Source organism: Folsomia candida, unplaced genomic scaffold, assembly GCF_002217175.1.
Source record: "Folsomia candida strain VU population unplaced genomic scaffold, ASM221717v1 Fcan01_Sc018, whole genome shotgun sequence".
In the NCBI taxonomy this organism is placed as follows: Eukaryota; Metazoa; Arthropoda; class Collembola; order Entomobryomorpha; family Isotomidae; genus Folsomia; species Folsomia candida.
In genome coordinates, this window is record NW_019091210.1 from 2,733,070 (window position 1) to 2,796,682 (window position 63,613).

Genomic DNA, 63,613 nt, shown 5'->3' on the forward strand with positions numbered 1-63,613 from the left:
GGCCTCGCTAAAGGAGCACATGGAAGGGGAACACGGTCAGGGGGAAGAATTCCCTTGTGGGTTTACCGGGTGTGGGAAGGTAGCTAAAACTCTGAAAGCATTAAAACGACACGAAGCTACACATTCTAGTAGAGAAGTTACTTGTTCAGAGTGTGGGAAAATGTATGCGTCGAGAGGTTCGTTGAGCGAGCATGTTAAGAGGGTGCATTTTTGAGATATCCTGACCAACCTGTGGTACCCGATAAACATGGTGGAGAATTTGTAGAGAAGTTGGAGCCAAATGTGGGACGAATCGGAGAAAAATTACTGTAAAATTATTTTCACCACGGATATATTTGCAGGGTAAAGTCGTTATTGATAAATGTTCTGTGCCAGAGGCCGGGCTATGGTTGAAAAAATTTTGTTTTTGCAAAAAATTATGGTAAAAAAGTCTAATGTGCTACAAAATCAGTGAGCAATCAGAACTATGTATTTAATTCTCGAGTAAATTAGTTTCTCTTTTAAAATTGCGGTGAAGAAATCATTACCGCGTTACTTTAAAGATGAATTCCAACCTGAACGGTTGCGCAGTATTTTCGCAGCGTTAATAAGTAAGTCATTCAAAATGGTTACAATGTGTTACAAATGAGTTATAATTCGTTAATATCAATATGTTATCATTCGGATTGTAATTTTTGTTACCACGTCGATATCATATACCTAATACTAAAATGTTTCAGTACGTTCAACAGTTAATGCTTAATTTAGTTGAAAGTTTTGTAATTATTTGCAGGAATTATTAGCAGGAATGTATATAATATATGTTTATATGCTATAAATAAATAATCTCACTAAAATTAAAACTACAAACGACCAGCTAATTATGTAATATTTTTATATCCTCACGGGTACCCTCACGAGAAAAAAATATTTCTGAGCTTTGCAAACTTGCTAAATGAGTTCCAATGCCAACTTGAGTACGCCCAAAGTTTTAAACATAACTATTTAATTAATAAGTTATAGTTCAGCATGTATTACATTACAATCATATTTCTAACACTTCCAAGATTATGTTGGTATGCTTTTATTAATGGGAACATGTGCGATGAATTGCATTTAATTGGTTAGTCCCATTTGCACATTTCTCATGTTCCCCATGGTACATGGTACGCCTCTGAGCTTCACTTTCGGGCAAAATTTCCCAAAAGTGCAGCCACTTTTTTAGCAGTATACAACTGCCTGTTCCATGAAGACGGGAGGTCTCAATCTTTCTTCCATGGCCACATTTACAGTTTTTAATAAATATATGAAACGAATTAAAGAAAGGCAGAACCTAAACGGAGCAATATACAAATATCCATCTTAATTATAATTCCAGAATAAATTAACAGCAAATGTAATTCAGAAACGGTATCATAAAAGGCTTAGCCAAGTTTGGAAATTGTTTATCATATTCATAATTGATTAAGGGCTTTTTATACCTAGTACTCGCAAAAGTTCTGTTATAAGATTTCCCGGGTTAATTAAGCAGGCTAGACAATTTTTTAGAAGGTTTTACAATTTTTTATTGAAATCTCCATGCAATTTTCCTTCAGAAACCATATTTCGAAAACTTTTGTGACCCCTGGTGAAAAAATGATAGATGGACAAATATGGCGCGTTTGTAAATATTGTATTGAAGAAAGCAACTATCTGGGAGTATAAGGGTGAAAGAAATTTCAAAATCCAAGTAAAATTGGATTTTTGGCGTGGATTTGAGTGAGTGAAAACGGGAGTAAAAGCGTTTTTTGGGCATTTTTGAGTGGGTGTGGCGGGCGCAAATGTGGCCATGGAGTCAAACCACTTCAGGGTTTTAGTACACTCATTGGTCCCTACTACATATCCAAAGGGCATCAAGATCTGTTATTATCAACCTCGCAAGCTCCCCTCCTTAGTGAAGGGGTGAAATTTCGTGAAAGAAATTATTTGTTAAAGTTCTCGAGCGAATTGTGGAACCACTGAACCACTACCCATTCAAAAATAGAGACGTAACATTCAAGCAGGGCTCAGGTCCTGTTCATGAGGCCAAAGTGGTAATTGGGTGATTGAAATAATAAGTTCCTTATACCAATTCGGGTCAAGAAAAAAATTTACTGTCGCCGAACCTAAACCTGCAGGATTATGACATATTTTTCTTAGTGAGGCAAATACCTAACAACGAAAAAAATTACTAAGTATGCATTTGACCCACCCCAAAAAAGTGACCATCTGCGATATCTCAGTCATTTCTCAACCGATTTTGATCAAATTTTGCACCGATTATTGTTACATAATATAGAAATGGGATCTGATCCGACTAAGCGATTACGTGATCTTGACCGGAATTATGGGCAAAAATGTAGCCTTAGAAACACATTTGTAATTATTGCTAGTTACTAGCAAACGTTATCAACAGTTTGATACCCACGAATTGTAGGGCAGTTTATCCCGAAAATTTTAAGTATGAATATATCAAAATCCGTTAAGAATTGGCTTAGTTATTCCAATTTGAAGTTCAGAAATTCCTGCTCGTGCTACGAATCATTGCCATTGACAACGACGCAAGACTAATAAATTGAAAACAAATTACACTCAAAACTGTAAACAGCACAACTAATCGCTTCTGTAACATGCTTGGTAAATTGCGTGAAATTGTTGTTGTTGGTGTTGCACCTCCAGATCAGGTCTTTTGGTGTTTAGTAATCTAGGCCGGACATTTTGACCAAAATGATATAAATCGGTTAAGAAATAACGGATTTATTCAATTTTAAACACCCAGCATTTAATAAAATTATTCCGCATCAAACTACTGAAAAGGGGTAGTGCAATGCAGTCATCCAATGGACAATCTAATTACCCAATTAAAAGTTATAAATAAACAAGGTCCCTAAAAAGGGGAAATCTTAGTGAGGGAGTGCAATCACAACTAATAAATAAAATTAGATTGGAGAATTTTTGCATCACCGCTCTCGGTACCATTTTTACTGGAAGCATTAATCCTTTAAATAGAACACTTGCTCCCTCGAAAGGTTCGATGATTTTGCATAGAGTAGCCAAATTAATATATGAAGTTGAAATTTGTATATTTTTTTAAACAAATACGTAGCTCATAATTATTTGGTCATTAAATCTTACATATCTACCTCAGTTAATTTAACCCACTTCTCGTTCACTACACAGTAAAAATGTATTCCTTCCTCAATTTATTCAATAAAACTAAGAATTCATGCGTGTGCAAAGAAAAATTTATACTGCATCCAGTAAGAATGGAACCGAGAGCGGTGATGCAAAAATTCTCCAATCTAATTTTATTTATTAGTTGTGATTGCACTCCCTCACTAAGATTTCCCCTTTTTAGGGACCTTGTTTATTCAAACATTAGCTAGATGTAGGCGGCGGTTGGATGGTGGGCGACCATCTTGTTAGCTGAAAAAATAAATTGAAATATTAGAATTTCCTTTTATCTGTTGGGTATCATGAGTGAGGAGTTCGCATAGTTAGCAATATTGGAAAAATACATTTCCTGCCATTTATTAAAAAGAGGACTGTGTCTTAGAATTCACAATAATAATTTGGTTTCTTTGAAAATATGATCTTTCACATCTCGAGGAAACTCGCATCAATTAATTTTTACTGAATGTTCAACCAAAATTGAATTCCTCTTCGCATATTGACAGCTAAACCGCTGTAATTTTGGAGAGAGGTCAACGCCGCAGTGCCGCCTTTGCATTTTATACGCCCCCGCTGCCGATAAATCTTACTCCCTGTTCCTTCAACATTGAAACGCAGACCCGCCCCCTTCCAAGCCGCCGCCGAAAAATTACCAAAATTGTCGCCAAATCGCCATCAAAGAATAATATTGAATCTCAACCGGAGCATTTTTGAGGAAATCAAAATTCAGAAATTTTACCAGAAGGGTTAATAAAATATCGGAATCTTGTCCCTCATACTATAAAATAGAAATACGCATTTCAAGCCAAACATAAACGGGCAAATATTTTCATTCTTTCATGATGGAACTTTTTTATTTAAGAGAACTTAGCTAATTGGTTTTTCTAAAATTGCCTTCTGCCTCGACTAAATTTCGCGATTTCATGTATTTTCCTTAACGCATGCTAAATAAATGCTGTATATACGCCCATTTTTTATGTATATTAACAAAATGTTACTTACAATTGGTAGCCCGATCCAGGTAGGACTAATCCTATTGGAATCGGCTGGATTGAATTGGGATTGTATTCCAGGTGTATCTTCGGATCTGTACACAAGTTCAAATAAATTAATAAATTAATTGTCCTAATCACTACACAATTTAAACTATAGATAAATTTATAAACTTTTTAACCAGTTGAAAATTCAAGTTTGAGAAATATTTTTTAACATACTTATGATACTAAATACTGAAAATACGCCCATTGTTTTAGGTAAAGTAACAAAATTTAACTTACAATTGGTAGCCCGATCCAGGTATAATTAATTCCACTATAATCGATTGGATTGAATTGGAATTAGGAATTGGAATAAGGTGTATCTATAATTTCAAATAAATTTATAAATTTACTGTAATAATCGCTGTAGAATTTAAAGTACTCGATAAATTTGAAAACTTCGTACCAGTTGGAAATTCAAGTTTGTGAACTCTTTAGATAGCACTTCCGTCCAGATTGAGGGTTGGGAAATAACTGGACAAATCATGGAACACTGAATGCAACTTAACCTACAGCTTCTGTCTTATCTATTTATTTCGTACGTATGTATTTAGGTTTCACGCTTCCTTGAGAATCCACCTTCAACAAAGTAAAGGAAGCGATTAGGAGTTCACTAATTTTTAAATTCAACAAAAACTCCCCTTATTTTTCACAAATTAGAGAAATATTTATATAGATTCGATGCATGTACCAAATTTTTTATAGAAATGCACATGCAGTTTTATACGTAAGTACGTAAGTACATACACGCATGCATATGTACATATCATATTTGAGTAAAGCGAGTTCCATGTATTCGGCGTCTGGTTAAAAGCCGAGATATTTCTTATCTCCGAATTTTATGGAGACAGAAATATTTAGTGAAATGCAGACTAATCCTGGGTGCTGGTTCCACCCAATGTTTCCCTCACCCAATAACATGTAGAAAGATAAGTCGTGTAATATTGTATGCAATTTAATCTACAGCTTGTGCATTGCATACAGATTTTAAGGCTTTTCTGAGAATGCAATGTCTCCAAGAACAAGGTAAGGGATGAGAATATCGCTTACGTAAATATTTCCAGATGCACCAAAAATATCCCCAGAAATGAAATGGACTCTGCACCGATTTTATTTACAGGATGCAAATGTATGGGATAAGTACTGCCATATTTTAGTTAATGAGGGGTACAAGTTCTTCTCAGGTTTAGACTAATAAATTTAGAGCTGAAACATTTCCAGTCATAATAGTTTCCATCTTTTGCATAAAGAGTAGGATATAGCGAAACCTAGACAAATCCAATTTGCTGAGAAGTCTCCAACCATGCATATGTACAAATACAATGCAGCAAAATAATTGTAGATATGTACGCAATGCGTACATATATGTACATACCGAGGTTGAATCGGTAACACGTGAACGTTTTTGACCTTAAATTACTGGTTGAACGGCTTGGAGTAGAGGTCTCGAACATTTTTTATGTGAAAGCCCTTTTCTAGAGTTACAAGTCGGTATCGGCGATTTCAACTTTTGTACACTGATTTGACCATGGCGAGGTCAAGTTTAGACCACTCGTCTCTCAAAACTTTCCAAACTCCGTCAAAAGTTTTTGGGTGGCGGAGAAAAGATTTTATTTCAGATATCCAAAGCCGAAAAAATTCTTGGGACTTACATAGAGTGACTTAATAAGTATTTCACTATTTTGGATGATTGTTATCCCGAGTGTAGTGTTTAAGTCCTTGGCGTAATCCTGGGTCAAAAGGGCGGTGTGCGATTACGCTGCGTCGTGATGAACTATCACTTTTTTGTGTCCTAGCCATATAGTTTTGGAAGATGAATCTCCAAAAGCGGTTTTAAAACAAAGTCAATGAAGTACTTCGCAGTTACCTTCACTTTTTTTGGAACTTTGATAAGTGGGAGGAGACCACGACCAGATAATGCACCAACCACCATGAACTTGTTGCAAAACTTTTCCGTGTGCGGGATGGCCAATCTTGTGGAATTATTTTCTTCTTTGGTTGTATAGTAAATTTTTCTCTGACCGTTGGTATCTTTAAAGAAAATAATTCTTCATCCAACGACACTAAAAAGTCAATTTTATCTTTTGTCAGGTAATTCATATAAAACTTTTTTGCAGGTCAGACGACGATTTTTTTATGCTTCTCGAGTCAGCTGATGGACTCGGATTTTTCTTCGTTTTTGCTTCCACAAAATATTAATTGCTCGTCACAAACTGGTCTCTGACACTTTAGTTAGACGTGCCACTGCTCTCTGGGGTGGTGGGTTGTCCTTAGAGGTCAATAGGTCAATTTTCTTAAGCACGGGCCGAATTAGCACTTTTCGGACTCGTGTTTGAGGCATGATGGTTGTCCTTTGGTACGAGCTTGTCGTTATTGACCTTCATTTTTAAGTACCTTATGTATCTGGCCTTTCGAAACTCGTTGTCCTTGAGTTTTGAAGTGGTTAATTATGTATGTGTACGAAGAATTAAGTTTGGAAAGTGTCTTTATGGTACCCTCTTACTCTAAGGTCAATGGTCGGGTCATTTTTGAATCTAGAGAGCTAATTTTTTGCTCAGCCCTTGTCAATAATCACATGTCGTTATGCTCAAAATTTGGAACCGAAACTCCAACCCGTTTCGGAGCAATTAAAGATCGACCGCGTTCACGTGTTACCGATTCTGTTACCGATCCTGTATGTGCGTACTACGCACATACATGGTTTCAATTTGCAGAAATCAGATGGAATAAATTGGTTAAAACTTACGACATAACTTAAGACAGTATGGATTTATTTATTTACCTATGTAAAACGAGCAAAGATATAAGAAAACTTGATACAATAAAATGATTTCAAACATTGTCAAATTAATTAGCTTAGGTCCATTCAGATTTGTGAGTGATTAATTAATAAACGTCGGACTATTGATGTAAACTGGCCAAACTTTTCCGGAAACTTTTTTCTATTATTATTTCCCCGACATATGTACATAATTTGAATGTGTTGCAAATTCTTTTCAGAGACTTTGGACTTGTATGGAACATGAAATCTTGATAAATACAAATTATTAATTTTTTATTTCCCCCAAGTCATTAAACCGTACATATTTAATATCTATTTAGAAAGAATATTGTAAATACATAGTTTCAATTTATAGTTTGAGCAAACTTATGAAGACTTGATATTCTGTACAAAATTTGCACTACAAATGTATGTACGTATATGTAACGAAGTAATTGAGCATGTGAAAAATCATATCTATTTATAATAGATTAAATTATTTTGAAATACTGCCAAATTAATTAGCTTGACCCTGTCCAGATTTATGAGTGATTAATTAATAAATACCGAAGTACATATTTACATAAATACTCTGATTGAACATTCTTCAAATTTTTCTTTTAATTTTTTTCAGCACATTTATTGATTTATATACAAACCCAGCTAAACATTCATGCCCCCTTTAGCTTAGATAAAGCCTTACCACAGACTTTCCCAATCTTATCCTGCACTTTTCCAATGTCCCCTTTAATTTCTTCCGTCACCCATCCAGCCCCTTTTAAATGGTTCAACTGCCACCCAATTATCGTCACCTGACTTTCCTCCACCTCCAACGAGGTACCTTTCTCCATCGGGAAATCAAGCAGCAATTCCACCCCCAACCTTACCGATTCCGGGTCTACCTTGTTTATCAACCCTAAATTATACTCAACCGCGATATTCACCCCAAAAACAAAGATTATCTGCCAAATCATCCATTTTACCCAGTACACTGAAGAAAACGTGCCCCCTTTCGCCCTCGTGATAAGAGATTCGTGCAAATCAAAAAACAATCGCAAATCGGCTGGAAAATCTCGGATGAAGTAAAAAGGCACAAATTTACGAAGCAGGGCTAATAAATTGTAAGAAACTTGCTGATTCCACTGATCGATCCAGCCTCGATATTGTGTTCCGTATTTTAAAATCAATTCTACCTCGGGGGAAATGTTTTCATTTTTCTTGTCGTTAACCCAAGCAACGAGGAAGGCATGGAACAAGTACGGCAGTAACGTGTTATAGCAATGGTTCAACAGGTTGGTGACACGAGAGCGTGGGAATTTTGAATTGTTCGCCAAAGTGACGAGGGCACGGTAAATGTTATCCTCACGAGATGGCGTCTCCTTCCAAACGACTTCGTGCAGGATAAAGTCCCACGTTTCATCCGAGAATGGAATGCTGGTTAAAATCGCGTTTGCTAGGCTTCCATTCTCATCGAATTGTTCATCTTTTAAAAGATTTTTCCACACGTCGAGGCCAATTTTGGTCGAGAGAGATTCGCCCCATTTTTCCACTGTGGCAGACATCATGTCACGGAACGAGATTTTCTCTTCGTTTCCCATTTTTGAAACTTCTCTAGTTTGGAAGTCATTCATGTTTGTGAAGGTTTCGCCATCAATGTTAAATCCAAGCTGGATCAGAGAGGTGAAAGTAGCGCAGAAAATTTGAAGCGGTACGATTCTTGTGTACGCTGTTCTGATTAACCGATTTTTTAACAAGGTACCAAAATCTGACACGAATTTATTCTTGACATCGACATCCACAAAATTACGGTCCGATCCGGCGCAAATTTCGATCAGTTGGAAAACCACACTCTCAATAATTTAGAAGCAAAATTATTACCATTTTTACTACCCTGACAAGGTAACAACCTCTGTCTCTCATTAGGTAATAAATTTGTCACCAAAATTGTCAACATTGGAAGTGACAAACAGTATATCCTATCCGGAAATAATTTATTTCCTTCGAGGAAATAATTTCGTCTCCAAAATCATTTCCAATAGGTGACAATTTGTCTCCTTAAAGCCCAGCGCAAACTTTAGTCACTAAAGTTTAGTGGCAGTTAAGTTTTCTCTCACAAACGTTTCTCTCTCGCACCTGGCAGAATAAAGAAAATTGTTCGAGTTTTGCATCTTACCAGAGGAAAAAATTAGTAATTAGAGGTTCAAGTTATGGATTACCCTACATTTCAGGTAAATAATTTTAATTCATTGTTCATATTATGCTTTTGCTGTAATTTTATTGTTTTTTGTCCTATAAATATTTACACTAAAACAAGTTTTTTGTAGATCCGGATGCGCAAATTTCGTTCAAAGATGAATTTGGCGCAGATTGAGATGAAGATATTTTCGCAATTTTACTGCAATAACATTTCATCTCTAACGTTGCGTGTTCCACGGAACTCTTCGTGGAAGACGTTTTTATGGTAAGATAAAACTCCATTTAAAGTAGTAGTAATTAGTTTAATTTCTCTTTGAGTGTGATTTTAAAATTTATACAGTTGACGCTTCATTTCTGTTGGCCGTAATTAGACCAGTTGGTCTAATTTGAATTCATAACCAGCGTCAAATTCAAAGAAATGATCGAAATGCCAAATTATAAACAGGTGACAGGTGGGCCCTCACTTCATTTTTATTTATTTTATTTGTATATCTGCGATTTTTTTTAGTTTGAGTACTGCAGGATAATATTTTTAATTTTATTTGATTTTCAGATAACGTAAATCTTCAGCAGCGAGCCAGCTAGTACGAGGATCAATTTTCACTAACATTATAAGTAATATAAGTATGTACATATATATATAAGCCTGCACAATTTAATTTTTATATTTTTAAGTGTATGTACGTAGTATGTAGAGACATGCGAAGAAATTTAATCTCTAACCAAATCTTATTTAAGTAAATAAATACATATTTTATAAACTATGTTTGCTTCCCCAGGGTTCTAATCTATTACCGCAAGGAGATAAATATGTGCGCAGGATGGAGATAACTTATCTCATATTATCACCATATGTAGGTAAATTATTTCCATTCAGAGACACAAGTTACTTCCATGTTGCATAAATTGTCACCGGGAGTAACAAATTATATCCAAACAGGTGATAATACTATTTACCTCCGCTCGGGAGACAAAACATATTTGTCAACAGGCGGAGGTATATTATCACCCTACGGTAGAGTTGCATAGTACCTACACGAGGAGACGATTTTGGTGGCAATTTTGCTGAGAGTGCAGTTGTGCAAATTTGTCCAGATTATCAGTTTTAATTGAATGTTGAGCTGACTTTAGCAAATTTTCCGCAGTTTCCGTGTTCAGAGTGAGTTTCCCATTATTTTTTCGCAACTCCTTGAAAACATCGGCATACACTTTGCTGTTGATCGGATGGAGGTGTCTTGTCGTCATGGCAACCACTCCGTTCACCACGTCGCCGATGAAAAGGCCCTCCAAATCTTCATAACTGAGAATATCCACCATTTCTTCGACGTACCCAGTATTCTTGCAAACTTGCAAAATCTGCCCCACATAAAGCATCATTACCGGGGTAAAATTCACAATCACCTCGGTAGGACTAATTTCCCTCATCATTTTCAAAAAGTCGACCGGAATTAAGAAATTTGGAGAATACATTGAAAGCTGGACTGCTTTCAGGATTAATTGTATTACCAAAATTCTCACAGTTTTATCATCCTTTTCAGACGCGATAAGAATATTTTTGAGCAAACCTTGAAATTTTGGAAGATTAAGAGACCTCGTGATGCAGAATTGGAGCAGTGTCACCAATTCGGTTCGACCGTGATTATTAAGTTCAGATGGGACGACTTTCAACAGGGACGAAGCCCCTTCAGTCAGCCAATTATTACCCCAAATTGGTAAAATTATGCAATATTTATTTTGCAACATTGTAATGACCGGCGCCCAACTTGTTTGCTGCGATGGAAATCCAACTTTCTCGAGAACAATTTCCAATAACGGGGCGTAAATCGGGATTATATTTTCCTCATTTGCAGTTGACACCCAGGCAGCCACGTCCTGCCCAATTTGGTCGTCTTGTCTAGCGACGTGTGCCTCAAAATAAGTGATAAGCTGTGGGGAAGAAAAGTATGAGTGAGATTTGACGGGTGCATTGATATGGTGGTCGCGTAGTACAAAGGAGTACGTCTGGGGCTATACCGGGAAATGTTTCCTTCGATGGAGACCGGGGTCACCAAATTTTTGCACACCGTTATTTCTCATTCCTACATGTGGTGAACCAGAAGTTCGTTCTCAATACCTCTCACATGCTAAAGCGGAAGCCCAACCTCCAATCCCTCCTCCAATCAGCTGACTCCCAGAGAGCAGTACTGATTTAACACTGACTCCCAGAGAGCAGTACTGATTTAACACTGACTCCCAGAGAGCAGTACTGATTTAACACTGACTCCCAGAGAGCAGTACTGATTTAACACTGACTCCCAGAGAGCAGTACTGATTTAACACTGACTCCCAGAGAGCAGTACCTACTTGCCCAGTGCAAGCATCTTCCCCATATCGTCAGGCCTGTCTCAGTGTAAGCCGCACAGATCGCATCATGAGCAGGAGTGACATCATCTCCGTATCCCAACTCCCTCCCAAGGTTCGGGGACCGAACCTACTTTCGCAAGGGCATATACTGTGGGGAAGAAAAGTATGAGTGAGATTTGACGGGTGCATTGATATGGTGTCGCGTAGTACAAAGGAGTACGTCTGGGGCTATACCGGGAAATGTTTCCTTCGATGGAGACCGGGGTCACCAAATTTTTGCACTATACCGTTATTTCTCATTCCTACAAAGTTTTAGCCGGGATGGCAATGCTGCTCAGAATTAATGCGAGTTGGTTCGTGTAGTTGAATTGGTCGGAGAAGGAGGGCTGTATGGTGATGAAGTTTTTCATCGCGTCGAAAACGACCAGCATGTTGGAAGGGGAGGAGAAATGGGTGGCGAAGTTGGAAAATGTGTCCCCCAATGCGGCCGTGGCTTCAGATATAATTTCGTCCTTGGCACTGTTTTCATTTAGCAGGATGTCCATTAAGGTGTAGATTTCGGGGGGAAAGTCAATTTTAGTGGTGGTGGGATAGTACGTGGGGGGCAGTGGGCTGGGGGGTGAGGTGTAAAAAAAAATGTTAATTTATGCATGAAATAGTTAAGTATGTATTATTGTCAAAGATGATTGATACACTTACTCGGACATCATTTTTCTCAAATTTGTCTTCGAGTAATGAAGGTGATGGAAATTTTAAAAATGTCAATGCCTATAGTAAAACGGAAGGTGTAAATAAACATATTAATAAATTATTCCCAATATTAAATAATACAAACAATTGACATTGCGAACTACATGTATAACTTTGTAGGCTTGTTTAAATTTTAAATTACTGAATGCATAGATATATATTTATTTACTATTGAAATTCATTTAATAAATTCAATTTTTTTGTACACACTGAACAAAGTGCTTAATGTAAAATAGGTATATAAGTTTACAAAAGAGAAAGGTAGATGATCGAGTTGTCGTGATTATCTGAACTGTGGATTTATTCAATTCCTTGCTGTAAATATATTTCTTACCATGAAAAACACTTCTCGTTGATGCACACTTGTTGGTCAGGGAGTGAATGGATGTGAATGTTTTAAGAAAACTGGAGACGCTACTAGATAAATACATAGGTACATACACTGCCGAGCAAAAGTGATGGGCAAAGATTTTTCACAACCTTCAAATCTCAAATTCTCAACAAATACGCGGAATTTTGGAATTATTTCTGGTTCATGTTAAAGATAAATTAGTGGACTACAATCTAGGTAACTATTAATATTTAACAATTATTATTACCTCTGGAGTAAATTAAAAACTGAAATAAGTCGTAAAATTGATGAGCATAAGTGATGGGCAGGAAACGTTTTAGCCAAGCTACGTTTTGAAACTAATTTTGTAAGTCATGATTTTGTCGTTTTACATAAATTATAAGTCTGTAATTGTACTAATTCATGTAAATTTAAAACAATATAGACAATATCAGTCAAGCGAAGGAGGTGCCAAGTGAGGGTTAGGGAGCTCATCATTCAACACCATGAAAACGTCGAAAACGGTCCAACGACTCAACAGGAAATTGCCAATTGAGCCGTAAACCGTCGGTAATACCTTTAGGCACTACAGAAAGACGGTATCATTCGAAACTAAAAACGCCAGGGAAGGCCAACACCCTTTATTTGAAGATTGAAGAAATTAATTTTCGGGACAGCACTCACAAATCCGAAGCTGTCAGCCACCAAAATTTTTGTCGAAGCAAAAATTGAGTTTGATAAGGAATCTATTCGTATTGCCATTGCTAGAGTTCTGAAAAAAGGTGGCTAAAAAAATTTCCGAGCAAAAACTAGGCCACACAAACCCATCGTCAATCAGAAGAAACGTCTTCTTTTTGCACGACACCAAGTAATGAAGGATCAGAATTTTTGGAATTCGATTCATTGGTCGGATGAATGCAAGCCCATCACTTTTGCTCATCAATTTTACGACTTATTTCAGTTTTTAATTTACTCCAGAGGTAATAATAATTGCTAAATATTAATAATTACCTAGATTGTAGTCCACTAATTTGTCTTTAACATGAACCAGAAATAATTCCAAAATTCCGCGTATTTGTTGAGAATTTGAGATTTGAAGGTTGTGAAAAATCTTTGCCCATCACTTTTGCTCTGCAATGTACATATGTATGTACAGTCACTGTGTATCCATGTAGTGTTTGTCTCACAAGCAAAAACAAGAACGGACTTTTTCTTATTGGTGCAACCTTGCTTGAAATTTTATTTTGTTTCCATTACTTTACACAAAGAAGGTATCTGCTTCAAAAGGACATATATCTTTTAGAAGCTCATATGTACCTTCTTTATACAAAGATGCCTTCGCATACAATGGGTACGCCCCTAGATGACGACAAGGAAAAGTAGTATAAAACACGAAAAGCAAAATACCACATATGTAGTTAGAAAGCGATTTTGACTTTCTGATATCGGACATAAACTAGGGTTTTTCTGTACCCTCGACACCAAGTATTCGTATGTATGTATATATGTAGAATTGCATATTTACACAAGAGAAGTTTTGGGCTGTCTATCAGGAGTCTTGATTCAGGACTATGCATTGCTAAGATTGGTTGACTGCAATAGAATGCTTTTACTTGGCTTGACAAGTTCAAGTGATGAATGTTCGTAGGCACTTTATAAGGTAATAAAAAACATAAATATTTATGCATATATTCATTACATGGTGCATTGCAGCTTTTCTTTTTTATTGCATTATGATATACTTAATGTATTGTACTTTGGTCTGCCTCTCGATTAAGTGACACATACATAGTTATTAATGCAAAAGAGCAAATAAATCACTAAAATCAATTTGATTTTGGTCAGAAGTTAATTCTGTTATTGCTCCGTATAGCCCGTAGCTGGACTGTGAGTAGCGAGTAGCTACCCGCGGCAATTCTAAGTAATTGTTATAAATATTTACCCCTACAACACATGTATATGTATGTATCTTCATCAATTTGTACCTTTTTGCTTCAGTAATTTGCAAAACATTTAGCTCATGTACAAAATATTTAATTTGCCAAACATAAATCACTTATCTTATTGTTGCCATAAGGATTGAGGATACTATGTAGAAAGTAGAAGTGACATTGCTTGACCTTATTTGCCTGTACCCATCATCCCAAAATGACGAATAAATACGTCAACCTGTAATAACTATGACGCCCTTGTTTGCATTTCCACTGCGGAATCTATATTATAAGCGAGAATGTCTGTCTGTAACGGAAGCGGAAGTAAATCTGTCCGTGACTGAAGTTTGTCCGTGACCGAAGTTTGTCCGTGACCGAAGTTTGTCCGTGACAACGGAAGTGAAAGCAGGGTAAGTTAAGTTTTGAATGGCGCGAAAATTCAAAATAAATTAAATTAAAATCAGGTTTCAAAAGTTGGAGGAGGGGGTGTCATATTGTTTTTAAAGGGTGATTATCTGACCGTAGTTGTCTGAGGGTTGACGTCTGTAGGTCATTATGTGGGGGTAGTTGCATGTGGGTGGTTGTCTGAGGATTGTTATCATGGGGGAAAATTATCTGTAGGTGGTTATCTGAAGGTGATTATCAGACGGCAGCTGTCTGAGGGTGGACGTCTGTAGGTCGATTTGGGGTATGTGGGTGGTTGTCTGGGGGGAACTTATCTTCCTATCACTGCCCCAGCCCAGATCGCCACCCAATAAAACAATATATAGATTGTTCGCCCTGCAACATTCACCAAGTTTTCTGGGCCGAGAACTAGGCCAGCCTATTAACTTGGCCGGCCCAGATCACGGCCCAGATATCTTGGAGGGTGTAGTAGGTAAAACTATGAATTTATGATTGAACTTGACCGAGTTCTGGGCAGGCCCAGATACTAGAGCGGCCCAGATACCTTGGTGGGTGTAGTAGGTAAAACTATGAATTTATGATTGAAGTTGACCGAGTTCTGGGCAGGCCCAGATACTAGAGCGGCCCAGATATCTTGGAGGGTGTAGTAGGTAAAACTATGAATTTATGATTGAACTGGGCCGAGATCTGGGCAGGCCCAGATACTAGAACAGCCCAGATCTCGGCCCAGTAAAAAAATGACAGTTCCCCTAACAACATCTACCACATTTTCCGGGCCCACAACCAGGCCGGCCCAATATCTGGACTCACACAGATCTTGGCCCAGTATCGAAGCCATGTCCACCATGAAGATGGTTATCTACGTGCCCTTCGAAATAATGCAATTTGCAGCTATGAATGGCAATTCAACTTAAACATGGCTTGAAAAGTTGTATGGCAAGAATCGACTTGCAACTCGACTTTTAACGCAATAGCAAGACGTCTTGCAATACAACCAGTTATCACTACAGATATGCTAACGCTCCTCCCTCCCTCCAATCCATGGAAAGATAGTTCATGGCTGGTGCGTTAACTTGGTTATTGGGCTGATGCGTTTCTTGGCCTGATGTATTTACTAGTGTTTCTCACGGGTTCGGGTTCTTACTTCGGGTTTCGGGTTCGGGTTCGGGTTCGGGTTCTGCTTCGGGTACGAAATTTAAGAACCCGAAACTTTCGGGTTCGGGTTCGGGTCCGAGAAATATCATGTCGAAATTTCGGGTTCGGGTCGGGTTCGGGTACGGATTAAGAACCCGAAACCCGAATCAAACTTTTTTGGATCGATATCACAAAAAGATATTAGAAAAATTGTTGAACTACATGTGCTTCAGCGGTTGCAATACTGAAGTAAGTAATTCCAATTTCTAGTTGTCTTAAATTCGTTTAATTTCAATGGTTTCCAAAAAGGTAAACGATTTACAAGAGCCTGATTCAATTAGTGTTATGGTGCGAACTATAAAAGAAATCGAATTTTTATCCTAATTTTGCTATGCAATTACCTGAATCATACCTAATTACGTAAGTAATAATATTGGAAACGTCAAACTGGAAACAATTATCCAATTTTGGACTGATTTTCAAATTTCTAAAGGTCTCGGAAAGCCACTCTGGGGCAGTTTTTGAAATATAAATATTGTTGATTTTTAAGCTTTTAAATAATTTTTAAGTACAAATTCAGCCCATGCCTTAAAATTAAAAATATTTTCGGGTTTTCGGGTTCGGGTTTCGGATTTGAACCGCCAGTTCGGGTTCGGGTTCGGGTCCCTGCAAACGGGTATGGGTTCTTCGGGTTCGGGTTGGCCTTGGGTTTCGGATCAGTGGTACCGGGTTCGGGTTCGGGTTTCGGATTTGCAAGAACCCGACCCGTGAGAAACACTAGTATTTACTGGGCTGTTGGTTTTACTGGGCTGATGGTTTTACTGGGCTGATGGGTTTACTAGGCTGATGGGTTTCCTGGGCTGACGGGTTTACTTGGCTGATGGGTTTACTGGGCTGATGGGTTTACTTGGCTGATGGGTATACTGGGCTAATGGTTTTACTAGGCTGATGGGTTTACTTGGCTGATGGGTATACTGGGCTGATGGGTTTACTGGGCTTATGGGTTTACTAGGCTGATGGGTTTACTGGGCTGTTGGTTTTACTGGGCTGATTGGTATACTTGGCTGATGGGTTTACTGGGCTGATGGGTTTACTTGGCTGATGGGTTTACTTGGCTGATGGGTATACTGGGCTGATGGGTATACTGGGCTGATGGGTTTACTGGGCTTATGGGTTTACTAGGCTGATGGGTTTACTGGGCTGTTGGTTTTACTGGGCTGATTGGTATACTTGGCTGATGGGTTTACTGGGCTGATGGGTTTACTGGGCTTTTGGTTTTACTGGGCTGATGGGTTTACTAGGCTGTTGCGTTTGATGGGCTACTGGGATGGTGCGGTAACTTAATTATTTGTCTGGTGCGTTTACTGGGATGGTGCGGTAACTTAATTATTTGTCTGGTGCGTTTACTGGGATGGTGCGGTAACTTAATTATTTGTCTGGTGCGTTTACTGGGCTGGTAAATTAAACGGGATTGTATTAAACCTCCTTTGAACATGCGTCAATTTTAAAACTTCTCGGTTACCACAACCAATCATCATCATGATTCTTTCTAGATGTGGTATGGTAATTACGCAAATTTAATTTACTTCCGTTGCGGACAGACATTCAAAGTGTGAAATTTATTGCCCGGCGAAGACGGGCTTATTAGCTAGTATATGTATATGTTCATAACTTGATACCCGTTATATCTATGGACGCTGGGTTTTCCACGTGTCCTTCTAGTTAAATATGTCCAGCCCAGCCCATGTTGACACTGGGTCTTCGCTAGGAAATAAGTTAATTAGACATCACCATGTTATCAATTAGACATCGTAGTTTAACAACCCAGAATTATAACTCAATAAACATTAAAGACCCGGTAAATTTTTATACGACGCATTTCTTTTCGAAAAGTAATATCAAATAGTCGACTATGTACATATTTCGCATATTTATTTCACACCAAGATTAAAAGTTTGTGGGTGAAAGTTGACATGTTTCTTGTTTTTTAAAGGAAATCTAGCGACTTACATGAAGCGCTCCACTTTCCTATGGTTTTATTAATTTAGTAAGTGTCACACATGTTTACGTAGATAAGGAAGTCGTCGGGAATCATAAACAAGTAAATATTTACAAACCAGCAAGAAGTTTCAGAAATGTAGTGACAGAGTTTGACAGCGTAATAATTAAATTAGTCGGACCTAGTGGATATTGTTGCTTTGTTAAATATATCTAGTTTATACTGGAAGTAAACTCTCAAGCCCAAAAAATCGCTTCTCCGATCGACCAAAATGATTTCGAAATATGCAGGCAAATTTCCAACAAACCATGTTTGCTGCGAGGAGTTCATAGTACCCATTTCAAATTACAATGCAGTAATTATTAAATATTCATAAATAATGGATAATTAGCAGCCCTAGAGGTCGAACGATCCACTCAGCAATTTAATTTCTACTCCGGGAAAAAATGTTCAACAAACGTACATTGAAGCTGATTGGAATTTACATGAAAACTTACGCCCTGCTGGGAAGCAATCCTTACGAATGGAACGACACGAACGAGTGTGCCATCGAGTGCAGGGGCTCATCGAGAAAGGTTTGCTTCGCCATTGCTGCAGGTAACACGGCGCTCTATGTGTCTTACCTCTGGTGGCGTCTGGTCCAAGTGCTTCAAACAGAGAAGCCAAGCTTTCCAGACGTCGCTTGGATATATATTTGGATCAACCAGTTCCAGTGGTCCTTGACCACGTGTTACAACGCGTACAGGAAGAAAGGCGAAGTTGTCCCGCTGTTTCGTGGACTAAAGAAGCTTTCCACCACGCTCGAGAAAGGTATCCGATTAATCAATGCGTAGGATACTGCAGTTCTAATTATTCGCATATATGCGTATTATACAGTAGAGGTGACTAGGGTTAAAGGTCAACCCGGTGAAACCCGACCCGCCCGGTAACCCGATCGATTTCGAAATTATTCAGGCCGGGAGGGTCGGGTTTCAAAAACTCACCTCTATTGGACATGAATACTTAATAAATAGCTAAATGCATACCTGATTTTTTAGAAAATCCCACTGCACAAATGAAAAACTTGATCTGGAAATTTAATATTATCGACCTCAACTTTTTGGTAATTATGTGGATCGTTTTTATCTACAATGCCGCCGTGACTCTCATGTTCTACGTCATCCCCACACGAGTGCAGTACCTGTACTCGCTTGTTTCACAAGAGAATAACAGACAAAGCTGGCATTTCCTACTTTTTCTAATATTTGAAGCTTATTCGAAAGTTGCTCAAACTTGTATGATGGCCACGGATGGATTTACCGTATTTCCGGTCTTGCTAAGTACCGGGTTCTGGCTTAAGTTTACCAGGTATTACTTCACACATTCGGGGTATTCATTCAGAGGTTCGCATCTCCGCATCGCAACATAATTTTGATTTGAAAAAAAAAATCCGAGCGAAATATGAATTTCGACTTTGCATCGAACATATTTGCATAGTTCGCAAAGTATTTTTATTCTAAATTTCGTCGAAATATGAACTCGAAAAATTAATATTTTCACTTTGTACATAGTAGTTTGTAGCCTAAAAGATGCACAAACTCGGAAATTAATTTTAAAGCTATTTTGTGCGAACTTTGAAACTTTGTTTTTGCTATAGATACGAACTCATAAGAATATCCCTATTAAGTGCTTCGTATTTTATAGAAGGGTTTTTGCTGTAACTTAATATCTCATCATTTTATTTAGGAAGCAAAAGATTTCCATACTCGAAAAAATTCGAAACTTTCAACGCCTGCACATTTTAATGATTTACTACAACAATGCCTTCACCTGGCTACTCAAGCCGGTCGTGTTCGTCTGGATTCCTGCCGCTTTAATAATTGCTTGCGGATTTGCCTCCATCCGATTCCGCAGTTTCCTCTCGTTCTTCGAGTACATCCCATTCCCAGTTTTGGTCTACAACTGCTGCGTCATCCTGTCCGTGACGATGCACCCTGCGACCAAAGTGTACGAAGAGTCGATCAAGCTGCATCAAACGCTGGTTCACGATCACCACGTGTCTCGAAGGAAGAGCAGGCTGCGTCGAAAAGAGTTGGCGGCTTTGAGACCGTTCGGTGTGAAAGTGGGGTTTATCCAGGCGGTGAAAAAGGTGGAAATCCTGATCAACTATTACTTCATTTCGAACCACATCTTTACACTGCTGATCACTTTCCCGGAAGATCAAATCAGACATTAGTTGCGGATGCTTTAATATTTTTGAATTTTTGATTATTTTTGTGATATGAGTTAATTTTATGTTTATTGCTCCCGTTAATTTCGTTTTGACCTATGTTACTTTGATTTAACAAATTTGACGTTAATAAATAATAAATTGGGGCAAGTGTGAAATAATTTGTGCTTGTTTTTGGTAGGCATGTTCCAACTACATATCTAGAATGAGGCATAGTAAATCCACTAATATTAGCGATTCAGTTTTATAAGATTCACTTTTCCTCAATTCAGCATCTGACAATTTTTGTGCTATTTTTTACGTCTCAATTTCCCCAAGTCTATTGAAATCTCTATCCCTTCCCCTCATCTCTGCAAAAATACACCAATTGGATGCTTGGAAAAATCTCCTTATTTATAAACTCAGCACAAACTGGATATCTGGTGGTGTACATAAAAAATTAAACTAGTTAAATGCATATGTATATATACTAGTGTACATATGTAGAATATGTATAATGGATAATGGTTAAATTTATATCTAAGCAAAGTAAGTAAATATGTATGTACGTGCCAAATAATAATATCTATGCAAATTATTGCAAATCTGTCATGAAATTACACAGCGTGCATGTTATATCTACGTGATTCATTTTGTTTGTACACATACATCTACCACACGTTATCAAATACTTATAACAACTTGAATTTGTACAAACTTTGCATTCATACCGACATAGTTTCAATTTTTAACTGCAATTAAACAAGTTTTAACAGTTCGCTAAAATTATCACTATATTTACATATTTAAATGAGGAACACATACGTGTCCTAATTATTTCAGGTATATAAATAACTTTTAATAAGTTTTAATAATCATTCACTCTTCATTGTATACGTATTTCGCACTAATTTTTTCCATGTCATATTTATTTCCACTATGTTTTCAAAGTTCCTAAGAATATTTTCCCTCCTCTTACTAATAACCCATACTTTGACCCGGATATCCGCCCAAACTTGCGGCTCTGCCGATGTCTACACGCGCTCCGACGATGAACTAATTTTCGCCCAGTTTCCCCTTCAACTTAGCAACTCTATCGCCTTATTGGACGGCCCGGCCTCGGTCTCCGCCGCGCCGACCGAAACGGTCAACACGATCACCATGACCACCGCACAACTCATTTACTACAACTACTTCTCGGCCTCGATGTACTGCCCGACCACGCTGGTGACGTTGTCGTGCTGTTACTGCGGGAATTTCAACGCCACAGTGACAGGTTTTGCAATTTTTACGAATGAAGAATACGGCACGAAGGCTCTAGTCACGTTGCACAGAAGTTTGCGCGAAATTGTGGTCACTTTCAGGGGGAGCGTCACCTTTATGAATTGGATCATGGACCTGACCCTCCTCCCGACAAGTTTCCGGAGTGGAAATTCATAGAGGATTATATTTAAGCTTAATGTCGCTTTACAACGAAGTAAAAATTTACCTACATATGTTATTGAGTTAGTTAGGAAATTTTAGAATTTATTACAAAAAATTCCCGATATTTTTCCAGGTTGTGGAAGAAGTTGGGATTCTGCTTCTTCGAAATCCGGGATTTCATGTCGTTGTAAACGGTCACAGCTTAGGCGCCGCGATGGCGTCTATATTAATATTTCTGTTAACGAGTATCAACCAATTTCCGGGGACGCAGTATTCCTTGGCGACATTTGGTCAACCAAGGACGGGAAATGTGGGATATGCCGATTATATGAATGCTCTCCCCATTCCAATGAGCAGAGTGGTCGCTAGGTAAAACTTTTAGAATTTGCACACTAAAAATCTACAGAATTCTTTTCAAATCAATTTACAGGGCTGACATAGTCCCTCACCTCCCACCCGTTAGCGCCCTCGGTGTCTTGGACATTCTCCTCGGCATCAATTATGTGCATCACACTCAAGAAGTTTGGATCAATGGTGACGTTCCCCCGACTTTTTGCTCCAAAGATGTTTACGAGGATCCCACCTGTTCCAATTCGCTCGGACCGTTGTATTCCTTGCTGGACCATGGCCAATATTTCGATGCGGATTATTCTGTTTGCTACCTCGTCGAGGGATGGTTGGACATTGACCTCGTTACTGTGGAGGGCTTCACACCGACCAATTTTATCCCCCCGATGCCCACCCTAATGCAGGGCTTCCTCACAGGCGTAATACAAGGCGGGTATCAAGGCGCCTTACCGGCGTTAGGGTAACTATTTGGTGCCCGTATTTGGATTTATTTTTGTGCAAAATCAGCCAATTGTCGAGATTACGAAAATTGTGCATGATAAATATTAAATGAATTGAGATAAACGCAACATTTGGCATCAATTCTTGATTTCAACATATATTATAGATTTTAGCGAATATTAGGGAATTTCTATCCATTATTTTCGCAATAAGTAATTATAGAATATTTGTGGTTTGATCCAACTGGACTGTTTACCCTGTTTTCTGACCTGTTAAGGAATGTTTAATAAATAACGGTGGTAAGCGGTCACAATGCTTGAAATTTCAGTTTTTTTACACAAATGCGTATGTCCGTCGGTTTCTATTAGTTGGTTTCTATTATTAGTTGTCTATTAAAATACTTATTAGCAACTACACAAATTAATTATTAAAAGGGGTAAAATACGCAGGATTATCTAACGGACACAAATTTGGGTCACTATTTGGATCCAGGTAATCCCGAAGGATTTGACACGCCGCTTTCTCAGCGACAAGTAGCGTGGGAGCGTTTGTATTTGCGTTCGTCGAAGTGGGAAGAACGCTGGCATCCACGACGCGCAATCGTGACACGCCAAGCACCCTGTAAATAATCCATAAGTTGAAAATACTGATTTACAAATTGTCCATATAAAAAATGTTCGCATTTTTAACTGACTTCAATTCTGGGTCGACCACGGCGAGTGGATCATCTTTTTTCCCATTATACAAGTACCGGACAAATGCCACGCTGTGTCTGCTGTCTGCACGATGTAGCATTTCCAGTAGTCGTCCGAGTCAAAAGGGTAGAATTTACATGGTTCCACAACTTCCGGTTTATACCTCAGATCCAATGCTTGAAATGCGGTAGTTTTGCTAATACTGAAAATCAGGCGAATTCCTACGATTTAACGTAATATTAGCAACGTTAACTTCATCCTTAGCATGTTTACTAATAAATTTTATAGAGTAATGGCCACCCTCAAGAAGAACATCGATATCGGTCGGATCTGTAAACGTGCCTAAGTCAAAGGTGACCAATTTCTCATCGTCCAGTTCCCCAGCAGCATATGCTTCCGTATTCAGAATGATGCACCCTCTTGATTTTGGTCTACCAAATTCTACACGCATATTGATCTGTAACCAATTTTATAAATTCTTCACTAATCAGGGTATTTGGGAGAATTGGTATCATTAAAAAGGTAAAGAAGTTTGCGGAAAAATTGGTTTGAGAAGTTAGAGTTACTCCAGGACCAATATTTGAAAGATGGACGATAAGGATAGCATGAGGTGCTATTCATAAATAGGGTATCGAACCTTTCATTTGCTTCCACTTCTTAAACCTGATACTTAGGACGGATTTTTCGCACGAAACGAAACAGGTTCTTTGTTTTGTATTAAAGTACTCCTCCCCTTGAACTTCTTTAACTTCATAGTAACCAAGTGAAAGTGTTTCTGCAAATCAATTGCAAACTATTTCTTAGTTTATTATTGTCGTTTTTCTAAACTTTTTCAAGTGAAAAATCCGTCCTAAGTATTAGGCTTTAGTTCTCAATTATATTTATTGCCATGCGGACAAGTAGATCTGCAGCGAATGGCGCTTTTATGCTAACATATTTACGTTTGTTGTATTAGTTTCAAGTCCAGTTGGAAGGTCCAGTTGGAAATACAAATGATAATCCGGCCAGTTCCCTTCATTCTCTCGTTTTGCTCGGGACGACACGATAAACGCTTGGTGAACATTTTCCCCACTAAATGCCCCAGTTTTCAGGGGTGCCTGGAACTTGACAAGCTCATCTTGCAAGGCAGTCTCGGACAAAATTGGATACAGGGCTTGGGCCGCGGATGGGTTTTGAATCTCAAATTTTAAAAGTACGTCGGCATGATCCAGAAGGTTTTGTCCCACGCCGGGAAGATCTTGGACTATTGGAATCTAAAAAGAGACCGTGTTAAGCGTCCGGAATTCAGCGCCATGCCATGGCGCTGAGAATTATAGTAATTAATTAAAGTCCGTAAATAAATACGTTGGCTGAGTTAAGCAATTTTGCAGGGCCGATGCCAGATTGCATTAGCATTACTGGCGAAAGTATGGCTCCCGCAGAGATGATGACTTCTCTTGAAGCGTGATCAATTTGTGGAATCCCGTGTCGCAAATATGTCACCCCGTATGCGATTTTGTTTCCGTTAATTAAAACCTACATAACCGCAATTTATGTATGAAATTAAATTCGCTGTTAAGATTACGATTAGAATTAGTGTGGGGACATCCGACCCGACAATATCCGATCGGTTGGACTTGATCGGATTACCCCGAATTTGTCGCAATAAGAACTGCATACCTTTTGAACTTGAGAATATCGCAGCACTCTCAAATTTCGTCTGGTCTTTTCCACACCTTGAATAAAGCCGGTGTAAGAACTGGATCTTGCAGAATTTTTAGTCGATAACGCCATTGGGGAGAAGGCTGGAGTTTTATGAAAAAGTAGGAAATTTCATAATCTTATGAAATTTCCTACTTTTACTTTTTCTTGAAAAAGTTCAAGATTTGAAAATCAAGGAAGCTAAAATAGTTCACCTTCTATTTGGAACGCGTTTGGATCTGCCGCCTGGAATCCTAATTCCCTTCCGGCCGCCAACCACATTTCAAGCGTTGGTCCGCTCGACGTAGTAACCGATATGGGTCCACTTGTACCATAAAAACCGACGAAAATGCTTAATTTTTAATTTCTTCATAAGTTATCGAGAAATAGGCATGTTATCGATGATATTATACATCGAGAAAATGTCGTATCCATAACCTCTTTGATTTTCATTGAGTAAAATTCCATTAAAGCTTTCAAATCGTTTAAAATGCTGAATAACATTTAGATAGCTCCAACTCGGGTCTTGCGTAATGCTTGCAAATTGATCATAGTCATACGGTGAGCCGCGATTGTAATAGTTCTTATTATGGGATCCCGACCCGCCCATCATTTTTCCTTGCGAGATATTTAACATCTAATAAGTCAAAAACAATTATAAGAAAGTTCGAAGAAGAGGAAAAACTTTATGAAATTTTGATTACCCCGCCAGTTTTCAGTGAATAGTGTTTCTGTTTGGACTGGAAATGATAATTGATGAGAGTGTCGGTGCTAAATTGATTTGACCAGAGGAAAGTGTTTACGGTGGGAGGTGGATTTCCGCCCGTTTCTAGCAACAAAACCCGAAAATATTGGGACAGTCGGCCAGCCAGAAGACATCCCGATGTACCAGCGCCAACTGTAAATTAGAGTTAAATACAGACATAAATTTAAAAACCGATGAAAATTCGAGCTTATCCTAACACGTCACCAAGTTATAAAAGCTATTTATGCTACCCGTTTATGTAGGGAAATATTCCGTTGCGAACAAAATTCTTTGTGCAAGCATTTGTGGAACGATGTTTTATTACTTGACGATCAAACTATTTTTCAAAATATTTTGCTCCGCAGTTGCACACATTTGTGCAGCAAAATTATTTCTCTTAGCTACCAATTACACACGAGGTCGTTTTCCATTGCGTACTATTTAGTGACACAAGTGTGTGTAGTTAAAAAAATGTGGTATGTAGTGCATGGAAAATTATCAAGTTGTGAAAACCTGGGGACGTTATATTTCAAAAAATGTATACCTTTGTCACCATAGGATGTTATACGGCTTAATTCATAAATATGTGTAACTAATAGGTAAACTAATATTTCATTTCCAAAAATAGCCTCGTAATCAAGGTATAAATGCTACAAATGACGGTTGTTTATGTATTTTTAGCTAGGAATTTGTATTCATTCATTTTCGGTTCAAAGAAACGCAACCCTTTTCACGAACCGGTAGTCAAGTGTATGTGTTCAGGTACTCCTAAGCAACACTGGCATGAGTAAGTAATAATTAAGCAATTCTACCCAACACACGGTAAGACATGAAATTAAACATGCAGTTACCGCATTGTGTTAATAATTTTTAGAATAATTAGAATAGAATTTTTTTCTAGTTGTACTAAACATTATTGATATTAAAAATTCTTCGAAAGATATTTTATGTTCATCAGTCTTTTGAAAATGTGTGAATTGCTGCACAAAATTTCTGAAATACTAGAGATTTTTTTCTTACAGATACCAAAATAAATTTGCCCAAGCACATCAATTTTTTGCGTATATGTACATATACTCCTCATTTTAAACTTTACATCCACCCAACAGAGCTTTGGGGCGAACACGTCGACGTCCAAAAAATATGTTGGCCGAGTCAGCCGAATCATCCTATTACTTAACACTAGTTTATTTTATTTTGACGTAGAAGTCATTCGATTACCCAAATTCTTGACACGAATTGAATAATTTGAACGCCAAAATAAAATAAACTGGTGTTAAATAATAGGATAATTCGGCTGACTCGGCTAATATATTTTTTTCACGGCGTGCCTGGACGCCTTTTTTTACGTCGACGTGCTCGCCCCATAGCTCTTTTGGGTGGATGGAAAGTTTAAAATGAGGAGTACATAAATCCATAAACTCATCAAATACCTAATCCATATGGATCTGAAGCTAGAAAACAAATGTGAATGTTCAAAATGCACAATAACGTTTAAAACAGACAGCGCATTGACTAGGCACGTGGTAACGCACGATCCCGACGCTAAGGTCAAATGTGAGGTGAGGTGAGTGTGTACGCTGGTAAAAGTGAAACTAACTTTACAAGTCATACATATGTTCCCACTTATGTCTTGTCCAGGTTGGTGGCATAAGTTCCAAAAACAGAGTCACATTATCTTCCCACGTGAGGAGACTCCAATCGGAATCGACTAACAATGGAGGTCTCCTAACGTATGCTCACGGATTTGGACCAAATTATAGCGTCAATCTATCAAAAATATAATTAGTATGAAATTTGCGAATCGCACTATCTGCCAATGCGCAGGTTTAGCGGATATATTTGCATCCAAAGAGGTCAACACGTACCCTCAAGGCTGGCAAATTTTTCATTTTCCAAATTTGCTACACATTTTTCCCGCTTTGGATGCAAATATCCCCGCCAAACCTGCGCATTGGCAGATAGTGCCATTCGCAAATTTCATACTAATTATATTTGATCACGATAGTTCGGTCAAAGTCTGTGAACATCCGTTGGGAGACCTCCATTGTAAGTTGAAATATTTGTCACCGCGTGTTTTATGACTCCTTCACTTTACAGAATCATATTGAAACCATCTACGGCACGAGTGAACGATGTCGTTTCCCATGTCAATATCCTGGATGTGAGAAAACCTACAAACACAGCCGTGGTCTTTGGCAACACGTGCAAAATGAACATGCCGAGAATCCGTTCCGATTTCCGTGCACGCTTTGCGCGAAAGAATTCAAAACTAGGACTGAACTTAACCAACACATTTCAACCCACACGACCGAGAAGACTTACAAGTGTGCCACTTGTGGGAGGTGTTTCGCCCAGAGGGGAACCAAACAACGTCACGAGGTAAATAAGCACATTGTTGGAAAAGCTAGATGTGAAAAATTATCAATGTGCACGTTCATTTTACAGAATACGCACTTGCACAAATCTACCCGAGACAGGTTACAGTGTAACGTTTGTCCTCAGACCTTCTTTAGTGGATTTGGTCTAAAACACCACATTCGAGTTGTGCATGAAAATCGGAGGAATCATCTGTGCGAGTTTTGCGACAAGAGATTCCCCAACAAAGGAAACTTGAAGCGTCACGTGGAGGCGAGACATGTCACGAATATAGAGCTGACCCATTCCTGCGACAAATGCGAGTACAAGAGCCACGCGAAATCCAATTTGGCAAGACACAAACTACGTCACATTGCAGCGAGGCACGAATGTTACTTCTGTCTGAAGAAACTTATCACTTTTAACGAATTGGTCCAACACTGTCGAGTTCATACCCTAGAACAGTTATCGTAATAGAGTGCCGTGCCGAGATGTGTGTAATGTAATAAACATATCGTTTTCTAAATCTGAGACATTTGGCAAATCTTTTTTGGGAAACGTAATAAAAATTTACCTAGTAACGGGACACTTGGTTATTTCGCTAGAATATTTCGCAAACAGTATCGTTATGCGGAATATGTAAGCGCGTTGTTATGCGTACGTCCACTTAAGCGTGTTAAGCTTACATTGGTACATAAAATTGAAAACTATCTAATTGAATGAAACTGATTAGATATTTTAATTAATAAAAATAAGGGGTTTTCAGCAAATACTTGACTTGTATTTTCAGTTGGCATACACACGTGTAGCGATAATAAATGTATCCATATATGTGCATACGTATTTAAGTATGTATGTACATACATGGTTACATACTTAGGTGAGCATTGCAATGGTCACAATGCGCATTGTAGGCAATAAATAATTTTGTAAGAGATTATTACCAGTCGGTGTCAATTGTACAAATATGTGTGACTTCAGCAGAATTTGAAATATGTAAATATCGTTACTATTTATTAGTTACACAAATGTGCTTGTCGAGTGTCGAGAGATTAACCTCCAAGGGTAAGTTGAGTAGAAATGAAAATACACAAATATAAATAATAGACTTAAATATAAATAAAACAATTAGGGAATTTGCATGCGTATTTACATAATCTTGACGGTTTCTGCAGCGATTTTCGAAAGTTACCCTAGTAATACCCCAGCAAACTGTATAAGCTCAACATATAAGTATTATGAACATATCCAGTACGGATATTTGGTGCTAATAGTATTGGACTTTGGCTTATGGAAATTGTTGTGCAGATTCTAACGTCGCTTAATTGAAATAATTCGTCGCAGATTAAATTTTTATGCCAAGTTTAATTTTTGGAATCAACAATAAGTACTTACATAAATACATAATACCCCTGCCTACGTATGTATGCAAATAGTTGAGCTTACCGATGATGAAGTCGTACGTTTTTATCCTTGGGAGACTCAAATCTGGTTCCAGCTCTGTCAGAGTCATATCCAAGTCGCCTTTCCGGTACTGCTCGGCATATTGCTTTATCATTAACGAAGCCGAAGTCAGGACAAGGAGAGAAAGTTTCGCCATGGCTCTTCTAATGTAACTGATTACTGTAGCAAATTACGTAAACTTCAACTTCACCCTGACCTTGGTCAAGGTCAAGACAGTGTCACGTCAAGGGTAAAACTGAACACTTAGATATGCTGACCGTGTTAGACAGATTTTCCTGGAATCTGTACAACGTGCGGGTAAAATTACGTATGTATAGGCATGCCAATTCAACTGTGTTCATCACCAGAGGAAAATACAGATAATCAGTGTAAAAATATGCGATGCACATACATGCAGACCAGATATGTTGCACATTTATGCTACCTACATACACACATATGTACACATATGTATATGTATGTACATATACCAATTATGTAAATAGGTGGTTCCACTGTGAATGAAGGATTAAGTAAGTACTTTGGAACAATACACATATGTATCACTTCAGTGTCATCGTACGGATTTGCTTTGTTTGCAACGAAAAAAATGGATGCATGTTAAATAATCTCAATCTTTATGTATTTACATATATACATAAATGAATGTAAAAAAATAAAACTAAGGCGAGAGGCGATATTAGAAACAAGAAACAAGCCCTCCCACCAACACCCCCGTCTCGCCGTGGCCCCATTAATTTTTTTATATCTGGGGGGTGGTACCACAATTTTATTTTTTGAAATTCTTTCCTGCATTATACACAATTTAAAAAACCAATAATGTGATATATATGCCAACATGAGTGCATGTTATTTTCATGAAAGTGTCAAAAAATTGTCATACAAATGTCGAAAATCAGACTACAAAAGCTTATTTATTTAACTCGTTTACCAGAGCAGCTAGCTCAATTCTGAAATTTCTGAATGGAAATTTGGAATGTATTTAATCACATGATTGCCTACGTTAAAAGTCGGGTTTAAGAAGTAAATATTTCATTTTTTCCAAACTTTTTCAACAACAATACCGATTGACTTGAAACTTTATTATCTTGGTTCTATTATATACATTTTCTTTAATCAAAAATCTTTAATTAAAAAATCTTTTTATACATATTTGTCGCTTTTATTAAACATTTTAGATAAATGTTTCGGGGTTTATAAGAATATATTTATCCGGACTCTGTTGATTAATGCTAGACTGCATGTTTAAATTGAAATTAATGTAAGAACTACAGGTAATAGGTTTTAAAAGTGCAGTGCAATATAAGATTGTACTATATATCAATTTTAAATGCAGTTTACGTTAGTAGTTAAAGGTTTGAATCATAAATTGTGGTACCACCCCCCAGATATAAAAATATTAATGGGGCCACGGCGAGACGGGGGTGTTGGTGGGAGGGCTTGTTTCTAATAGCGCCTCTCGCCTTAGTTTTATTTTTTTACATTCATTTATTTCGTCGTTTTTAAGTGAACAATTTTTTAACTCCGTCAGTAAAAACCTACAGTGCAGACTTGATCAGGCAGTGCCCGAGTCAAGAAAAGGTTGCAATTATCACCCAATCCGAAGTTTTGCACGAAATTTTTTCATAAATGCATATCAATATTTTTTTAAATAAAAACTAATGGTTCTAATTTAAATTCACATTCTTACATTAGTAGCAATTGACAGCATATGTAACAAATTGCGGTTCGATACGACGATTAAAATAAATCCTTTCGGGTCCCTCCAGATGAATATGTTTCCGATTTTACTTAATTCATATTGTTCCATTACGAGCCATTACAAATTTACAGACAGACGGACGTGACGATTATATAAGCCCTAGCTCGGGTCATAATTTACCCATACATATAAAGAAGTTCTTTACTATAGTTGCTATGGATGTAACTGAATTTTAAAAATTTCAAACCTCCATAACTTCGTCATTTTGCATCCGATTTTCATGACCCTAAAGAATGATCTTAATAATTGTTTCAGCCTTTTCGATTTCCCTGAGCCGATTTTTCACTTTCAGCCGGATATTTTGAGATACAGAAAAAAAAGTCAGTAAAACGAGAAATACGCCATGAAGGTATGAACCGATTAAGCCCAGAGATAAATCCGTAATACTACAAAGAATTTACTACCCATTGGTCGAAACCGCATGTCTCTACGACGTACGGTTCTCTCACAATCTTGTCTGACTGTTTTGAGGTGGGCACTTAACTGCATACTATGGCTTCGCCGTAACCATGCGCGTATTTTTTTGGGTGCATGGTTACGGTTGGGTCTCGCCTTAGAATAAATACAAACATATTTGTGTACAAATACGAATTGACAATATTCAGATATACTTATTAAATAATTACTTTAGACTCTGAGCGAATTATTTGACAGTTTTTTTCAAAGAATATGTGAGCTAATAATTACATAAATGGGTGGAACCTTACATTCTAACAACCTTAGTGATTTATTTTCCGACGGTTTCACAAAGTCTGATTTTCTTTCGAATTTTAGAACTGCTTAAGGTATTTAGCAGCCCGGAATATTTTTCCAACATGTTATGTTGGAAAAATTAAAGCCTAAATTTCAAAACTCAAAATTATTTCTATTAAATTTGTTCTTCATCATAGCTTCACCCAAGACGAATATATGTGCATATGTACATATGTATAAACAGAAGCATGCATACCAAAATACAAATTTATCATTACTAATTTAAGTTAGCATGTATTTATACATATAATAAATTTACTATGTAACGTACGAACACTATTGGAATTTTCCTACCTATGTATGTATGTAATACCTATCAAAGTAATATACTATATAATACGGTGTATTGTAAATAAATGGAAAATTGAGGCAGAAAGTTTCTGCCAGAAACAAGGTATTAATGGTAAAATATATTTTATCGTCATTGTCAGCAACATACATATCTACGTACCTATAGAAAAAATAGCAACATGTGTACAAAAAACGATATATCTAAATTTGTATGTACGTACTTATGTTCTGACTTTTACTGCAAGAAAAAGTACTAACGAGCTCAATCAGCTTATCATTATTCTTTCATAAAATTAGTTTTGCAAATATGTATAAAATCCTGTATAAAAATTAGCCTACTTACATATTTATTTCTCCATCCCACTGTTAAGCCCCCCGTGACCAAATCCCCAGTCCCACTTGCCCATAAGGGAATAAGGGATAGCATCCTTTCTCTCAAAGTAACAATCAACTTTAAAGATTTTTTCGTACACCCAGAAAAACTCATGTTTATAAAAGTTTTTGTCATTTTCGTCCTTTGAATAGAGTTTCTTGGCTTCAAATCCAGCCTTCTTTTCATCTTCTGTCGGCGATCCGGCCAGGTCGACGAGTTCTAAGAGAACTTGCCAATGTCTTTTTGCCATCGCGTCGTTCACAGTTTTCATCGATTTCTCGAATGATTCAGACTGCAAGTATTTTACAAAATTTTGCAAAATTATAGAAATTTTGTGTCTTAAATATTTTTTTAGCAAAATATGTAGGATTTTTTGGCATAAATTTTCAAAATCGGAATTATTTAAATTTTATAATTAAATTACCGCGATATCATTCAACTGCATGTAATACCGGATTTTATTTTGATCCAGGTGCCAAATGTTGTCTATGTAGTCACGATTCCAAGCATACTCTTCCCAGTAGTAGGTTTCCCAGAATTTTTCGCACTATAAATTTCCAATAATAAATTTTATGGAAATTTGAGTTCACATTTATGTAATTGTTATTACCTCAATTCGCAAACGGGCAATAAGTCTGCCAATGTCGACACCTTGCTTATCGAAAAATGGTCCTTGTCCCAAAACTCTTCTTGCCCGAACTCTAGTCTCGTTAAATACGAAGCCTAGCATTAACATTTGATATGGAATGTTCGTCCCGATGAAGTGATCCAATTTTTCGTCCAAATATTCTATGTTGTCCAAGATTTTACTGTGGCCAGGGTACACGCCAAGGGCAAGTTGGGTACTTCGTTTCATTATCTGAGGATGAGAGATATATTTAAATTAAGGGAAAAAATTAAATATTTAGTTACACTCTAAGTAAACTTGTGTAAAATTTACTTAAGGTTGAGAAAAATTGAGGATTACATAACAATAAGTAACACATTGTCTAAAATTTTATACAATGCTGCATAAACTTTACACAATTGTTGCGTCGTCCTCTCTTTTGTTCAACTTTGAGTAAATTTTACACAACATTATTTAGAGTATGTCAAAGGAAGTTAAAATATGTATGTATGGTATAAATTTTACACGAAATCCCACTTTAGCCGTGACTTCGTTTCCATCCAGGTAAGTCAAGTGGGACGAGTAGTCGCGAATTTTTATAAGGACGAGGATACAGATAAAGAGAATTAGTGACCTTATCGTGGCCAACTCTTTGATGAGTTCCTTGATTGATATTTGCATGATTGTGTTAAATATGTAAATCGTGACTTTAAAAGTATATATGCTCTTACATATATGTATGCACTGCTATTCAATCAGAAATACATATGTACATGTACCGAACTACACAAGCGTTGCACATCTATACATATGTAACTTACATAATATAAGTATGAATTTAACCATGAGATTTAGTGTTAAATATGAACTGAATTATGTAAATATGTCGTTATCTCAGTTTCCACTTTTGTTGTCATATACTCCGTTATTACGTTCCGTATCTACATATGTAAATCGTGAACTCTCAATTAATTAGGCCTTGTCAAATTTAATGCTAATGTATTAAACACAATTTTACAAAGGTTTAGTTACCCTACACGGTACGTGATGCTTTTCAGCGTGTGGAGAAAGTGAGCTCGGGAAGAACACTACTCATCATCATGTGATCTATTGCTTTTGTCACCCTAAATCCACGTGTGTAGTGCACCTCGTCCCCATGGTAACGAGGGCATAACGAAAAGGGAGAAGTTTTCCCGTTTCTTTATTGTTCTCCGGGAGAACAATACACAAAGGAAAGGGTAAAATGGGCGAGACAATAGATGAGCAATCTATAAATACAAAAGCGAATGTGCAATTTTTCCGCATGTTTTACTTTATGTAATTGTTCAGTTGATATACATTTTTTAAAAGTCGTTATACTTATTTTAATGCAAATGTGAGCTTATCATATGCATATAAAGATGGAAGTCGGTCGGTTTAGCGAAAAGGGTTTTTGCAAAAAAAATCGCAATAAAAAATTACATTTGGCGAATAAAAATTCCACCCATACTGGAGTATGCATTTTATACACAAAGGTTCCAAGGTAACATTTGACAAACATATGTAATGTTGCCTGGGTGATTTGACCCACGGGAGTAATTCAAGCAGGGACGTTACATATTTCATGAAACGTTTCTGATTAAATATTTATATCATATTTACGTATAAACCACACTTTTAATTGGCAACGTTTTCTCAATAAATCGAAGAGACCAATTCGCAAGGCAATTAATCATTTGCATAACACGATAAGATCAGCTGAGATTATATTTTCAATAAACGATTTAACTAAATCAGCATACGAGAAGGGTTCAGTCGTGACAATAGTGACAAATTCATCTTATCAATCATGCAGCTCACCACTTGAACCCTTTTCGAGTCTGGAGTGTACATACGTCACTCCATTCTTTGCAATTGCGAAAAACGTATCATCGATAAAATTATGTAATTGTTGAAAGTCGGGTGTATGAACCTCCACAAGTTCGAGTGGTCATTGCTTTATCTGGTGTTGGGCAAGTAGCATCATAAGCGAAAGTAATTCATAAAAACAGAAATTGTATTAATATCAAAATTTACACATCTTTCTGATTTACGTAAATTTAAATTGTATCAAGAAGGTATTAAATTTCTGTAAACAGTTATAGTAAATAGATAGGTCGAGGTCTAGCATGAGAGTTAAAATTTTATTTTGACCAGTGTGCAGGTAGCCAGAGGGCGTGGACGCCCCATTCCACAGAGATGGCAGATTTCTCCAAATTGTCTATAAAACCAGGTATGCTTACAATTGGGACGCAACCCATGCTCAACCCGGATTATTATTTTTTACCATACTTAGTATCTAGTTTGCACTTGCACAGATGCGCAAAATCCTGCAAATTCCGGGAAAACGCTCAGTTTTTCACTAGGAATCAATGCGAGAAAAGGTCGAGCTGCTGCCGCGACGCAACAAATGGGTTGCGTTCGACGACCAAGCGTTTTCGCGAACATGCGACGCCCATAAGGCTCTGAATTTTGCGAATCTGCGCAAGTGTAGCTCCAAATGTTATTTCTAAAGTGTTGTCCTTCAAATTGAGTCGGTTAAAAAATAGACGGGGTAGAACATGATTTGCTTCCGCATTGTTAATGTATGTATACGAGTTACATACATATGTAAATATGTATTTATGCATGTAGTGATAAACTTTTTAAGTATGCATGTAGGTATGTATATGTCACATTTCATTACGCGAAATACTGCATCCATACATACATACATGCGTGAATGTAACGTGATAAGTATTAATTAGACCAAATGACATGGTCATGTCTCTGGAAATCGTATTGTCTCAATTTGGTGTCCGTAACAAATATTCATCTCGTTTTGGCAAGAATGATATCGTTGCAAAATTAAGGAAGAGAGCTCCTTACTGACAGAATGACAGGTTTTGATATGTCTCGCTACTTTGTCATCGTAAATTCTCCGTAAACTTGGTATGCTATTTTCCAGATATCGACATTTTTACACCAGTTCACTACCATATTTACGCTAAAATAATTTACAGGCATGCATTTTCGTTCATTTTAATGCACGTCTCCGGATTGTTGACACATGTTCTTAAATGCATAAAACCAATTTTTGTGCACTAATTGCGTGCACGTGTTATTTAACAGCAGAAACACTGATCTGAAGGGTATCAAAATCTATCATTCTGTTAGTGATAAGCTCCCCCACGGAAGCTGGTAAAAAATCAATACCATGTCTCGTATCGGGCAAATAATTTAGATTTTAAATTATGTTTCGAACATGAAAATGTGATATCGTATTTTACAGTGATACAAACAACGGCTAAAATGGTTCCGGAGGTAACGACGCATTTGTCAGAGGCTGACTTACACCAAATTGTTGACCATGTTTTCCTCCCACGTAAATTACCCGGTCAAGAATCACCATCTTTAATCCAGGACGAGGCCAATATTTTGAATCTGTTATCATCCGTTCTTAATTCATCCGACTACGCCAACTATATTCCCATTGACACGAGGAAGTTGTTCGAAACCTGGAGTGAAAATCAACGTGTCCAAAATCCAGAGAATATTTCAAATTCGTTACGAAAGCTGAAAAATGGTATGTATCTGTAGTTTTCTGATTAACGATATGTCTGTTGTTTGAAATTTCACAGCTTAATGCAATCAAATATGCAGAAGCCATAGTTGGTAAAATTCCGTATTGCTACGGTGAAACATCTTGCAAAGGTTTTGTGTGTGCTAAATAGATGCGAAAATTATCAGAATATGTATATAAGCACTAATCAGTTTAGAATATGGAGGTAAGTATAACTTCATTTAGAAATATGAAACGAAAGATGTTTGAATATTCCAATTCAGCAGAAAACTTTATAATATCTTAAACCACGAGAATGAAAATAATCTTTTATTATTTGCATGGGAAGCTCTTTATGTAAAATCCGCCAAGTGTTTTTACGAGCATTTATTGTTATTAGTTTGTTCACCATTACAATTTTGTCAAAATTACGAAAGTCCGTTTTCCAAACAATTTAAATTAAAACTTGAAGCTTAAAATATTTTACGTCAAAAGTCATAGGCAATTCAAAAAAATATGCCGATTTGAACTAAAAAACAGTCACAATAAGTCCCGCTTACCAACCTTGTCAGAGCACCCGTTTAAACTCGTATCTTATACTTGTAGGACTTCCAATACTGCAAGGCTCCAAGACAAGAATGTTTGGATATTATATACGAGCCCAAAATGCTGGAATACTAATCTGCACCGACGCTTCCAACAAAACAATCCTATCAACCTTCCCCGCCTCCTTGAAATCTGACGTGATCATGTCCACGTGTCACGGTGAAGTTGTTACCGCATACCCCGAGCAGTCCATCATAATTCCAAACTCCGACATCCTCTCTTCCTTGGCCCTGGCGAGACAGATCATAACACTAACCAATGAAACTCTCCCCTACGCCATGGGAACTTCAAAAAAGGCGGGAACCGAAATCGTCGAAGTTCGTGAGGTATGTGACACGAAATACGTCTCCGGATGGCTTACGGCTCTCTTGTCTGACGCAAATTCAAGCATCACATCGAACAAAGAATTTCCCCGAATTTGCAAAAAAGTACGAGACACGGTTTCCTGGAACAATTCTTTCATTCCGTGGAGACGTTCGGGAATGTGGATGAACGCGAAGGTAATCTTGCAACTGAGCCTGGTCAAAAACGCGTCGTCGCGAGAACAAGGGACATTTCTTTACAAGACAATTATAGCTGAATTTATGCGACAAATTTGCGAACTAACGAATAATTTGGGATTTGATGCCGATATTGGAATTCACATGATGAAAAAGTTGGCCAGACGGGTGAAAAAGATACAGGTTTTAAATACACAAATTCCTACGTTTACGACAAAGATTCTTCAAGAAACATCCATGACGTGTAAACAATTTAAGCTACAACTTCTCAAACTTAAGATCGTCAACACTCTAAAGGTCATTCTGGAAGAAATCAAAATTGACAAAGATGACACGATTCATAAAACTCTACCAAAAATTCCTGTAGTTCCAGTCTCCACGGGATTATTGAATTTCCACGAACCGCTAACTTTTCCTCCACGGGTGGACCTCACCTCAGTTCACATCCCACGGATTAAACCCATTTTGGGAGCTTCTGAAGAAAATCGTGGCTTTTACCTATATGATGTGGAATCCTGGATATTTAACCATATTGATCGTTACGCAATTCATTCCAAATTCGTTCTTGAACTTCGAACATTGGCCCTGGATTACAGCTCTCTAGCTCCCGAGCACTACAAGACCAATCCCGTTGGTGCAAGCAGAATGATCCTAGCTTTCTTAAAAATCGTTCAAGTATTACATCAAATCGCAGTGAAAAATTTTTCAATGTTAATGGAGCATAGAAGTGGTATCGACACCAAAATTTTTGAACAACTTCTCCTCCCATTAAAAAATGATATGGAAATAGCATACAGTTTAGAATGTTACTTTAACTAGAGAAATTCTGCGGGAACAAATCCCGCCTTGACGGAAGAAGACGTAATCACAATAGCGTCATTTTCAGTCCGATATGGAACTCAAAATCAAGAAATGTGCAATTTAAGGGATAAAATATTATTAGATGCGGAGCACAAAATTCTCGGAAAATTAGGCGAGCTGAAGAATGCCAGGAAAGTTTGTAAAGATTTGCGTCAGAAAATGGCAAGCCTTCGATGCAATTGTGCCCATCAGAACATTATTCGAAGTTGCGGATATCATACAACCCTTGAAATCTTGCAGGAACTTTCAGTACAAGTTTACGAGCGGCCGTTAAAAAACGAACCACATTATCAAATCGCAGCCGTATTTGAGATCCTCCGGAGATTGCATGTCTTCGAGACACCATCATTCTCCTGTTGTCCAAAATTTGTCAAACCAAAGAGAAACCGTATAAAATCATGGGAATCTGGCCAAATTATAAAAAATTAAAGAAACACACGAATGGGAGTTCAGCCCTGTCTTCATTCAAGCTTGGTAGTACAACTAAACTATTTGTCGACAGTCATTACAGATCTCAACATCCGGACAAACCCGATGACTTATTTATCGTCAATAACGGATACAATTGCACATTTTCTGGAAACTATGAAAAAAATTGGGACGTTAAGAAATTCACGACGTTTGGACTTTCCCCAGACTCGCTGTACTCTAACCTCCAGTGGACTCTGGAATCCACGAGACACACACAAAATCAAGTCCTTGCGAGACAAGTTGACTGTCCTGGGAAGTTAAGGTTGGTAGAATTCAAGGAATTTGGAACACTTCGAGCTGGACATCGCCTTCAATTGCGCAACATTTTTCGGGCAATGATACAAAAGACGCTTTCATTTCGGGAAGAGTCAGTTTTCCTCTTGATTTCTCAAGCTTTGTGGGAGGCTGGACCGGCAAGTAATGATTGGCATCGAGAGGCACACGAATCCTTCGCAAATCTTGGATTTACGGAGGAGTTCCTGCAGGAATTGAATATACAACTGGATTCCCATCAAGAAAATTGGGATGAACCCTACACCATCTTATGCCTCATAATTCTGACGTGTAGAGTCCTTGAATTTGGACAGTATCCAGAAATGGCGACAAAATTACTGCTTAAATGTAGAAAAACTGCATTTCAATGGATTTCCAAAATCGAAAGTATGATTAGCGATTCGTGCACTAGCCCGGTGGCTCAAGTTCAACATTTAAAATTAAAACTAGTCGATGCTTGTATTTGTATTTGCTTGACTTTTTCCGTGTCAATGGAATATTTGGACCAAGTTTTATATTCGGAGGACGACTTATTTGTCTGGGTCCACGCCATGACAAGGATTCACAACACAATTACTCCATCCACAACACTTTCTCACACGAAAAGGTTACTTCTTAACTTAGTTCAACGAACTATTGGGATGAATATTCAAGTAAAATTAGCCACATTTATAAAAGGATTGAACAAATTTGTACACAAAAATTGGAACGAAGGGATTTATGGAGAGATTTCAATGTGGCTGCCCTACGACAACCACCCCATAATCCCCCATATCTATCAGGCAACGTTTCGCCCGGAGAATAAAGCTACCGCCCACCTGGAGGTTGACGTTCTAGGGGGATCATTTCTAGTTAATGGGCTACCAGTTGGCTGGTTACCAGAAAAGGTAACACATCATCCTATATTTTCACGAACTTTTACCGACATCGTTTTTGAGGTATATCCAACCCAGGACGAGAACACATATGTCACGAGAAATCAATATGATAAGGCCGACTACAGATTCACCTTGTTGAACGATGACAATAAAACGTTGATCATTAGAGAAAGAAGGACTCGCGATATACAAAAAGTTAACAGGATACAGAGGGACAAAATTTCAAATTTCATGGAGTCAATCGTCGACGAATATCAATTAGTTGCACCAGAAAGTCTCAAAAACTTAATTCCTCGTTTGCTCCAAGAGGAATTCAGTCATTGGTTAAATATAAAAGAAAACTACATAGAATTTCGACCCGTAAAATTTATAAATTTTGCAACAGCCAAACCAAAATATAAGTTTTGTCTTGAGAACCAGTTACTTGTCGAGATGTCAACTGGAAATGCAATCTTTTCCGTTGGCTCTAAGTCATATTTTTCCATTAGAAAATATCTCTCCCGGTTGGAGCATCCTGACTTTGTTCATGTCTTGCTTGAATCGCGAGGAAAAGTTAGAGTTGACCTGCCTCGAAGGAGGTTAACTTTCTACTTCGACGAGAACTCGGGCCACTTGATGAACAAGGAGTACGGAATGCAAGTTTGTGCAAATCAGAGCTTTGGTACATTAATATCTCTTCAAAATGGTTCTGCTTCTAAGCGATAATTACGGCGACAAGAAACTTTTAATTCCTCACGGTGAATTAGAAATTTCGACGAAATATGAGCCACATAAGAATCAAGAGGTCAAGATAAATTTAGAAAAAATTAAGAGACCACCTGTATTCGCGATTGATGGATCACCGACTTCAACAATTGAAAGCCGACAATACACATACGGCATGGTTGTACTTGGCCTATCTTCATGCACTTACAGCATCTCCATTAGCGGATCCTTTCACCGAGATTACCGGAACCGAATCTGCTATGCAAATACTACAGTCGGGGAGATGTTGGTCGTGCAAACCGTATGAAAATAAGGAATCATATGTCATCCTTGAGGCCATCAAGGAATTATCTCCCATTCGCCAGTATTATCCTATCAAAATGAAAAAAATGGAAGTTACAAAGTGGCCGATTGGGTTACCAGGCTCAGCCTCACAAGATGCATACAGATTCATTGTAGAAAAGTTAATACATGATAGTAGTCGTTTGGAAGTTCTATTTAACACTAACACTCCTAAAATTCAAGACACGGCAAAGGTGAAAGATAGCACAAGTTTAGATTTATGCCGTCGAGCATACTTGCGATACCAATCATTGATATCGGACGAAGGAAAAATTTCATCTGCTCTGATTAACCTTACCTCAACCACGACCAATACGATATCAACTTATAGATCATGGAGCCATTCTATGACACTTTGTGATAACGTTAAGGAAATATCAGAACTTGGACATTGCTGGAATCATAGGAGGACAAACAGTAGCATATTAGCCGGCTTTCTAATAACCAGCAATGATCTTCAGGGCCTCACCAATCCAACAATTCTAACACAAATGAGCATAGTTGAACTACAGGGATTGGACCTACGTCAAAATTGGTTTAATCTCTATGAACTTGGCAGAATGGCAATGAAGCAAAATTTGAAATCTGAGTGGACAATACTTCTTTCAGTTTTAGGTTTTCGTGGGCTCGATGACGTTAACCAATTATTCCTCCTGCAAACTGTGGCTGTCCACAGAATATTTTTTCAAGCACAAGATCCTCTTAACTACGAGTTGTTTTCCGCACCAAATAATTTCTTTAGCGATACAGTAGTTAAGAATATTTTAGCCAAGGGTGTCCCAAGAGATAGTCTGGATATCGTCTTATCACTTGCCAAAGTCTTATGGCCCGTTAAATCGTATAGCGTAAGCAATTTTGAGGGCGTGACTAATCCAGCTAATGAGTTCAGCTTGATCAAGGTAATTGATGAAATCAACAGGCATTTACCAGACTGGAATAAAAATTCGGAGCTTAAACAATTTATACTCAAAATTGAGCAAACAATGGCTGTCTTACCGGCATCATCCTCCAAAGGCTTGAATTCCTCCATTTTGCAACAAGTTTGCCTCAATTATCAGAATCCCTCCGGATTTTCTCTTTAAAGGAAAAATTTGTGATGGACTTTAACCCAGCAGTTAAAAGTAAAATTTTGCATGCACCCAAAAAAACTTCACAGTTAAAACTTCTTCCATCGCCCCAAGAAGCTATAGCCAAAAAAATTTTTGAAGAGGGATTTCTAACGGCCTCAGCGAATGAAGAGAACTTGTCAGATCAAGAACTGCTTTATTATTTCCGGAAAGAACAAACGTTTTATCAAGACCAGCGCAATAATATTCTACAACTAATCAAGGATTGTTTAGCTCACAGCGATACACACGGTCTGATATACAGTGACCTTTATCGACTAAATCCTACGTCGCTATTGAAACGACTTATGAAATCGAATCAAACTGGTTTCACAACGATGTTGATTGGAGCTTACGGAGTATTATTTACATTGGAACAGCGTGCTAGCCGGTGTATAAAATTCCACGAAATGGGCCCCTCGGGTATTGTCCCGCTACATAGAGAGCGAGAAAATCGACCACATTCAAATTGGAGTCCGGCTGAATTTCCAGAATGGCTTATTTTCGAAATTGAGTCCAACATTTCCATTCGGCCCATGCAAATTAACGTTGCGAAACAAATGATTGCCCCACCTGGTGATGTACACAGCGTGATGCAGCTCAACATGGGCGAAGGAAAGACAGCTGTGATTGTTCCCTTGCTGGTTCTCAATTTATCAAACTATGAACAAATTTGTAGGATAACAGTGCTTAAGTCCTTATTCAAGACAAACATGACGTCTCTGATGTTCTCATTGGGAGGATTACTAAATCGGAGAATATATACATTCCCATGCCAAAGAGATTTTAACATTACGGGAGACACAGGGATCAAAATGATGGAATTGTATGCTGAATGTCGCTGTAAGAGGGGAGCAATCATGACTATTCCAGAACATCGGTTATCCTTCCAACTCAAAGGGTACGAAAAGTGTCGGGCGCGATTAATTGAGGACGCGACACCACTTATAAACCAAAGAACTTGGGTTAATGAAAATGTTCGCGATGTTCTGGATGAATCTGACGAGATACTGCACGCCAAATATCAACTTATTTACACTTTAGGCTCTCAACTTTCCGTCGATGGGGGCGCACAAAGGTGGGAGGTTGCACAAAGTGTGCTGAAAATACTCCAGGCCAGAATGCTAGATTTGCAGAAACAATTTGGCGATTCCTTTGTTGATGTATCCTCGTGGGATGAGACCAAGCCCGAAATTTTCCACCACATGCGACTCCTAAAGAAAGAATGCTATCAAAAATTGATTGAGTTAGTCGCGAGCGACATTCTTGATCGGAAATCACCAAAAATTAAGTTACCCGAATTGCTACAGGAAAAAGAGAACTTTTAATGGATTTATTAACCAACGTCAAAATCTCAGAGGAGCGCCATCATCAAGCTTTGGAACTTGTCAAGTCAACGCATGATACATCCGTCCTAATATTAATGGGATATCTAAAGTATGAAATTATTTACCTCGTCCTCAGCAAGAGATGGCGAGTCAATTACGGTGTCGATGTTGAGGGCGAGCGAAAAATGGCTGTTCCCTTTAGAGCTAAAGATGTTCCTGCAAAGCGGACCGAATTTGGACATCCTGACGTTGCAATTTTACTAACTCAATTAAGTTATTATTATTCCGGCTTGTCTGATGAGGAACTGGAAGAATGCTTCTACTCCTTGGATTTTGTCACCAATAAGGAAGAGGAGTATGCCTCCTGGATAAGGGAGATTCGACCAGAATTCGTTCACCAATCAATCCAAAACCTTAGTGGGGTAAATTTGTCGGATGTGCAACAAAAGCAAACTCACTTGTTTCCATTTCTCCGGCGGAATATGGTCGTCGTTGACTTTTATTTGGGAAAAATTGTATTCCCCAAAGAATCACGAACCTTTGAAAAGAAACTCGTCTGCTCCGCATGGGATTTATGCAGTGAAGACGCTACCCTCCCAGTTACTGGGTTTAGCGGTACCAACGACACTTCAAACCTCCTTCCAGCCCCGATTATCCAGCAAGATCTTCCCCAACTACAGAGTACTAATTCAGAATTGCGAGAAACAATTTTACGGAAGGAAAACAATAATGTAACCGTTCTCCCGAGAGGAGTCACTGCGCGTGCCATCTTAACCAGATTAATTGATAATAACATAGCCATCCTTCTAGACTCTGGCGCCTTAATGTTAGAACTTGATAATGAAGGTGTTGCCAAAACCTGGCTCAAACTGTTGCACCAATGTGGAAATTCTGATAAGGAAGCGGCCGTCTACTACGATAAAGACGAACTTCGCGTCAAGTTTGGCACAGATTTAGAAGACAGTGTACCATTTCACACTTCCTACTATGTTGACAAACTGGATCGGTGCGTGATTTATTTGGATGATGTCCACACTCGCGGGACTGACCTGAAAATTCCGCCCCCGTCGGTTGCCTGTGTTACGATAGCGGCTGGAATGACACGTGACAAAATGGTGCAAGCCTGCATGCGGATGCGCCTCCTGGGAAATGGTCATTCAATCCATTTCTTTGTAAGTGATGAGGCACGCAATGGGATAGATGCATTGTGCCAAAATCCATCCCAAAGTCCGGAAGTGAGTCATATCATGAGTTGGGTGTGCCATAATAGCGCCGAGTTTGAAAAGGATGGTCTCATCTACTGGGCAGCTTCCGGGATTAATTATTCCCACAAACGCATGGTTGAAACTAACTTTGCCCAGGTGGGCATGTCACCGGAAAATTACGTTGCACTGGGTGAGATGTGCTGCGACCAGGAGTATCAAACGTTACAAGTCATGTATGGGAAACACCGGGATGAAATTAATTACATAGACGTACTAAAAAGTGTAATCGAAAAGAAAAGGAATGAAATTTGGGATGAATTTTTGCACATGGGTTTTGATATTAGCAACACAATTTCTTACTCAAATTTTGGACAAGAGTTGGTCACCCGGTGCAAAGAATTAATCCCACACAAAGCCGTGGTAAGTCACCTCTTATCAGATGAAGAGCAAGAAAAAGAATGTGAGGTTGAGTTGGAACAAGAAGAAGAAGTAATTCGGCCACCCGCGGCCGAACCGGCGACTCATAAATTGGAGAAAGATGTCGTTCATTTCGTAAACCATGGTGTCACAGAACCTGGCCTAACCTCGGGAACAATCTTGCCATTGCACGAGGCCTTAAAACAAACAACGATGTACGAGCAGCTCCCCCCGAAAGAAAATTGGTGTAAAAATCTAGCCTGGCATGTAACGAAGGATTTCGTTTCTGTCATCATATCTGGAAATAAGCAGGATAAGCTGAACGAATTTATACGCCCACCAAATTGGATACTGACGACTACAAAATCAAAATCGACTAAGGTCTTGCTAATCAGTCCGTTTGAAGCGAACGAGCTAATCCCACTTATCAAACGAGGGAAAGCAGCAACGACCCTGCGCCCATTTGCGCCAAGATTAATTCCATTACAGTCTACATTGGTTGATTCCAACAAATTATGGCTGCCGTACACAAGTCAGGATATACGCCTACCAAGAAATCTCCTCCCACCGCTTTATTTATTTTCAGCTACGTTGTACTTCCTAGATGCCGCAGAAGTTGAGGAATTTTGTAATTTTGTGGGGATAATCCCATCCAACGGGAGAACACCGGGGCAAGAAAAGGCGTTCCGAGAAGGCAAAATTGAGTCAGGATTTCTCCTAGGACCCTTCAGGAAAGAGATATGCACCAATATTGAGCGGATCTGCGGTTTCACCAAGCATCCGGGAAATTTTGTCCGACATCTTGTTGAAACTCGGCATGGATACTTTCCCCAAATATGTCACGTCTCCAAACTCATGGTGGATAGTGTAAAGGTCTCCAGTTTCGAGAAATAATGAGTTGAGTTGATGTGTCAAACAAATAATGTAATAACAGATTTGCAAAGGAAATATTGGGGGTATTCACGACTTAATGTATACAAAAAACGGTATCACCAAAACAATTTCGGAAACAAGATAGCGTTCGCAAAGATAAACTAAAGATAAACTAAACTACTTTAATTTTGCATACAAAATAATTTTAGCAGCTTGGAAGATTATTTGTTTCATACTTTTCGAACATTTATTGTGTTCGTAAAAGTTGAAAGTAAATAAACCCTCCAAACGAATATAAAAAAGTAGCGTCAGAGCGATCCAAGTTTCCTTTAAAATGATCCCATATCCCATGACAATTATGTATTTGGCCCTTGACCTCGATCTCAGGGTCATGAGGTCAAAAATATTAACGTCCATGAAATCGCCGTAAAATTTCCTTTAAAATGACACCCCATATGATATTTATGCATTTTTTCCTTTGACCTCGTCGTGAAGGTCATGAGGTCAAAAATATTAACATCTTTGAAATCGCCGTCAAATTTCCGTTAAAATGATACCACATATGAAAATTAGAGTCAAATTTAATCTTGACCACACCCCCTGGCGCTGTAGGGTGTGGTCCGATTGACCCCATTTTCGAACTCGACCGAGAACTAAAAATTAGAACCACAATGGCGAAAACGGGGTTTGATTATGTTGACTCGTTCTGGAGATATCCTGCTTACGGACAGACGGACGGACAAAACGATCACAATAAGTAGCTGACGCTACTTAATAACATACAAACTCTTAATGAATCCCCCATTGACTTTAAATGTTTATATGTACTAATTAATTATAATAAAACCTGCAGGTAGCAACCAAGGAATCGAAGATGCATTAGCATAACGCTAAGAAAATGGATTTCAAGATACTTTTACCTTAATTATTCATCTACTCACATATTTATATATATTTGAATGCAACACAGTTATATTTCTGTTAATTTAGTTCTATCCTAAGAATAAACTAAATTAATAAAAAGGATTGGTGAGGAAATAATTATTTTTAACATGGCTCAATTTATCCGGGTTCACCTTACACATATGTAGTGCCATTGCTTCTCGCCTAAAAGTTCTCGGATCTCGGATGAGGTACATTTACGCCAACACATATGTAACTACTAAATTTTCCCAGTTTCGAGAAATTCAACTTTTGACCACGAATTGGCCAAATTTGGTCTAGTGTGACTGTAATCTATAATTTATGTAATTAAATATTTGAAGTGTTCTCATCGTTTTGCTCACCATTTTCTGATGAGAAGTGAAGATAGCATATCCAAAATGCGAATATTTTAAGGCCCACAGCGGAGATTCTTTGAACCACTTTTCATCTTAAACCTTCTTTGTGCAAAAGTTTTTGCAGAGGCACATCAAAATTTTTTGATGTGTAAAGTGTCAATCTAAAGTTCCACGTCAGAAAAAGCACCGAGGTTGCATAGCCGGACAGAACTAGTTTATCCTCATACATATGAATAAGTATTTTACTCATTTAAAATAAAGCCACCTATATAAATTACATTAAGAGTTACAATACAGTAAGTATACTTACATTAAAAAAAGAACATTCAATTCATTCAATACAAAGCCTTTATTTTTAATTAACTACACTCAAAACAAAAATTTGGCAAATCAACACCGCCGGTGTCAATACATATATGACTTAACCGCCTTGGTTACAATTGTGATTCCGAGTGGTAATGAAATTTTTCCGTCCGGTCATAACATTATAACTACCGGTATTAAAATCATCATAACTCGGAATCAAAATTGTAACCAAGGCGGTTAAGTCATATATTGACACCGGCGGTGTTGATTTGACAAATTTTTGTTTAGAGTGTATGCATGGAGGCCTTTCGTGCAAGGAATACCTTACATCCAATATATTTAAGTATTTAAAAGTCTTACTTGTGAACGTTTTAGTTTCAGAAATATTTAATTTCCATAAGTATTGTTGTTCAAGTTTTAGGCAATCAATAACTCGGCTAAAGGATTTAATTATGCATATTTATACTCATTTATATTTATTTATCGCTTTTTGGACCGATATGGCCGAGTCTTTGTTCAAACACTCTAAATCGCTTGGAGATCGGGGAAGACTTAGGATAACGGACGACATCGCATACATTCAACTCATTCATTTGAAAGGGATGCTTTCCATGTGTGTAATTATGTATATCTTTGGCCGTGGTTAGCTTGATAATTGAAATTGTGGTGATCTGGGATATCGTAAAATTATGGGGAACTGTAAGAATTTCTATTGTAAGATGGGTGAAATATTGCAGACGTTTTGTTGGAAATTTACGTTGCTACGGGAAAACTTTATGTAACAGCGTGTTCCGAAAATGAAACTTTGTGAAAATATTTTGATAATTTTCGTGTATTTTATTGTTTGAAATTTCAAAGCTAGTTTTAGGCTGGGTTAATTTGTTCTTTTGTAAAAAATTGGTTCAGGTTGTATAAAATATGCTAACCATGAAACCATGATAAAAAGTTGTAAATAATCAAACACTTTTACATAAATGCAAGTCGAAATTAACCCTCAGAACAGATAGGTATGATTTAGGCATTAATGCATTTATATAATGTATTAAGTAATTACATAAGTCTAGTACGAAAAGTTGGAATTTTTGTAGATATGTATATACAGTGTCGGACAGATGTCTACGTCCACATAGTCGCGTCAATTTCATTTTCAAATTGTCACTGAACTACTGAACCAATTTTCATCATTGATATATCAAATTCTCACAAATTTAACGTAATTTCATAAAACATATGAGTTATTTCTGAAAATTCTGGGAAAACTGAGAATCATAGTGCAGAGCGAGAGAGGATGAAATTTGAGCGGACAAAAGTCTACGTCCACTTCACTTTAATTGTCAACAACAAAAATCTCTCCAATTTATAAAATCAGGTAACTTAATAAATCTATCAATAACATATGCCGCATTAATTTTTAAATAATTTTCTTCCAGAAAAATATGATGGCGTCGACACGCAAGGAAATTCCTATCGCTATTCGAGATCTTGTCATTCAGGACTGGAAGGGTGGACAAAAAGGGGGCTGTCGCAGAGACAAATATGGACCAAGTATAAATTAGCAAGGACAACCATTCAGACAATCATTAAGAACTTTAAAGCTAATGGTTCAGTCCAAAACAAGGTCAGAAGTGGTCGAAAACCCATTTTGGCTCACCGAGAAGTACGCCACGTGCTCAACAAAGTCAACGTTACACCCTCACTTAGTGCTCCAAAGCTATCTACCGAGATCAAGGAGATGTTCGGCAAACAGGTTAGTCCTATGACCATCCAAAGAACACTGAATAAGGGAAATTTGAAATCCCACAGAGCAGTCCGGAAGCCTCTTATTGTACCGAGGAATGCAACCAAACGAGTGAAGTTTGCCAGAAACCACATTTCCAAGCCACAAACATTCTGGGACATATTTTATGGACTGACGAGTCAAAGTTCAATGTCTTTGGGTCAGATGGGCGTCGTAGAGTGTGGAGATATCCAAAAGAAGCTTTGAATCCAAAAAATCTCAACCCCACAGTTAAGCACGGCGGCGGGTCGGTAATGGTGTGGGGATGCATGGCTTCAAGTGGGGCAGGAAAAATGGAATTTATTGACGGAATTATGGACCAATACAAGTACCAGGGAATACTTGACCGTAATATCCAGGAATCTGTTCGAAAACTTGGACTTGGACGACGATTTGCCTTCCAACAAGACAACGATCCGAAACACTCTGCCAAGTCCACCATGGAATACTTCAAGAAAAAAAAATTCCGAAGCTAGAATGGCCTCCCCAATCTCCAGACTTGAATCCCATTGAGCATCTGTGCGACCACATTGAAAGAGAAATAAGAAAACAATCTTTTTCAGGAATTCCGGGCCTTAAATCCAGAATTCGTGAAGTTTGGGAAACCATTTCTGAAGATGTGACCAAGAATTTGGTAAACTCAATGACTCGACGCCTTGAAGCCGTCCTTAAAGCGAACGGAGGCCCAACCAAATATTAAAAATTAATTGTTATAACATTCCTTATAAATTACAAATTATAAATTACGTTTTTTTTGTATGTTTTCTCTGACTGGACGTTGACTTTTGTCCATCCAATTGTTTTCATTTTGAATTAAAATACATCTCTGGCCTAAAATAAATTTTTTAGCGGAAAACTAATAATGTGCTATGAAATTACGTTAAATTTGTGAGAATTTGATATATCAATGATGAAAATTGGTTCAGTAGTTCAGTGACAATTTGAAAATGAAATTGACGCGACTATGTGGACGTAGACATCTGTCCGACACTGTATGTACTAACCTACTATTAATTTTTTGATTAAGTATTTATTATACCTAAATATGTATGTATGTTTGCAAGCAAAGGAAGGTTCTCAATGTATAAATGTTGAAAATAAAATTGGAATTAAGTCAAATTAACTTTATTAACTCGAAATATCTTTCTCTAATCATGTTCGACCATTCGACTGAAAAGCAGACCCAATTTATTTATAAAACCTTAGCATGCGCAATTTTTGTATTCAAAGGATAGATATATGTATGTAAATATGTATGTATCTACAATATTATTCAGCAGTTTGACTTTAATATATATGTGGTCTTTATTTTATGGATATTTCGCTAACCATATCTAAGAAATACGAAGTTTAGAGTTCTTGCTAATATTTAGTGTAAAGCGAGTCTTTTTAGTCTCCAATCAATTTTAAAGACCTCAATTTTAGAAAAATTTCCTTCGGACTTTTGACGAAACTAGAAACCACTTGTGATTTAATTTCAGTTTCATTTCATTCCTAAAATTTGGGCATTTCGGCGAAATCGAAGTGAAAAATTCCGAACACCGCTATTTTCCACCCAATCGGACTTCCTCCACAAGTTGTAGTCATGCTTACGAAAGTATTCTACCCTAGATTCGGGAAACTTATTACGCGTTCCAAATATTTCGGCCTCCCATTTATCTGGAACTCTAAAACAAACAGGACCTCTGTTTCCCCCACTTTTCACGCCAACACGATAATTCTCCACCTCTTAGCAATCATCGAATTCATATTTCTACTCTGTCAAGTCATACGCTTCAAAATTATGGAAGATTTTACAAATTTAAATTTTCTCATCCCCATCACCAACGCAATGCTTTGTTTAGTCGTGACCATAACCGCCTACGCTTATCGACCCTACGTGGCGAGTTCGCAGTTGAACACGACCCTCTTGTTTTATGAAACTGTGAAAGCACGAAATAATAAATTGCTCAGAGAAGCTCGGAAATTTGAAAGTAAATTACTTTTTTGGTTTCACGCCACAAACGTGATGTCCGTATTTTGTCCAATTGTACTATTTTTGTACTGCGCTCTAACCCCGACAAATCCCGTTCACCTCGTTAGTATTTTTCCTCAGGAACTTTTTCTTTTTTGGGTCATGTTTCCCTTTTACTTGGCCGGAGTAACGTACGGGACCCTTTTCGGGGTGTCGTTTTATCAGATACTTTGCCTTAATGGGGTCTTTAGTACATTGGCGGTGTCCGAAATTTGCGCGGGTTTGCGTTGTAATAGAAAAAAAAGAGGCAAAATTCGAAGAAGGCGCCTTAAAAAATTTGACGAATACGTACCGCGGATTACAAATCTGGGCGAAATTTGTGGGAGAAGTTTACGGCGTGTATTTGATCCCTGTGCAAACCATTATTGTCAAGTTTGTCGTGGTGGCGTCGTACTTGTTAGTGTCGGAAATAAAAAAGGGAGACGTTGAGCCCGTGAGTTTGGTGGTGTTAGGGTTTTGTATTCACAATATGATTGTTGGGTGGGCTTTAATGCTAATTTATGGGGGTTATATTCACACCCAGAGTAAGAGGTGTATCGGGTCGTGGAAATATGTAGAGTGGGAGGTAAAAATGGAGAGAAAGTGTTTTAACGTGGTTGTAAAATCTTGTCCGGCTGTGTGTTTTGGGTACGAGAAATATTTTGAGGTTACGAAGATGAGCGCGGTTAAGTTTGGGAAGGTTGTGGTAAGAGGCTTGTTGAGAGCGTTGTTAGCAATGAAATAAGGGAGAAATTAGAAACATATTGTATAATAGTTACTGGGCGGAATTACAAATGTATCTATTTTATCTTTATACGAAAAAATTTAAATTCTGAACATAACAAATAGGCTGCGGGGTGGTGATTGGAGCTTTGTTAGAAAACGATGTGCTAAATCCAAATATAAAATAAAAATATAAATTTGAGCAATTTCATCGGCATCTGAGGACATTTTCTTGAAATATTTTATTGCGAGCTTTCTTTCACATACTGTGAACTTCGTCAGGCGAAGTTTTTGATAGAAAATTAAAAAGTTTTGTACATCAGAATCATAATTCATTTCCTAAACAATATTGTTATCGTAAACATGGGTCATGGCTACTAATGATGAAATTTTAAAAAAGGGACTAGTGTTGAGGACCATATAGTACTGACTGGTAGGCCTTTTGAAATATTCATCTTGTTTTCTAGACTTCGTAGTTCCATAAATAAGAATTTCATCAATACAAAGCCCTTATTTTTATTTAGTTACATATGTATGAAGGCCTTTCGTGCAAGGAATTCTGTATAATATTTATGTACACTTGCGTGTTTTAAAGTCTACGTGTGAACATTTTAGTTTAAGAATGATTTAATTTCCGTAAGTATTCTTATATATTCAAGTTTTAGACAATCAATAACTCTGGTAAAGGATTTAATTATGCATTGCTAAAGTATTCATCTATATCATCAGTGTCTCTAGCATTTCTGTACCATACTTGAAGCCGAAATGCACATAAAGTTGCGAACATATTTCTATATTCTGGTCTTATATCAAATCTCAAAATCCTCCCCACAAATTCCATCCTTCACTTCATCTCTACCCACGGATGGCAGTTACACCATAAATTCTGACAGCTCCGACACCACCTGCACCCTTCACGTGAAGCCTTTCCGACTCACCCCACCCTATTCTGACCTCTACGAAAAGGTCATCCACGACAACAAGGCCTCCTCCATTCTTACCCTTTGGGACGACAATGTCACTCAAGTTGCCATCCCGCTCTTCAATTTCTTCGAATCCTGCACCTTCAACGTATTCATCTTATCAGGCTGGCCATGGAATCCTGACGCTCGACTATTTAATACCTACTCCGGCATAACATTAAACTATATCACGTTTGGCAATCGATACTGGCGAAACGCCATGTACATCTTAATCTTCGTGGATGGCTGCGATCTCAATCTTCACCCGGATCCCATCGCAAACCAAATTATTTACTTGCATTTCATCGCTTGTCCACTTCTCGACGACGATTTTAACGTGACAACATTTCCCCAGTTTTACCACTGCAAGCGATGTAACACAAAATGGAAGGATTTGGAGGAGGATGCGACATTGTTCGATGAGGATGACCAGTACGAAGAAGACTATGCTGAGCTGAATTATTCCTACTTTGGAACTTCGTATGCTTCCCAGGTCCAGAATCTGGATTGTTTATCGAGACACGGGTTTCTATCAAGGATAGTTAAATCGGGGGAAAATGAGCAGCAAGTACATGTATGTTTGAAGGATGATTTTGTAATTCAACGTGTGGGGAGTTTGTTCAACATGACGTTTAATTTTGACACATTATATGAAATTGAATTCGAAATGAATGTTAGCGGAGCGATATACTCATCAATCTATAATAATGGATTTCATCTTGGTTTGGCGAATAATTTGTATTACATGGAGGATTACGTGGTTAATATTGTCTATTGTTATGTCGCCAAGACGAGTGTGTTCGAAAGTTATGACGGCATGGTTACCATGGTTTCGGGAGCGGTTTGGATGCTTCTTTTAGTCGCAATGGTTTTATCGATGGTTACGATGCTAGCGGTTGGAGGGGTGGCGCGACGAGGCTCCCTAGAAATGCGGGTATTTCAAATTTTGGGAATTTTCTTTAGGCAAGAAGGTAACCGAGAAAAAGTGGTGTTTCTTAGCGTGCTCACTGTATCTTTATTGTTGATCACTACTGTGTACGAAAATCAGTTCACAAGCAGTGTCATAGTTCCCAGAGAAGAAGCACCGTATCGATCCGTGGTGGATTTAATGCGTGCCGGATATCGGGTATATGTTCACCAACCGATTTCCCAATTCTTGGACGGAGGTGCTGCCGGGCTTAATGAGTATGAGGAGGAAACTGTTCGAAATTTATTTAGAGTGAGGGGACACCTTGATAAATTTGACAAGTCGAAGTTTGTCGGGATCCGATTCACAGAATTTAATAAATCCGCAAGTGCTGCTAAGTCTCCAAGTCGGAAGATAGCATTATGGGAAATAAGTAAGTATTTGGTGTAGAGTTAGCACTCCTTCTAGTTATCATAGGTGGGGGATTGATTTGTGCATTAAATAAGCCTTGACATTTAAACTAGATATGTACACATGTCCCGTCATTGTCACCATTTCTACATACGTTTGCCAGTGTTTAATTTCTTTCACATTTTCCGCGTGCACTGCACTGCACTGCAAAATAATATGGCTGGCCATGTATTTTGTTATGGGGAAAGCTAACGTCTTTAGTAATCAAAATTTTCGGAATTGAACTTCATATTCGTCATCTCCACGAATTTCTGAAAATTTGGGTATGTAATACGAGGACTTTAGACCAATTATGATTGTTTTTTAAATTTTTCCATATGTTAATTTTAATTCCACATGTTAATTTTAGAGATTGTTCGAATTGAATCGTTTTACAAACTTATTTTCTTAGAATTTAATGGAGAATGCGAATATAAAGTCAAATTTTGAAGTTTTAAACAAGTTGTTTCGGATTGCCCCAAACCTGGGTTTTTTCTATTTCTTCCATTTTTCCGGTTTCCCACCTGAAATTGGGTGGGTGGTAAAAAGTGCCCTTTTCCCGCTTCCCTGCTCAATTTACTGTTATCGATCGAAACCCTGATTCTGACAATGAGTGAAATCGTGTGGCTTACGATTAGACGCCTACAGAAAATAAAAGAATGATGAATGAGCAGTAAAATCGGATTTTTTACGAATTTGAAAACATCTAAAGATTGGTTTAATATTTTCTACGATTATATTGTCCTTAGTCTCTCCATCGGTCAAGGAATTGATGAAGAGTGCGTTCCAGGCGGGGGTAGAGTTGGATGTTAAATGTTCCCATTTGCAAGAAGATGTCACCGCGAGCCCATCATACTACACGATTCTCACGTTTCTCTCACCCCAGATAATGGACTCCTTACAAGGAATGCGGGAAGCGGGACTCCTCACATTTTGGGCCGATATGGCTGAGTCCTTGTTCAAACACACGTCATTGCTTGGAGAGCGGGAAAGACTAAGGAAAACGGACGACATCGCATACATTGAACTCATCCATTTCAAAGGCTTGCTTTCCGTGTGTGGTGGAATTATATCTTTGGCCGTGGTTAGCTTGATTATTGAACTTATAGTGAGCGGGGATCTCTTAAAATTATGGGGAAATGTAAGAATTTCTGTTGTAAGAGGGGTGAAATATTGGAGACGTTTTGTTGGAAATTTACGTTGGAATGGGAAAACTTTATTTAACAATGTGTTTCGAAAAGGGGATTTTGTCAAAATATTTTAATCATTCCTGAGTTTTATTCTTTGAAATTTCAAGGGTTATTTTAGGTTGGTATAATTTGTTCTTTTGGACATAGGCGATTAAGATTGCGTAAAATATGCAAACCATAAAAACAACCAATCGATATTAAAGCAATCTTACATAAATCAACCTTCACAAAAGGTAGACTTGAATGTTGGCATGAATGCATTTATAAAATGTATTAATGAAGTCCAATATTTATGAAAAGTCGGAATTTTATACAATTTCATGATATGACATTTATTATGGGTATTTGAACAAATATCCTGTATTTACGAGTACATATATTTTGAAAATACATCTGGAATTAAGTTAACCTTATTATCTAAGCCGACCTTTTATCTAATCAGGGTCAACCTTGTGACCGACCGGTGCACACAGTTTATTCATGAAATTCTAATATTTGTATATTATGGTTAACCAATAAAAAAATTACCTCTTCTGAATAAATTTACTATTCCTAAGAAAGTTTAATAATAGCAAAACCAAATTTAGTCAAAATTTGCATACAATTGCTTTTCAGCAGTTGCCTTTCGAAGGTATGCTCTGTCTATCTTTATTGATCGGATATGTTTCTAAACATATGCCGCAAATACAAACGTTTCAGTTATTGCAAATATTTTGGCTAAAGTGAGTTTTCAATATAGCATAAAATTTACGAATAACCTGATTTTGACTTTAAACAAAACAAAAAATAAATAAATGATTAGTGCTCTCATTTCGAAAATTTCGAAGCAAAGTGAAAATTTCGTATCGATCCGTGCACTGTAATTTTCTATCTAATCGAACTTTCTCTCTTTATCGTCCATCGCCTTATTTTAGTCATGCTTACGAAAGTACTTTACCCGAGGTTCGGGAGAATTATCAAGCGTTCCAAATATTTCGGTCTCCCATTTATCTGGAATCCGAAAACAAACACGACCTCCGTTTCCCCCACTTTGCACGCCAACACGATAATTCTTCACCTCTTGTTAGTCATCGAATTCATATTTCTTCTCTGTCAATCCATACGTTTCAAAAATATGGAAGATTTCACTAATTTAAATTTTCTCATTCCCGTCACATACGGAACGCTATGTTTAATCGTAAACATATCCGCCTTCGCTTATCGACCTCACGTGGCCAGTTCGCTGTTTAACACGACCCTCTTGTTTTACGAAACTATGAAAGCGCGAAGTACAAAAGTGCTCAGAGAAAGTAAAAGCTTTGAAAATAAATTAATTTCTTGGTTTCACGCCACCAACGTGTTATTCGTCTTTTGCCCAGTTGGGATATTGTTTTACTGCATTCTAACCCCGAAAAGTCCCGTCCATATAATTAGTCTGTTTTCAAACGAAATTTTGCTTTATTGGCTCATGTTCCACTTTTACTGCGCGGGAATAACGTATGGGACCTTTTTTGTGGTGTCCTTCTATCAGATGCTTTGCCTCAAAGGGGTCTTTACTACTTTGGCGGTGTCCGAAATCTGCACGGGTTTGTGGCGTAATAGAAACGATGAGAAGAAATTTGAAGAAGGCGCCTTAAAACATTTGACCGTTACGTACCGTGGATTACAAATCTTGACGAAATTCGCGGGAGAAGTTTACGGCGTGTATTTGATCCCAGTGCAAACCATTATTGTCAAGTTTATAGTGGTGGCGTCGTACTTGTTAGTTTCGGAGCTTAAGAAGGCCGGAGAAATAGATCCCGCGAGTTTGATTGTGTTAGCCTTTTGCATTCCTGTTGTAATTATTGGATGGTCTTCAATGTTAATTTATGGCGGGTATATTCACACGCAGAGTAAAAGGTGTATCGGATCGTGGAAATATATCGAGTGGGAGGTAAAAATGGAGCGAAAGTGTTTTAATCTGGTGGTGAAATCTTGTCCGACTGTGTGTTTTGGGTACGAGAAGTATTTTGAGGTTACGAAAATTAGTGTGGTTAAGTTTGGGAAGGTTGTGGTGAGGGGCTTGTTGAGGGCGTTATTAGCATTGAAATAAGGGATAAAGTGCTAAAGTTTTGGTTAAAGGGCAATTAATTTATTATCAATTCTTAATTGCGGAATAAATGGTTATGATAAGCATTGCTTTTAGAATTAAGGTTACTTTGCAGTAACTCGTGCTGCTTAAACTTATTGTATGCAAATATGTATTAAGTTCTCATATGTTATTGGGGTAAAATTGTCATGATTGATTGATACACATTTATAGGATATTTGTAAGTAATATTTGGTTTGTTATCCAATCTAAGAGTAGGTTACATGTTGAATACATATGAAAGTGGTTACTTTTCTTGCAATAAAAGATTTTTCATATTCCATTTGGCGAGATGTTTAAAAAATAGAATTAAAGCGCACAAAGTTAGTTTATTATTTTTAAAACGGTATTTTTAGATCTGTATGCATCTAGCTACATAAGTTTTTACTAGTTCCTGCGAGGACTCTAACTGAAGCATAGTTAGAGTTCCTGGAAAGTGTATTTGAAAAAAAAGCACACGTAAAACAGATGAAAAAGTGAGATTTTTGGAGCACACACGATTTCGTTTCAGCTGCCAAACGTGGTGGCTGCAACTCTCACCGCCACCACCACCAATCCCCACATATCCTGACGTCAAAAATGACGTATAGGTGGCATACTCTGCCTAATTTCGGAGTCGCGGCTCTCCAAATTTTAGGTTCTACGATGGTGGGTCTGGTGCAGAAATAGGGGTGCAGACGCCACCTATGTGATTTCAACGTCATTTTTTGATGCCAGGATATGTGGGGATTGGTGGTGGTGGCGGTGAGGCAGGGTGGTGCACCACCGTCGTGGGCGAAGCACGCACTGCTTAGGCGTGCAGCTGCCACCACGCGCTGCGTGAATACTACCGATTAAGGGGGAAAAATGAACCCTCTATCGATGCGTTTTTCCTTATGCACTTTCCGCGAACCCTTTCTGGCACCTCCAACTCTCAAATGCCAGTTGGGTTCGCCGCGTGAACTAAATTTATCTGGTGAAGGAAATGATGATTTTGACAAAACTTTGAATGCTGAACTGAATGATGTAGCTTGTCTCCAATTTTAAATTTTCCGCGAAGAAAATCTCACATTATGTCAAACTCGTGCCTTTTCATAATGATAAAGTTGATTTTGCTTTTCATTTTAAAACTTTAAACGGAAAATACAAATAGTAATTTGTACTTGGTGTTTAATTAAAGTGGGTTCGATTTTTGTCGATGTCCGGAAACGAACATCCCGAATAATTGAGGCCAAAAAAGATCCCCCCCCCCGACGCCAACGGTCCCTCACTCTGTTTTAAAGTTAGCGTCTTTTCACGATTTTTACACCCCGCTTTCCCGGTTGCACGCACGGTTGACGGTTACAAACGTAAAAATTTTTACGGAAGAAATTAAATTGATTTTAAAATGAAATCAGTAAAAATTGCAGTCGCTTTCTTATCATTTTAATCCTGAGCCACGCACCCTATTGCCACATTTCGTTTGGACTGGTTTATTTACCGTTTGTACAATTATTTAGTGACAAAAAATAAGTGATAACCCACTTCAATTATTTAACCTTAATATTTCTCACCAACTTTTGCCCTAAATACAAAAATCATTTCACTCTCAAATACGCATTCCTAATTAATTCGTATCCCAAAATAATCCCTGAAGCCACTCCCATTACAAACAGTGCTAAAGTCACGATGTAAACGTCATGAAATTCAACCGGGGTGATTTCCACGCTTCCTTTGGCATGATTTCCATCCCTGCTACATTTTTCTAAAACGGACGGCGACCACACGGTGTGCAACCGGTGTAAGAATCCTAGCTCTCGAAATGCTATAATCCTTACAAATTCATACTTGTATTAATATGTGTGCATAATTTGCATTACACAATTTTTATGCTCACTTTTGATTAAAAATTTCTCTTAATTTTGAACCTTTCTGAACAAACAACCCCGTCAGTCTGGAACTTCCCGGCATTTTAAAGTGGAATAGGCCATCGCATATGAACCGTTCTGTGAGTCCTAGCATGTGATATGTCCGGTACGGAGAGGCATCAAACGTTACGAACGCTATTGGATCCGTGATAGATTTCTTTAAACCGGAAATCGTCTCGATTCCCGTTACAGATTTTACACCAAAGCTCTGTGGATTAGTATACAAATTTATGTGATCAGTTTAATTTTCAGACCATTTTACAAAATATGTGCACCAATTGTTACCAAAGATTTACCACACACTGTTAGAAATCTGGTATAGTCAGGCAGGCATTGATTTCCCGGTGTTAAAGTTGTTACCGATTGGTATTAAAATTATACCGGTCCATATTTAGAAATATATATATACCGATATATATATACCGATATACCGATATATATATACCTATATATATATACCGATATGATAGTACTTTAATACAGAGCTATTACCACAAGGAATTACTTATTGATACCACTTAAAGTGGTCCACTTTGGTAAAGTCATGATATGATTACCGCTTAGGATTTTTTAATACTGGATTTCTAAGATTGCAAAAAAAGTGAGAATAATTTCCATGAAAAAGACCCTTCGTTGCAATGTGCTGCCAGTTGGGTAACTAATTTGAATATTATTGCTACTTATTTGCGGTGACTAAATTTGGTGACAATTTTGTTACAAATGTTGAATACCTTTAAATACTCGGCGACAAAGGGGGTCGAGTCGTCCCCGAAAAATTGGAGTGGGCCATTAACCAAATGCTCCACATTCTGAATCGGGAGTGTCCTTTCATGCCACCCTGTGCTAAGAAGCTTGCACGTTAAAGCGGCAAAGATGACCATCATTGTCAAGGACAGCGACGTGAAGACAATTCTTAACTGGATCGACGAGTGAGCAGTGTAACGACCTATGCAAAAAATATAAGGTTTACAAGAAGGTGGGAATTTTTAGATTTATGTATGCATAAAAATCTACTCTTAGAAATCCAGTATTAAAATAATACCAAGTGGTATTAAGTACTAATATATGGCTCTACCAAAGTGGTAGTGGCATTTAAGTAATAAATAGGTTGAAGTAATAGCTATACATATGTATTAAAGTTTGACAATATTGGTAAAAAAATTTTATGGACCGGTATGATTTTAATACTAATCGGTAACAACTTTAATACCCAAAAATCAATACCCGATTTCTAACAGTGTATTAAAATTTTCATAACTGGAATTTCTTACTTTGCTGTCTACACAATGTGACCAAAATCCACCAGAGTATTTCTGTCTTATCCAACTCCTCACTTTGGTTCGGTAACCATGACGACAATCTCCTCTTAATCTCCTCCCCTGTAACAACTGTCATGAAAGCCCCCACCACTAAAAACATCAACGCCACCCACACTTCCATCTTGTACATGGACGTATAAATATTCATGGCTAGGTTTTGCCTCGGCTGACGAAAACAAGCTACTAAATACTGCGACGAAATTGGAACTAGAAAGCTAAAATTGCTTATCCTCTCGGGAACATAATAAACCGGGGTTATTGATAAGTCGGCAGTTCCACTTTGAACAAAATGTGCTATTCCCGTCCAATTTCCGTTGGGAAGACGGCTCGGCCATCCGTCATCTTTAAGAGCGATATGTCTATCAAAATATTAAGAAATTTGAAATTTTTGAAAATTAATTGGCAAATTATGTATTTTTTATTACGTAAAATTTAGCGCAAATTCCAACAGGTGTAAAATATCGACGAACTGACCAGTACTAAAACTTACAGAAGTGTCCTTATTACTTTTAAAAGTGACTTGATGCGAATAATGGGGATCATCCTGAAATGAGTGACCAAAATTAATTGCAAATAAAAAATTTGCAACAAAAAAATTTATCACATACCACAGCAATGACCTTAATATTTTGCCCAAATTTGTCCATTTTAGTGGAGAAAGTTCAACGAGTGTCTGCTAAATAATTCACAGAACTGCAAAGGTTTTGACCAAGGTCGATAAAAAACCTAGTTAAGGAATGATCGACAAGGATAAAACACTGGTCGAAAGTTTGGCAGTAAATTGCTACATGCATATTTTCAAGACGGACAGCAACGAGCAATCAATATTCGTAGGATTAGATAGCTTGACACAACATCGATAAATAATTCTTGCTTTTGCAGAATAACGTCAGAAACAGTAGTGTTGAAGGAGACAACAGTATCCAACCCAAACGGTTGAAATTAGCCAAATTATTATTTTCTAATACGGCAAAACTCGATTCATGTCCATGAATCGTAGTGTAGTGTTTTACGTATATGCATACATATGTATGTATTTACATATGTGAGTTGATGAGTATATGCCTGACGCAAAAATGCGTATGCAAAATATCTACATATGTATGCAGAAATTTAGCAAAAATGAGGCAAAATGAGACTTGGTTGGATGGAAGTTCAACGAGTTTAAAATAGTCCAAATAAAAATAATTCTAAAACATTTCTGATAAAAGTCCTCAAAAAGTTTATCAAACCCATTAAGTTAAATTGAATTACTAAACCTTCAGGGAAAAAGAGGCAAACTCAAGAAAATCGGATTATGTAAGTAAAATCACAAGAAAGCGCAAATTTACCAACCAGGAGGGACTATTTATTTTTATTTATTAAATCAAGTTCATGTGTACACGTGTAGTTGGATTCTGTCTATATACAATGGTAAAAACTTAGGAGGGGAGCTTGCGAGGTTGATAATAACAGATCCTGATGCCCTTTGGATATGTGGTAGGTTCCTATGAGTGTACTAAAACCCTGAAGTGGTTTAACTCCATGGCCACATTTGCGCCCGCCACACCCACTCAAAAATACCCAAAAAACGCTTTCACTCCAGTTTTCACTCGCTCAAAACCTCGCCAAAAATCCAATTTTACTCAGATTGTGCAATTTCTTTCACCATTACACTCTCAGATAGTTGCTTTCTTCAATCCAATATCAAACTCAATATTTTCGAAATTTTTAGTATTTTTAAAATTTAAAATTCTGAATGAGCATTGTTGTAGTAATCAACAACGCAAATTATCCCTGCGAAATAATCATCAGCAAAATTGAGTTTGATATTGGATTGAAGAAAGCAACTATCTGGGAGTGTAATGGTGAAAGAAATTTCAAAATCCGAGTAAAATTGGATTTTTGGCGAGGTTTTGAGTGAGTGAAAACTGGAGTGAAAGCGTTTTTTGGGTATTTTTGAGTGGGTGTGGCGGGCGCAAATGTGGCCATGGAGTTAAACCACTTCAGGGTTTTAGTACACTCATTGGTCCCTACCACATATCCAAAGGGCATCAGGATCTGTTATTATCAACCTCGCAAGCTCCCCTCCTTAGTTCACGCGGCGAACCCAACTGGCATTTGAGAGTTGGAGGTGCCAGAAAGGGTTCGCGGAAAGTGCATAAGGAAAAACGCATCGATAGAGGGTTCATTTTTCCCCCTTAATCGGTAGTATTCACGCAGCGCGTGGTGGCAGCTGCACGCCCAAGCAGTGCGTGCTTCGCCCACGACGGTGGTGCACCACCCTGCCTCACCGCCACCACCACCAATCCCCACATATCCTGGCATCAAAAAATGACGTTGAAATCACATAGGTGGCGTCTGCACCCCTATTTCTGCACCAGACCCACCATCGTAGAACCTAAAATTTGGAGAGCCGCGACTC

At 37.8% G+C, this 63,613-nt stretch overlaps 5 protein-coding genes, 1 long non-coding RNA gene and 1 other non-coding gene across 10 annotated transcripts in view; 5 read left to right on the forward strand and 2 right to left on the reverse strand.

Annotated features, from left to right (window-relative positions):
* The window catches only part of LOC110857141 (zinc finger protein 836), a 2,595-nt gene extending 2,271 nt beyond the window's left edge, over positions 1 to 324 (forward strand). For both annotated transcript variants that reach the window (XM_022105744.2, XM_035857909.1), the window contains exon 3: positions 1 to 324. This exon is cut by the window's left edge and continues 1,453 nt beyond it. In XM_022105744.2, coding sequence (XP_021961436.1) covers positions 1 to 214 — 214 coding nt within the window. In that variant the 3' untranslated portion in view covers positions 215 to 324.
* An 8,514-nt stretch (positions 325 to 8,838) lies between these two features.
* On the forward strand, positions 8,839 to 9,882 carry LOC118438100. The gene is made up of 3 exons (XR_004836598.1): positions 8,839 to 9,427; positions 9,503 to 9,614; positions 9,716 to 9,882. It is a non-coding gene; the product is annotated as an uncharacterized LOC118438100 (long non-coding RNA).
* An 11,271-nt stretch (positions 9,883 to 21,153) lies between these two features.
* LOC110857142 lies at positions 21,154 to 22,585 on the forward strand. The gene is made up of 2 exons (XR_004836514.1): positions 21,154 to 21,720; positions 21,802 to 22,585. It is a non-coding gene; the product is annotated as an uncharacterized LOC110857142 (transcript).
* A 28-nt stretch (positions 22,586 to 22,613) lies between these two features.
* On the reverse strand, positions 22,614 to 29,689 carry LOC110857143 (glucose dehydrogenase [FAD, quinone]). Its single transcript, XM_035857572.1, has 10 exons — positions 29,382 to 29,689; positions 25,537 to 25,730; positions 25,246 to 25,469; positions 25,048 to 25,157; positions 24,812 to 24,936; positions 24,497 to 24,667; positions 24,094 to 24,405; positions 23,453 to 23,609; positions 23,152 to 23,373; positions 22,614 to 23,076 (listed from the first exon to the last, which is right to left on the reverse strand). Exons 1-9 carry the CDS (start codon positions 29,533 to 29,535, stop codon positions 23,153 to 23,155), a joined length of 1,668 nt encoding a protein of 555 aa, XP_035713465.1. The 5' UTR covers positions 29,536 to 29,689; the 3' UTR covers positions 22,614 to 23,076; position 23,152.
* A 771-nt stretch (positions 29,690 to 30,460) lies between these two features.
* LOC110857099 lies at positions 30,461 to 34,260 on the reverse strand. Its single transcript, XM_022105706.2, has 4 exons — positions 33,711 to 34,260; positions 33,189 to 33,437; positions 33,003 to 33,125; positions 30,461 to 32,870 (listed from the first exon to the last, which is right to left on the reverse strand). The coding sequence occupies exons 1-4, from the start codon at positions 33,864 to 33,866 to the stop codon at positions 32,553 to 32,555; spliced, it is 846 nt and encodes a 281-aa protein (XP_021961398.1). The 5' UTR covers positions 33,867 to 34,260; the 3' UTR covers positions 30,461 to 32,552.
* A 2,222-nt stretch (positions 34,261 to 36,482) lies between these two features.
* On the forward strand, positions 36,483 to 41,061 carry LOC118437968. Of its 2 annotated transcripts, none has more exons than XM_035857570.1 (2): positions 36,483 to 36,768; positions 37,351 to 41,061. In XM_035857570.1, exon 2 carries the CDS (start codon positions 39,110 to 39,112, stop codon positions 41,036 to 41,038), a length of 1,929 nt encoding a protein of 642 aa, XP_035713463.1. In that variant the 5' UTR covers positions 36,483 to 36,768; positions 37,351 to 39,109; the 3' UTR covers positions 41,039 to 41,061. The 2 variants fall into 2 exon arrangements, with proteins under 2 accessions (XP_035713463.1, XP_035713464.1); XM_035857571.1 differs by having other exon boundaries at positions 37,351 to 39,110.
* Positions 41,062 to 41,131: 70 nt separating this feature from the next.
* LOC110857101 lies at positions 41,132 to 47,335 on the forward strand. 2 transcript variants are annotated; one of them, XM_035857568.1, is made up of 2 exons: positions 41,132 to 46,360; positions 47,163 to 47,335. In XM_035857568.1, the coding sequence occupies exon 1, from the start codon at positions 43,814 to 43,816 to the stop codon at positions 46,328 to 46,330; it is 2,517 nt and encodes an 838-aa protein (XP_035713461.1). In that variant the 5' UTR covers positions 41,132 to 43,813; the 3' UTR covers positions 46,331 to 46,360; positions 47,163 to 47,335. The 2 variants fall into 2 exon arrangements, with proteins under 2 accessions (XP_035713461.1, XP_035713462.1); XM_035857569.1 differs by having other exon boundaries at positions 41,144 to 46,333.
* Positions 47,336 to 63,613: the final 16,278 nt, after the last annotated feature.

Bases quoted from the DNA above. Each gene is read 5' to 3' on its own strand.
- LOC110857143 (XM_035857572.1), bottom strand. From the start codon at position 29,535: ATGGCGAAACTTTCTCTCCTTGTCCTGACTTCGGCTTCGTTAATGATA. The intron at 24,937-25,047 runs GTGAACTATTTT...ATAAAACTCCAG, and splicing joins AAACGCGTTCCAAATAGAAG to CCTTCTCCCCAATGGCGTTA. The intron at 23,610-24,093 runs GTAAATATGTTA...AATTGGTTACAG, and splicing joins TTGAAACTAATACAACAAAC to ATCAATATGCGTGTAGAATT.
- LOC110857099 (XM_022105706.2), bottom strand. From the start codon at position 33,866: ATGCAAATATCAATCAAGGAACTCATCAAAGAGTTGGCCACGATAAGG. The intron at 33,438-33,710 runs GTAAAATTTATA...TCTCATCCTCAG, and splicing joins CGGCTAAAGTGGGATTTCGT to ATAATGAAACGAAGTACCCA. The intron at 32,871-33,002 runs GTAATTTAATTA...AAATACTTGCAG, and splicing joins TGCAGTTGAATGATATCGCG to TCTGAATCATTCGAGAAATC.
- LOC118437968 (XM_035857570.1), top strand. From the start codon at position 39,110: ATGGGAATCTGGCCAAATTATAAAAAATTAAAGAAACACACGAATGGG.
- LOC110857101 (XM_035857568.1), top strand. From the start codon at position 43,814: ATGGATTTATTAACCAACGTCAAAATCTCAGAGGAGCGCCATCATCAA.